Source organism: Plenodomus lingam, assembly GCF_022343315.1.
Source record: "Plenodomus lingam strain CAN1 chromosome Unknown contig_27, whole genome shotgun sequence".
Taxonomy (NCBI): domain Eukaryota; kingdom Fungi; phylum Ascomycota; class Dothideomycetes; order Pleosporales; family Leptosphaeriaceae; genus Plenodomus; species Plenodomus lingam.
The window spans coordinates 789,351-861,439 of NW_027093942.1; positions in this window are offsets into that span (position 1 = coordinate 789,351).

The following is a 72,089-nucleotide window of genomic DNA, read 5'->3' on the forward strand; positions in this document are numbered from 1 at the left end:
CAGTAGATATTAAAATAGCCTCTCTAGAACTAAGTTTTCTTTAGGCTAGTAAGTCTAAGGAACCCTAGTAGAAGTCTACCTTAGATTAGGACAGCGACACAAATATAGTAGAAGTAGCAGCATTATTAACTACACCTACTAAACTACTAATATTACGTCCTAACTAGATCTTATAGGACCTATTTAATATACAGAAACTAGTAAAGGTCTACACCTAGTGTAGATAGGGTAGTTATTTTATATATGTATATCTGTTGCAGGAGGGATATTAACCGGATCACGGAGCATCTTGATCCGATCAATCCTGATCAATACCCCTGTATGACCCACTATCTAATCGACTGCCAGCTCACTGCCAAGTGCCTAACAAAAAGCAGGAGCTCTGGTAAGGAAGGTTTACCAATCATTCACCTTCTAGTAAGGGTAGCTGAAGCTCTATATATATGAGTACGATCGTAGTAGATACAATCTAATGATCCATCTCCTAAATCATTCCTAACCTTAGTGATCCAAATTTCCACAATATCCTAATACCCTACTACTATAACTAGTAGGTGTTAAGATAGTTATAGTATTAGCAAGCAGCCCTAATTTAGGAAACTAGCTGCCCCTAACCTTAGGCTAAGTTAGAGGTATAAAGAGGATACTATAATAGAGGAATTATTAATAGTAGAGGCTATTAAGTATCCCCTAGATATTAAGGCTAGGTTAAATAATCCTCTATTCTTTATTTCCCTCCTTCTAGGTGAAGTAGAGAATATATAAGTAATAGTTAATTTAGGGTAATAGTGTTTTAGTGTAGTTAAGGAAAGGTTAGCAAGATAGATTAGTAGGAACTTTATTAATATTCCCCCGCAACCCTAATAATATACCTAGAGAATTACTAAGGGTATAAGAATTTTATAGTTAGTAGTATTAGACTATAATTTAGATAGTTAGTAGTCTTAGCTTTTAGCTCATATAGTACCTAGTCTTTCCTATTAACTAATATGGAAATTTGGATCACTAAGGTTAGGAATGATTTAGGAGATGGATTATTAGATTATATCTACTACGATCGGACTTATATATATAGAGCTTTAGCTACCCTTACTAGAAGGTATATAATTAGTAAACCTTCCTTTACTAGAGCTCCTGCTTTTTATTAGGCACTTAGCAGTAAGCTAGCAGTTAATTAGATAGTGGGTTATATAGGGGTATTAGTTAGGATTAATTAGATTAAGATGCTCTATAATCTAGTTAATATCCCTCCTATAACACACCCCCTAGGTATAGGTAGATCTTTTATTATTATAGTTACGCTTATAGTTAGTAGGTAGTGTAGCTAATTAGAGCGTTGTATATCTAAAGGGTTAAATTAGCTTACCCTTTAGATACTAACTAGCGCGCCTTCCTTGTTTGGCCTACGCTTGCGCGCGTAGATATTATCTAGACTTAGCTCTATAACTCTATCTACCTAACTATAATTTTACTATAGCCTAAGTTATAAGATTATATAACCCTAAAGATCTAAACTATACCTATATCCCTACTAACCTATGTCTTAGTTAAAGTTAAAACCTACTACTTGCGCTTACTCTACCTACGCTGCCCTTATTACCTCCTACACAGCTAAAGCTATAGTTACTAAAGCCGCTGCCGCTAAAGAAGAGCGCACTACTACTAAGCGTAAGGCTATTATAGAGTGTGTAGTAGCTAAGCGCGTAGCTACTGCTACTATAGCTAAGATCGCGAAGCTAAGGAAAGGCGCTCCTACTCTTGTAACAATAAGGCAGAATTGCCTGCCTATTGTTCCATGCCAAGTCAGGCCTAATAAAGGCCCGACTTACTTATATATATAGAGAACAGCTCGCCTATAGTTAGGATAGGCATGTTCTTCTTGTCCTTTTGTACAAGACCTATAGGTGTAGGAATCTTATCCTTTTCTATACAGACGCGCACTCCTATATGCCTTTAAGTTGTATAGGATATCTTTTAGATACCCTACCTACCTAAGTTATTACATTATAAGAAGAATATTATCCTAGCTAGTAATAGCATTTAAGAATATCGCACTTATTATTATTTTAAGCTACTAATTCAGTTCTAGTAGCTACCTAACCCTATAACTCTACAGTTAGAACAGCTATTAGAACTTCTAACAACCAAAGCCTATAGGCTTAGACTTCTAGACCTATAGGTGGTGCTAGATTACCTTTAGAAAAATTGCGTTAGATTGCGTCAAGGTAGAGACCTAGAGACTACTAAAAGCCTAGAGGAAATAGAGGCAAAGCTAATATCCTCCTATAACCAAACCCCCTAAAGAAAAGATTTATTATTCTTATTAACTATAAAATATTAGACAAAGGTAAAGGAAGGGTATCTAGTTTAGCTACTTTTAAAAGCCTATTTACTAATAGAAAGAAATTAGATAAGGAAGACTTAATTAACAACGCCCTCCTTAAAGGACCCTCTTCCTATCTATCTCTTAAGGTACCTTATGCTCCTAGGAAATCTTAAAGCAACACCTCCCTTAAAGATAAATATATATTAACCCTATCTAAAAAGGAGAGGTTAGAGGAATAAGTTAAGCAACTTACTAATTAGTTATATAACACCTCCCTCTATAAGGAGATATAGGGTACTACCTAACCTAGCTAGTCTTTAGCTTCTATATTAAACCCTATAGTATATGCTATAAAAGCTAAGAGATAATCTAAAAAGACGCTAAATATCTCTACACTTAGTAATAGTGCTAATCCCACTTTTAGATAATAGCAAGCATCTATCTAGGATAGGCTAGAGATTAACGCTAATTACTACCCCTCTTCTAGAGCTTAGATAGTGTTAGTCTAGGGACACTACTTAGGACTAGCAAGAGAATACTTAGAGCCACGTTACCTATCTAATTCCCTAAGTCTTTAATTCTAAAAAGCTAAGAAAATAATTACCCTCCTTTAAACTTACTTTATTACTAGAAATAAGATAGCTAAGAGTTAGACTATATTTAACCGCCTATATATAATAAATATAGAGACGTTCCCTACTTTTAAGTTATAATTCTAGAGTCTTGCTATTAGAGGAGAAGTACCCTAATTAGAGTAGTATTACTACCTCTAGATAAAGATTACACCTTTCCTAAGGATGCCAAACCTCGCTTTCTAACAGAATTAGCACAATAATTTCAAGATTATAGTAGATTATCTTACTACTTTTAATATAGAACGCCACCTATACCCTACCTTATCTACTCCTACCTAAACTACTCTATTATCTAGAAAAGGACTAACCCCCTTCTAACACTCTAGAAACCAGTCCTATTTAGACGCTAATTAGAAACCCTATAATAGACCTTTAACAGCTAAACCTTATATACCCTACTTATAATAATAAGGTACTACCCCTTAAAATAATTAACCCCTATCTACTACGCTAGCTACTCCTAGCGCTACTATAACAGGAACCCTAGTAACTTGCTATAATTATAGAAAGCCTAGGCACTTCTCTAGTAACTGCCCTAAACCCCCTAGGATTTAGGCTATAGATATAGAATAGGTTATTAAGAATTCTAAGGAAGAAGATACCGCTAAGTTAACCAATTTAGATAGCTATTAGACAGGAAACAACAACGCCTAGGAGGATCCTCCTTCCTAGGCCTAACTTAATATAACCTATTAAACCTTTCCTTAACTAAATTATTTATTAGTTCCTATTTACTTGCATATATAACCCTATACCTTAATAGATCTAGTGTTTGCCTAAACGCTTTAGTAGATACTAGGGCCTAAGGTTACTTATTTCTTAATTTAAAAATTACTTATAATATCTCTTCCACGCTTAGGGTACCTATCTAAAAGCTACTATACAAGCTTACTATTAAAGGGTTCTAGGACTAGATTACCTCCCTAGTTGCCTACTACATTTAGCTTCACATAATAGTTAGTAGCTAAAAGGTTTACAACTGCCCCTTTATAATAGTAGACTTAGGTTCCTAGGATTGTATTATTAGATAATACTAGCTAAAATAGTTCTAAATCCTAATTAATACAGATAAATCTTAACTAATCTAGCCAGAGAAATATCCTCTAACCTACGACCCTACACCTCCTATTCTAGTACGACTCCACCAGCAAGTGCCATCTACTTTAGTTACCTATAATATCTTGCAAAGAGACGCCCTTTAGGATCAAGAGGAGAACTAGAACTAAAACAGTCCTAGTTTAATTAACAGGATACGTAGTATACTTAAAATTCTAGCTACTTATAGGGCTGCTACTAAACCTATTACGCCACCTACCCTAGTCTAATTACTACCTGTTGCCCTACCTGCAAAATTCTAAATTGCTACTATTTCTGCTAATGCTTTCTATTTTAATATAAAAAAATCTTCTAATAAATTCTTCACTACTAGCCTATATAAGATTAAGCGTAGGATCCAAACCCTATCTAAACAGGATACTCTTAACAACAGCCTGCTAGATTAGAAGCTCCTATCTAACTATAACTCCTATTAGGACGTCTTTAACAAGGCTAAGGCTAACAAACTTCTAATCTACTAGCCTTACAACCACAAGATAGTCCTAGAGGAACCCCTTCTAAACTACTAGAGTCCCCTCTATTATTAAAATACTAAGGAACTCTAGGCTACTAAGGAATATATATAAGAGCACCTATAGAAAGGTTTTATTAAGACTAGTTAGAGCCTATTTGCCTCTCTTATCCTATACGTTAAGAAGATAAATAGAGGCCTTAGGATCTGTGTAGATTACTATAAGCTTAACAGCTTAACGCGAAAGGACGCGTATCTAATACCCTATATAGATAATCTATTATCCTAGCTAGCTAAAGTAAAAATCTTTACTAAGCTAGATATTTGTGCTGCCTTTAATAAGATCTAAATAGACCCTAACTTAGAGGAGTACACCACTTTCTGCACTAGGTATAGTGCCTACAAATGCAAAGTCCTACTATTTAGGCTATATAATAGACTAGTAACCTATTAGTGTTATATAAATAATGTACTAATAGATTATTTAGATAACTTCTACATCGCCTATCTAGATAATATCCTAATCTACTCTAAAAACCTTACTACTTATAAGGACTATATTTAAAAAGTCCTTAAGCGTCTTTATTCTACTAGATTATAGGCTAATATTAAGAAAAGCGAATTCTATATAACCTATACCTATTACCTTAGATATATCCTAACTAATAAAGGCTTAGAGGTAGACCCTAACAAAGTTAAAGTACTCTAAAACTAGTCTGCTCCTAAGACAATAACTAGAGTAAAGTCCTTCCTAGGATTTACTAGATTCTACTAGTAATTTGTGGAAAACTTCTCTAAGATAGCTAAGCCCTTAACCGCTCTCTAGAGTCCTGCTACCCTATTTGTATAGACTTTAGAATGCTAATAAGCCTTTAACTAGCTTAGGAATGCCCTACTAGCAATCCTAAGCTTAGCTTACTTCTATCCTAAGTACCCTCTAAAACTAGAGATAGACGCCTCTAATAGAGTTATTATAGCTGTCCTCTTATAGGAGCATCCTAATAGGAAATAGTACCCTATATCCTTCTTTAGTTAGACCCTTACTAGTTCTAAACTTAACTAGGAAATCTATAACAAAGAATTATTTGTAATTATCTGCGCCTTTAAGAAATAGCGTGCTAACCTAATAAGTACTTAGCACCTTATTAGAGTATACACAGACTACAGAGCACTAGAGTACTTTATTTCTACTAAAGTCCTTAGTGCTAGGCAAGCTAGATAGCTAGAGGTTATAAGTCCCTTTAACTTCTAAATTAAGTATACTCCTAGATCTTAAAACGCCTAAGTAGATATCCTAAGCAGAAGGGAACAGGATATAGTTAACCTTAAGACTACTTAGAGGGATAATTGTTTACAAGTAATAATTGCCCTAGATAGGTTACACCCCTAAATTAACTCTAACTTAGCGCAAGACTACCTAGCTAAGCGTTCCTTACTAATCCTTGCTTTAATTATAGTAGTTTAGAACCCTATAACTCTTAGATCCCTAGAACTTATTAAAACTCTTCTCTAAGAAAATAGGTCCTTATTCCTAATAGAAAGATTAGAGTTGCCTAAGCACTATTAGATAGAAAACAGACTCCTTCTCTACTAGGATTAACTTTGCGTGCCTGCTAGATTAGTCCTATATACTAGACTAATTTGTAAGGCTTATAATTAAGTGTCTACTACCTACCTATTAGCTACTAAAACCTATTAGATTCTAGCCTAATATTACTACTAGAAAGGTATAGAGACTACCTATAAACGCTACATTTAGAACTATATCCTATGCAGGAGAGGGCACCTAAGATAGCACTAACTCCCTAGCATGCTCTATCCCCTTCCTATCCCTAGTCTACTAATGCAACACCTGTGCATTAATTTTAAGGATTTTCCCTAGGATTAATATAGTTATACTTAGATTATAGTTATTATTAATCGCCTATTAAAGTAAGCTATTACTATCCCTTGCTATAAAACTATAGACGCCTAAGGTATAGCTACCTTATTTATTTAGTAGGTATACTAATTTAGACACACTCTAGATACTATTATTTCTAATTAAAGCCCTTAGTTTATATCTAGTTTCTAGTCTAAGTTCTATTAGATTATAGGCACTAAAGTTAAGCTCTCTACTACCTACTATAAACAAACTAATAGATAAACTAAGATTATAAACAAGTATATTAATTAGAGACTAAGGCCTTTTATATCCTATTACTAAGATAACTAGAGTAACCTACTACCTATAATAGACTATGCCTAAAGTACTCTTCTATATTTATCTATTAGTATAGCCCTATATTAGCTCCTCTTTAGTTCCTTACTAAAGCAAAGTTAGTATTAGAAACTAGAAAAGACCCTATCCACTATACTAGAGAAACTAAACCACAAGGACGCCTTATCCCTTACTACTTAGATGCATAACGCCTAGAAGATTGCTAAAGAAAATATAGAAAGAGCTTAAGACTAAATACGCTCTGCTACTAATTGCTATTGCTATCTAGTTAACTAGAAGGTTAGTAACTATATTTATCTATCTACTACTAATCTTGCTATTTTACAACCTAGCTAAAAACTATCTAAATAATAGGAAGGTCCCTTTAAGGTATTAGAATAAGTAGGAAACGCGTATCGCCTCTAATTACTACCTAGTTCTAAGATCTATAACGTTTTCTCTCCTAATATACTATGCAAAGATCCCTAAGACCTATTACCTAGATAAGAGGCTCTAAAACCCCCTAGTACCCCTATACAAGGTGTAGAGGAATAGGAGGTGGAAGAAATCCTAGCTAGCAAATTATATTAATCTAATCTAAAATATAAGGTTAAGTAGGTTAGATATAATCCTAATCCTATTTAGTATCCTGCCTCTAACTTAATAGGTGCTCCCTATAAATTATAGGCATTCTACTAATAGTATCTAAATTAGCTAGGTCCCCTACGCAGCTTACTAAAATAGATTTAAGCCTAGGAAAAGGGCAAGGAGGATCTAATATTACTTCACAATAATTATGCCTAATATTAGAACTAATTTATATCCTATTTAGCTATATATTATCTATTAACTACTATCTATTACTATTATTCTTGTTGCTATATATTATTATATCCTATTTAGAACTAACCTAGAACCCTTAAGGTTCCTAGGACACTACCCCTAGGAAACCTCTTTATTCTATATCTATCTCTCTATTAGAACCTAGTTTAGACTCTGTATTAGCTAAGATAGTACCTAGACTACCCTTCTTAGCTAGCTTCTAGATAACTAGTGCGGGAGCAGGTGCGGGAGCAGGGGTAGGGGCTAGGACTAATTTAGACTCCTTGTAGAACGCTTTTATCTTAGCCTATACTAGGAAAGTTGCCTCCTAATTTAGTGCTAATTCCTCCTTAAGTTTATTAATAGCCCTTATTAAGCCCCTAACTACTAAGACTATCTTATAGATACTGTTCTAAAGCTAACGTGAATTAGATGTAGTAGTATAATAGGTAGCTATAAGGATTTTAGCAGCTTCTATGCCCTTAGTCTAAGTATTAGTAATAGTAACACACTTAGCTAGGTTTTAGGCAGTTTCTTAAATAGCAGCCTTAAACTGCTTAATATCCTTCTAATAAGTAACTGTTGCAAACTAAGAATAGGGCAAAAGTGAACACTATTACCCCACCCTAATAAGTTAATATATATAGTGGGATATTAATAAGATATTATATTGCGACAGTAACTATAGCTTCCCTATCCTTATCCCCTTTAGCAGCGTTTGCTACTAGGCTGTAGTACTTATCTAGAGCATACCTAAGGGCAGAGTACTCTAGGCTAATAAAAGAAGGAATCTACTAGAATTAGTAAAGGAACCCTATTAGACTTAGATACTTACTAGATTGCAATACTTATTCTAGGAGATATAGTAGTAGCACTTCTTAGAATTCTTTAACTTAAAATTAAAATTATTAAACATTCCCCTAGCTAGAGCCCTAACTGCCCTTATACAGAGAGCGCAATAAGCAACAGGGAGGACTCCTAGTAGTACTAGTACTAGCATAGCTAAAGGTTCTAATTTAGATTAGTAACTGTTTAATTATATAGATTAAATACTTACTAGATTTTAGATAGATTAGGTTAAATAATTAAAAAATAGGGGATATAGGAATAAGAAAGTTAGTAGGTAGAGGGCTAGTTATATACAGGCTAGGGATAGGGGTCTGTGCCCTAGGAAGAAGAAGTAAAGGTAAAGGGAGAGGTAAAGGTGGATTTATTTTATAAAAAGCTCTTCTTTAATAAGGGATCTAAACCTAATCCTAAGGATAGAGACTATCCTTTCTCTATAGGAGGGGGTAGTATATTAATAAGGTAGAATTACCTGCCTATTATTCTATACTAAGTTAGGCCTTTATTAGGCCTAACTTACTAATATATATAGAGAATAGCTTAACTATAGTTAGGATAGGCATGTTCTTCTTGTCCTTTTGTACAAGACCTATAGGTGTAGCAATCTTATCCTTTTCTATACAGACGCGCACTCCTATATGCCTTTAAGTCGTATAGGATACCTTTTAGATGCCCTACCTACCTAAGTCGTTACACCTACTAAGTATCTTCCTTTGTTTAGCTAGCTAATATATATTTTATTCCTTCTCTTTACTAATAGATTCTTTTAATATAAGTATAGATCTTCTCTAGCCTATAGCTTACTACTTTATTACTATTAGGCCCTCCTAGTATACTAAGCAAGACTAGCTCTTTATCTACCTAGGGTAACCCTCTAAAGAAAACAAATCTAACTTTGCTTTTATATAGCTATTTAGATACTAGGTAGCTATTACTATATACTATAAAATTAGTATAATAGTCTAAGAGACCTAGAAAGTTTCTAGAGGACTTATATATATACGTATCTAGGAAGGTTTAGGTACCTATCCTTTAGGCTATATCCTAGTCCCTCTAGTGCTCCTTTATAGCTTCCTATAGCTCCTCCTAGTCCTACTTCTAGTAAGGTCTAAGCTTCTTTATAAATATTCTATATATAGTATTATAGAAGTCTAGTAGAACTTTTAGCTAGTCTACTTTATCTAGCCCCCTATTTTCTACTTAGTAGTTACAGTTATCTAAGAACTCTATAACCTCCTTTCCCTAGAACTAAAAGTTAGTTTTCCTAGGCCTTATTAGGACTAGGACTTTTCTTAGGGGTCTAGAGGATTCTATTTTAGTTAATCCTAGAGTAATATTACTTTCTCTAGGTCTAGTTCCTAGTAAAAAGGATAGGCTTAGCTATAGTAGTAGGCTTCTATAAATATTAAAGGAGGTGTATAAACTAGTAATATTAATTAAAATTATTAGATAAGTTAGTATCTACTTACTTATATTACTTCTTTCCTCTCTTATCTCTTACTTTTATAAACTACCTCCTCTTCTTTAGTAGCTATATCCCTAACTCCCTTCTTAAATAGTGCTAGCACTTATATTTATTTTTACTAGGTTCTTGTTATATTAGTAATATTAGCCTAGCACTATTTTTCTACTAATAGCGCACACTATCTTATAGCCTTTACTATAGCTTTTCTATTAGTAGTAATATTCTAGGTGTTCTAGCACTTCTAGTATTACTAACGCTTCTTATAGTTCTAATTATTCTAATAGTTCTAGTTATTCTAGTTCTAGTTATTCTAGTTCTAGTTATTCTAGTTCTAGTTATTCTAGTTCTAGTTATTCTAGTTCTAGTTATTCTAGTTCTAGTTATTCTAGTTCTAGTTATTCTAGTTCTAGTTATTCTAGTTCTAGTTATTCTAGTTCTAGTTATTCTAGTTCTAGTTATTCAAGTTCTAGTTATTCTAGTTCTAGTTATTCTAGTTCTAGTTATTCTAGTTCTAGTTGTTCTAGTTCTAGTTGTTCTAGTTCTAGTTATTCTAGTTCTAGTTATTCTAGTTATTCTAGTTCTAGTTGTTCTAGTTCTAGTTATTCTAGTTCTAGTTATTCTAGTGTTTCTAATATTTTTTAGTTAGCCTCTTAGTGTTATTACTCTATTCCTACTAACGCGTGTTAGCCACGTCCTAATATAGGCCTACTATTTTTACCTTAATAATATTAATTATTAACACTACCTATTTTCTAATTTTTCTCTACCCCCCTTATACTAGGAGAAACGTCCTCTTAGTTGCATGCTACTAGGCCCTCCTATTAACTAAGATAAGATAAGTTCCCCTTAGGCTTTGCTATTTAAACTAGTAGGGAGAGTAACCTATTTAAATAAGGAGAAGTAGGAGGGGTAAGGTTTAATAGTAGTACTCCTATAGTAGAGGATATAAATTTAATACAGGATTATAAGAGAAAAGTTAACATTATAAGGTTAAAGTAAAGTATCTAGGAGTTATACTATTCTATCTTCTAATACTTTATAGCTTTATACTACTTAACCCGCCTAACCTTTTAGGCTAAGCCTTGTTTTTCTCCTATATATCCTGTGCTATAGCACACTACTACTACTACTACTAAGGAGGCCCTAATTAATACTACTTATAAGGAGTATATATAGTTATATTTACCTAAGATTAAAAGGCTAAGGAAGGGGTATATCCCTACTCTAGCTCCTGCTCCTCTAGCTCTATCTCTATCTCTAGCGCTCGCTACTCTTATAGCTCCTGCCCCTCCCTAGACCCTACCTAAGGCCCCTAGTTATACTCCCTTTCTAGCTCCTAAGGAGACCCTAAGATCCTCCTACTATAGAGAGCCTAGTATTTATTATACTAAAACTTATTTAAATTATTTACGCTCTACACTCTTTAATAAGTCTAATAGCAAGTGCTATAACTCTTCTAGTAGGGGGACTTAGTACTAGTAGTACCCTTTTAGATATAGCTATATCCTAATATATATAATCTATACAAGAATTTTCCTTTATAATACTTAGTAAGATTAATACTAATAAACTATTTTAGACCTAAGCTTGCCTAATATTCTATACTATCCTTCCTAGTAAGGAAGTAGGTAGGTAAGAGCTAAGATCTTCTTAAGGATAAGAAGAGGAAGATCTTAGTACTCCTTAAGGAGAGTAAGGCTAAATAGCAGGAGCTAGTAAAAGCTACTGCTGCTACTACTAAGCTTGCGTACAAGGCTGCTCTTGTAGCTAAGGGCGCCTAAAGCTCCTTATCTAAGGATAAGGACTCTAGCTCCTCTAAGGTTCCCCCTATAGATCCTAGGTAAGGATAACCTAGGCAGCTCCCTATAGACTCTAAGGCACACTACACGCGTATAATACAGCTTCTTAGGAAAGCTATATAGTTAATAATAAAGAGGTAGGCTATAGTTAGTTATTTTTATATTATATATTAATAGATCTTATATACTACCTTTACTTTAATTAATACTCTATACTATATACTCTACTATAATATAACTTTAGGTGCTACCTAAACCTTATAAATTATTATATAGTTAGGTTTTTAGTAAGCCTATTAGCTAGTATCTTGCTAGTAGGTAAGTAGGTAATATAGAAAGATCCCTTTATATACTCTTATCTAAGCTACATGTTTTAAATATCTACATAGCGCAGCTTAGTAGTAATCCTTTTATTATTGCCTACTACTAACCTAATAGTTTATTAATTATTATAATTAATTATCTAGGTAGTATCTAAAGTAAGGTGTATTTTAGTTAAAAAGCGTTTTAACGCTATTGCTTCTTTGCTTACTTACTTAAGCGCAAGGAGCTCTGCCTTAGTAGTTAAAGTAGTAATAGTTGCTTATTAAGCTACCTTCTAAATAATAGGTCCTCTAAAGAGCGTGATTAGGTATCTATATAATAATTGCTAAGTATTAATATTATTAGCAAATAACGCATTACTACATATTATAAGCTTATTAGGATCCCCTTTCCTATATTAGATTAATTAGTATCAAGTTTAGTATAGATAGACAATTACTTAATTAACCGCATTAAAGTGTTGTTTAGATAGGTTAGTAAGGTATTAGGAGAGCTAGGAGGCTACATAGGCAATATTAGGGCGCACTATAATTAAGGTGTAAAGGATTGATCTAACGCGCTCCTAATAGTCCTTAATCTCCTTTTTAGTGGCTTCTCTAGTGCTCTTTTTAATATCTTTACTTAGTAGTAGTATAGTAGGGAACTTTCCTATCTCTACTAGATTAGATTTCTTTGTAATCTTGTTAATATATTTATTATAAATATGCGTTATTGTCTATCTTTTTCTATCCTAGATTACTCTTACCCCTAGAAACTAGCTTATAGGTCCCTTTTCCTCTATAGTATATCTTTGCTTTAGAGCTTAGATAACTTTGTAATCTTAGCTTGCGTAGTTTTAGTAATAGAGCGATAGGATATTGTCCATATAGAATATTAACAAGATACTATAATCTCTATTAAAGAATAGGCATAGCTCCTCTTTAGAAGTAATAAGCTTATTTTCTTAGAGTGTAGTTAAGAGCTTATTATACTATAATAATAGTAAGTCTTTTAGTCTATATAGAGCTCGCTTAAGCTTAACGCACTTCCTAGGTATTTAATATCCTTTAGGTAGCTTATAGATAACTATAGGGTGTTAATCCCTTAAGGCGTTAAGGAAAGCTCTAACAATGTTATATTAATATATCTTAAGGTTAAACTTAGCTCTAATAGCTATTGTAGTCCTAAAGGTTTAAGCTGCTAGGGTAGCTGCGTAGGTTAAATAAATTAAGTTAGTAAGCTATAGATCTCCTCTTACTACTATCCTTGCTTTGCACCTAATTAGGGAACTATCCTAATTAAGCTTGTATGTAAACACCTATTTAAGTAGGAGTAGATGCTCTCCTATATTTAGCCTATTAATCTCCTCCTAGGTACTAGCTTTTAGTAGAGTATTAATTTCTTTATATACTACGTCTCTAAATTACTGTCCTATTTAGTAGTTATCGAGATCCTTCTATTATTTTAGCTCTTTTTATAGACCATCCTAGTGCTTATTCCTTTTAGGGTTTTAGGGAGATTTGCTCCTTATTACTACTATAATTATAGTATAGATTATACTATTTAGTTTAGGACATAACAAAAGATTATATAAGGGGTTTCTAATTAGATCTATATCTAATACATCTATTACTATGTGTATCCCCGCACTTATAGAACCTCCTAGTGGTTTATTAGGGTCCTGTCCCTAAGCTTAATTACTAACACGCGTTAGTGGCAGTCCTTTAATCTATAGTTTTCTACTTCTTCTAGGAGCTCTAGGTGTAGCCTATAAGGGATCTGCAGGAGATATAGAATCTAGTCCTAAAGTAAGTAGGTAGAAGCTCTACTTACTACCTCTATAAGAGCTAGATAAGGTGCCCTTACCTATCTTAGTACTCTTATAATGTAACCTACTAATAGTACTCTCTCCTCTAGGCGTTTCCTAGAAGCTACTAATTATAGCGTTAAAATAGGTTAGATTACTATCCTCTTAGGTAGTTAATCCCTAATCTATAACCTATATAGATCCTTTACCTCCTATACTAAAGTTTAGTTCTAGTATTAGCTTAGGAGTTTAGAGCCCTATAGGCTTAGGGGACTTTATATAGTATAAAGGGCTTAGGCTTATACCTAAGCCTAGGTCTAACACAAGATAGACTAAGTCTAACACTACTACTAAGCAAACACACTACACACCTATAAAAAGGCGTGGAGGGCTTACCTCTCCTTTAAGATACTAAATACTATTATTAATACTTATTGTATTCTCCCTTAAGGCTAGTTTATAATATTTTAGTATCTTCTTCTAAATATACTATAATAGTAATAAGAGATAGACGCGCTAGATATTTAGAATAATTAGATATAACCTAATATAGTAGAAAGGCTAATATAGCAGGTCTATAGATTAATAGAATAATAGGCTTAAGACTTTGCTATAATAGCTATACTACGTTAATAGAATAAGGAAATACGTAATTAGATTCTATCCTAACCCTCCTCTAAGCCTGCTAGGTTTAATAATATACTGCCTCTACCCCCTCCTACCTTATATTACAAACCCTTCCTATTTAGCTTACTATATAATAGTACTAAGGTAAACTTCTCCTCCTAGTAAATAACTATAGAGTTTAAACTGCGTGTAGACAAGGTCTTTATTAGGGATAAGGAGGCAAGATTTATATATATTTAGTCCTAGTTATTACCTGCAGTCTAGCGCGCTATAGCACTATACTTTAAGTATAGTACACGCAATTGTTAGGATATAAGCAGGTTTCTTAACTACCTAGTATTCTATTATAGTAACTATTATAGGTAGGAGTATACCTAAGTTATATTAGAACACTTATATTAGGGCTAAAATTAGCCTTTTATAGAGTTCTTTATAAATTTTATATAGCTTTTTATATAGTTAGGAGGTTTATACTAGGATAGTAAATAGAAGCTTTTATAACTTTAGTAATCTCTTAATAGCTATATACGCTTAGTTTCCCTTAATAGGGGAGTCTCTAGGATAAACTATAACGCAGCTATAGAGGAATACAAGATAATTATAGTAGATATTAAAATAGCCTCTCTAGAACTAGGCTTTCTTTAGGCTAGTAAGTCTAAAGAACCCTAGTAGAAGTCTACCTTAGATTAGGATAGTAACACAAATATAGTAGAAGTAGTAGCTTTATTAAGTATACCTACTAAACTACTAATATTATATCCTAACTAGATCCTATAGGACCTATTTAATGTATAGAAACTAGTAAAGGTCTATACTATAATAACTTAGGTAGGTAGGGCATCTAAAAGGTATCCTATATAACTTAAAGGTATATAGGAGTGCGCGTCTATATAGAAAAGGATAAGATTCCTACACCTATAGGTCTTATATAAAAGGATAAGAAGAATATACCTATCCTAACTATAGGCAAGCTGTTCTCTATATATATTAGTAAGTTAGGCCTTTATTAGGCCTAACTTAGTATAGAATAATAGGCAGGTAATTCTACCTTATTATTACACTACCCCCTCCTATAGAGAAAGGATAGTCCCTATCCTTAGGATTAGGTTCAGATCCTTCCTTAAAGATACGTTCTTGCAAAATAATTCCACCTTCACCTCTACCTTTACCTTTACTTCTAGCTTCCTAGGGCACAGACCCCTATCTATAGCCTAACTATATCTAATCCTCTACCTACTAACTTTCTTATTCCTTTATCTATAAATTTTTAAATATTTAACCTAATCTATCTAAAGTCTAGTAGGTCTCTAATCTATATAATTAAGTAGTTACTAATCTAAATTCGAACCTTTAGCTATACTAGTACTAGTACTATTAAGAGTACTTCTAGTTGCTTATTGCGCTCTCTATATAAGAGCTATTAGGGCTCTAGCTAGGGGCAAGTTTAATAACTTTAACTTTAAGTTAAAGAATTCTAAGAAGTGCTAGTACTATATCTCCTAGAATAAGGATTATAATCTAGTAGGTATCTAAGTCTAATATAGTTCCTTTACTAATCCTAATAGATCCCTTCTTATATTAACTAAGAGTACTCTACCCTTAGGAGTGCCTTAGATAAATTTTATAGCCTAGTCGTAAACCCTTCTAAAGGGGATAAGGCGGAGGACGCTATAGTTGCTTATTAGAAGGATATTAAGTAGTTTAAGGCTACTATTTAAGAAGCTACCTAAAACCTAGCTAAGTGCGTTACTATTACTAATACTTAGACTAAGGGTATAGAATCTACTAAGATTCTTATAGCTACCTATTACGCTACTATATCTAATTTATATTAGCTTTAGAATAGTATATATAAGATAGTCTTAGTAGTTAGGGGTATAATAAGGGCTATTAATAAACTTAAGGAGGAAATAGTACTAAATTAAGAGGCAATCTTTACAGTATTAGCTAAGATAAAAGTAATTATTAAGAAGTTATCTAAATCTATTCTAGCTCCTGCACCTGCTCTAAAACTAACTGTACTAGTTATCTAGAAGCTAGCTAAGAAACCTAGTCTAGGTAGGATTAAAGCTAATATAAAATCTAAACTAGGTTCTAATATAGTAATAGATATAGAATAAAGAGGTTTCCTAGGGGTAGTGTCCTAGAAACCTTAAGAGTTCTAAGATAGGTCTAAATAGGATAAGATAATAAATAATAGCAAGAATAATAGTAATAGATAGTGTGCCGTGGTGAGGGATGTATGGGAGAAAAACAAGGCTTAGCCTAAAAGGTTAGGCGGATTGAATGGTATAAAGGCATGAAGGATCAGAGGATAGGGCAGGCACAACTCCTAAAAACCTTACTTTAACTCTATAATATTAACTTTTCACTTATGTTTCTGTATTAAACCTATATCCTCCACTATAGGATCACTACTATTAAACCTTGCCCCTCCCACTTCTCCTTGTTTAAATAGGTTACTCTCCCTGTTAGTTTAAATAGCAAAGCCTAAGGGGAACTTATCTTATCTTAGTAAAGGGGAGGGCCTAGTAGCATGTAACCAAGAGGACATTTTCTCTAAGTATAAGGAGGGCAGAGAAAAATTAAAAAATAGGTGGTGCTAATAATTAACATTGTTAAGGCAAAAATAGTAGGCCTATATTAGGACGTGGCTAACGCGCGTTAGTAGGACTAGAGTAATAACACTAAGAGGCTAACTAGAAAACATTAGAAACAACTAGAATAACTAGAACTAGAACGACCAGAACTAGAATAACCAGAACTAGAACAACTAGAATAACCAGAACTAGAACAACTAGAATAACCAGAACCAGAACGACTAGAATAACTAGAACTAGAATAACTAGAATAACTAGAACCAGAACGACTAGAATAACTAGAACCAGAATAACTAGAATAACCAGAACTAGAACAACTAGAATAACTAGAACCAGAACAACTAGAACTAGAATAACTAGAACTATTAGAATAATTAGAACTACGAGAAGCATTAGCAATACTAGAAGTGCTAGAACACCTAGAACATTGCTACTAATAGAAAAGCTACAGCAAAGGCTACAGGATAGTGTGCGCTATTAGCAGGAAAATAGGGCTAGGCTAAAGTTGCTAACATAATAAGAATCTACTAAAAATAAATATAAGTGCTAGCACTATTTAGGAAGGGTGTTAGGGATATAGCTACTAAGGAAGAGGGGGTAGTCTATAAAAGTAAGAGATAGGAAAGGGGGGAAGTAATATAAGCAAGTAGATACTAACTTATCTAATAATTTTAATTAATATCACTAGTTTATACACCTCCTTTAACATTTACAGAAGCCTACTACCTTAACTAAGCCTATCCTTTTTACTAGGAATAATACCTAGAGAAAGTAATATTACCCTAGGGTTAACTAAAATAGAAACCTCTAGACCCCTAAGAAGAGTCCTTGTCCCTATAAGGCCTAGGAAAACTAACTTTTAGTTCTAGGGGAGGGAGGTTATAGAGTTCCTAGATAACTATAACTGCTAGGCAGAAAATAGGGGGCTAGATAAAGTAGATTAGCTAAAAATTCTGCTAGACTTTTGTAATACTATATATAGAATATTTGTAAAGAAGCTTAGACCCTACTAGAAGCAAGACTAGGAGGAGCTATAGGAAGCTATAAAGGAGCACTAGAGGGACTAGGATATAGCCTAAAGGATAGGTACCTAAACCTTCCTAGATGCGTATATATAAGAAGCCTCTAGGAACTTCCTAGGTCTCTTAGACTACTATACTAATTTTATAGTGTATAGTAATGCCTACCTAGTATCTAAATAGCTATATAAAAGCAAGGTTAGGTTCTTCTTCTTTAGAGAGTTACCCTAGGTAGATAAAGAGCTAGTCTTGCTTAGTATACTAGGAGGGCCTAATAGTAATAAGGTAGCAAGCTATAAGCTAGAGAAGATCTATACCTATATAAAAAGAATCTATTAGCAAAGAGAAGGAATAAAATATATATTAGCTAGCTAAATAGAGGAAGATGCTTAGTAGGCATATTAGATATTAGAATTAGTAAAAGCCACGCCTATAAAAGAGGATATTATAGAGGCAGCAAAAGGCGTTAGAAAGGAGCAAGCTACTACCTAACTACTACTAAACGTTAACCTAGAAATAGACTAGTTAATTAGGGCACTAGGAAAAATAAAGATAAGTTTAGCTAAGGCTAATAGGCTACAGGAATACTATATAATAGGCCCGCTGCTAAAAAGCCTAGTAAACTAGCTCTACTTTATTTTACATATAACTAACGCTAGGATAGAGCAAGGAATATATTAGAATACTATAGTAATTAGGGGGTTACTAATAAACTAGCTAAGAACCTAGGGCCCTACGTAAATATTAACTACTTAGCTAGGGCTACAGAGTTACAGGGGGTATAATAAGAAACTACCTACCTGTAATATATATAGATTAGAAACCTACCTAGCAAGGGACTACCCCTTCTAGCTAGAACTTATAGCCCTAGGGTAGGTAAGCACTTCCTAGAATCTAGAAACAAGAACTAGGACATTTTACTACAGACTATTATATAAAAGACTAGGGCAGGTTACTAAGCTAGCACTATAGAACCTTGCTCTTTATTAGATAAAGAAAAAGTTGCGTAAATACTATAAAGTTACTAAGGATATCCTTAACTAGCTAGTGTTATAGGTTAAGCTAGAACTATTTAATAGAATAGATTTAAGAGGCTAGTAGTAGAGGCAGACTTAGGGACTAGACTATCTAGTAGTAAAAAGAGCGGGAGCTAACGTAATATCTTCCTAGAATTAAGGATTAGAACTAGGAGATACTTAAAAAGAATATAAGCAGTTCTTAAACTATTAAATGCTACAAACTAGTAAGGAAGACCTAGTAGTAATAATGCTTAATTATATAGACTTAAGATATATTATCCTAGGATTAGTAGACAAGAATACACCTAGGATCCACGCCTCTATAAGAGGGAAAGAAAAGCAAAGGGACTAAGTCTTAGAAGAAGTAAGGACAGGATTAATCTAGAAGCGCGGGCGAGGAAGACTAACACGAAACCTAGTAAACTAAGAAGAAGGGGCAAGTAAGGAGATAGAACTTAAAGAGACCCTAGAGATTCTATACCTAGCTTAGGCCTATATAGACCCCTTCGCGATAATCTAACTACTAGATAATACAGGTAAAGGCTATACAAATTTAGGGCCTAACTAGGACCTGCTAGTAATAAGAAGAAAAGTACAGTTTAAAGAAGTAAAGAATAAGAAGCTTAAGGGAATAATACGCCTAAGCCTAAACCAAATAGCAGCTACTTTTCTTAGACAGGAAGTCTAGGGAATTATAGTAGCTAACCTACTAGGGTAAGATTATCTACAGGAATAAATCAAGACGTTATTACAAGAACCCTAGACTTAAGTCCCGCTAGATAATAACTTTAGCAGGGTAAACATAGTAGAGCTAGGGGGCCTAGAAAGTACGCTAGCCCTAAATAGGTATCTAAAGGGTGCGCTAATTTCACCCTTTAGATATATTAACTAATTAGAGGAGCTAGAGGTAAAGGACCCTGCACTAGGTTAGCGTAATATACGCGTGATGCTAGAAGTACTTAATACCTAAGTAAGGCTCTAATTTAGATAAAACTTAGATAGGTATAGAAAAGATTTAGTTATATAAGAAGAAAAGGACAAGTCTTGCGCTAACTAGGAATTAAATTAGACAACTCTCTACGTAGAACTACTAACCTGCTAGACTAGTATAAGGGGGAACGTAGTAAACTACCTAATTAATATAGAGGTATAAATAAATCTCTTAAGATTAAGTGCTACGCAGGCGTTATAGGTACCTATTAAGACACTAACCTAGACCCTAGGGCATACATAGGGGGTAGTTATAGCTAATAGCAGGATAGACCTATTTATTAGAACTGCGTAGAATGTGCTAGTACGTATAGGGGAGGTAGAGACCCTAACTTATTTTAGGGTAATTATAAACCTAACCTGCTTAGCTATATTAGGAGGGCTATAGTGTACCTCTGCTAGGCTAGCTATTTAGTATAATATCTACAGGAGGGTTACCTACTAGGTGCTATCCTTAGATAGGGAAAGGAATGCAGTCTTTATAGCCTTAGATCTAAAGCTAGAAAATAGAGATAAAATAGAAGAAGAAGATAAGTTAGAAAACTAATAGTAGGACCCTTACTTAGGAAAGAGATCCTATAAAATTAATACCTAGGAGATAAATACTATATAGTAGAATATATAGTATATTTAAAATTTCTACAAGAGGTAGACTATATAAAGCTATAAGCAGGATTTAGCAAATATAGATAACTATTCACCTTAGAAGATAAAAAGATATTAGAAAAATAGGCAGTATAAACCATAGGATATAGTGTAGGGGCAAGCAAAGACCTATAAGCTATCTAAGAGCTAAACCTAATATTAGTAATGTATAAGCTAAATTAAGGTACATAACAAAAAGCAGCGCAAATAGTTACTAAGGTAAGCACTAAGTATAAAAAAGTTAGCAAGAAAATCTAACTAGTAGACAACCTAAAAGAGAAGGATAAGGATATAGAGTTTAGAAGGGAGGACTAGAAAATAGTAGCTAAGGAAAACTAACTACTAAAGCTTAGTATTCGCGAAAGAGTTAACCTTAGCCCTTTTAACTATCTTTTTAAGAAAAGATATACATTATTTCTAAGAGGGTCTAGGCTAACTACTAAGAGGATGCAAGAATAGAAATTTAGTCTAGACTTATTAGCAGTGGAAAGGACTCTATTTTAAGAAATAATTCTTAATAGAGAAGCAGCTATTACCTTTAACTTTAGAGAAAGTAGACGTATTACTTAAGACGTTAGCCTACCTTACTAAATAAAGATAATCCTGCATAAGGCATAGCAGATACGTAGTTTCCTAGTAGCTAAGGCAGTAGAAGAAGAATTTATTTAGATATTAGAAGAGCGTCTAGATTAAGGAACACTTAAGAGGTGCAACAGTCTATACTAGAACCTATATTTCTTAGTAGCAAAGAAAGATAGGAAGTACTAACTAGTCTAGAATACTGTCTATATAAACAAGGTTAGCTAGAGGGACGTAAACCTACCTCTAACTACAGATAAATTCTCTAAGAAATTTGCTAGGTGTAAGATATTATCCCTAATAGATATATTTTTAGGATATAACTAGATTACCCTATACCTAGATAGTAGAGACATAACTACTATACACACCCCTATTAGCCTACTATAATCCTGCACTATAGTATAAGGAGCAATAAACTTAGTAGTAGCCTTTTAGAGAATTATAATAAAAATACTGTGTAATTATTCCCCTTATATAATGCTATTTATAGATAATATAATAGCAGGGGGGCCTAAGACTAACTATAGGGGCGAAGAGGCGCTTCCTAGGGTCTAGAGATTTGTGCTTAAGCATGTGCAGCAGCTTAACTAAGTCCTAGCGGATATTAAGCGAGTAGGGGGTATAGTTTTAGGAAAGAAATATTATTAGGGCATAGCTTATCTTAGTGTTATAGGCTATAAGGTTAGCTTTAAAGGAAGATACCCTAACTATATAAAGTTAGAAAAGATTGTAAAATAGCTAGAATATAGAAATGTGAAGGAAGTCTAGATATTTGTTAGGATCTATGTCTACTACTAGATATAGGTTCCTAGCTTTGCTATCTAAGCAAAGCTATTATTTATACTCCTACAAGGCGACACTAGGTAGATATAGGAAGAACTATAGAGGGTAGCAATAAAAGAGCTTAAGCATTTTATTACTATAGCACTAGCCCTAATAACTATTAATTACAAGACTAGAGGGACTATCTACCTTATAGTAGACGCTAGTAGGGAAGGCGCAGGAGCTTCCCTAGAACAAATAGGGCCAGATAGAAGGCAACATCTATGCTAGTTTAAAAGTACTGTATAGTTAAAGTCTAAAGTAAAGTAGCACTCTACTAAGCTAGAGTATAGAGTAGTACTATAGGCCCTAAAAAAGTTTAGAGTTTAGCTCTATAGAACACTATTTGTTATTAAGACAGACGCTTAAACCTTAATTACTTAGCTTAATTAGTCCTTAAGCAAAATACTAGGAGGAGTAATAAATAGGTAGCTAGCTGCTATTTTAGCATAGGACTTTAAAATTTAATATATTCCAAGCAAGAAGAATATAGTTATAGATACTCTATCACAATATCTAAAAGAGGATAGATAGGAGCCCCCTAATAAAACTAAAGATAATATTAAAGACTTTATTAAGCACATAATTGCTAACGTTAAGTTATATAATCTAATAAAGGACAAAGTGCTGCGTCCTAAATATAGCGCTAAATTAGAAGGAATTGCCTAGTTTCTAGTTAGGTTTAAAATCCTAGACATTCTACAGAAGAAGTTAAGGGCATAGAAGAAATAAGCATTAAACTTCTTTATAAGAGATAGGTTCCTCTTCTGCAAGATATCTTAAAATATAGCAGTAAGACAAGTAGTTAATAATAAAGACGTTAGGATTACTACTATATAGGAAATATATTACCTTATTAGTTATTATAGGGTAAATACTGTCTACTTAATAATAGCTTAGCAATATTAGTAGGAAAGGATGTATAAGATAGTAAGGCTTACTCTACGCACGTGTTATAAGTGTTAGAAAAGAAGCAGTAAGAAGAAGGTTAACATGCTTACTAACACCTACTCCTATGCGCTATAGGAGATAGTAGCTATTAACGTAGTCTACATGCCTTATAATTCTAGAAAACAATTCCTAGTAATAGCCTAGGACTATTTAAGCGGGTGGCCTAAAGTATAAGTATTACTAAATAATAGATTAAAAACTATCGCTAAATTTATATACAAAGACATCCTATACAGATAGAGTATAGCGCAAAGGATTGTAGTTAATAAGGGGCCTAACTTCTAAAAAGTAGTTTATAATTTAGCTACTATCTATAGCATACAAAGGGTTCAGATCTCTACTTATAACCCTTAGGCTAACAGAAAAATTAAAGGAGGGCATAAACTAATTGTTAACGCACTTGCGAAGCTCTAGGGGAGCTAGGTCTCTAATCTACTAATAGTACTCCTAGCTAACTAAATATCTATTTAAGAAAATACTAGATACTCTGTATACTAGCTAGTTACTAGTTAGAACCTAGTGCTCCTAATTAAGCTAGCTCTTCTAACATAGCAGACGCTTCCCTTTAGGCAGATAATAGATAGGGCTTAGCTACTAGTAGTAAGGGCTACCTAGGTTAACCTAAGAGATTAGTTTCTTAAAGATATAGTATTAAGGATTAAGAGGCTACGCTTATAGAAGAAAGAATATTAGGATAATTACAAGGAAATTTAAAGGGAGGAAATTAGCCCTAGCTTATTAGTACTATTATAGGATTTAGTCCGCCAGATAGATATATCTAGAGATAGGAAACTTAGTAACAAATAGCTAGGTCTATACCTAGTAGCGTAGAGCTTTCTAGAGTTAGGGACGTATTAGCTAAAAGATTTAGATAGAACTAAGTTCGCATATATAACGCTAGGCTAGAGGATAAAGATCTTCTACTAGAGAAGCTAGGATAAGGTAAACTAGGAAGACTAAGGGCTTATAAAGTTATAGGATAGGTTACTATAGGAAAATAAGTATATCTTCTAAGCGCTGCCTACGTAGTTTAATAAGTTAGGTATAGAGGGAAGAGAAGAAAATAAGGAAGTTAGATTAGAGGATTAGGACTAGGAAATCTAGCGACTAGATATAGGCAGTCCCACTCTTAAGATTAGGCCTAGGACGCTCTTAGACAAAGAGTAAGCAGAGTACTAATATTTTAATATCTTAGATTCTAGCGAAAGTAATTAAGAGAAGGATAATTAATAATTAAGAGTTAATAGTATTAATACTTTAGTGTTAAAACTTAGGAAAATATGCGCTATAGGACAGGCGCAAGATTAGTAGGGGGTAGGTAGGAAGCGCGCTAGTCCTAAATAGGTATCCAAAGGGTACGCTAATTTAACCCTTTAGATATACAACGCTCTAATTAGCTACACTATCTACCTACCTACGCGCGGACAAGTAATTACAATAAGGACAATAAGAAAGTAAAGGTAGAAGGATAATAAATAAGTAAAGGTAGAAGGACAATAAACAAGTAAAGGTAGAACAAAGTGAAGGTAGGAGAACAATAGGAAGGCGCGAGTATAATAGGAAGGCGCGAGTATAATAGGAAGGCGCGCTTATTCCCGCATATATTCTACCTGTGCTGCTACTACTATAATAAACTACACTAAAAACTTTAGATATCTAATAAAACCATAAGTATCTAACAAAGCTACTACTAGAAGATCCTAAACAAAATAACAAGCCCTAAATAGTTATTAGAAGTCTAGAAAGGAAAATAGCTAGTAGTTAAGCTAAGTTTACTAGGATCCCTAATATTAATAGGTTCCCTGCAGTCCCTAAGGTTAAGCCTACAACCTAGAGGGTTATAGCTATAGCCTATAACACCTAGAAGTTTTGCACTAGACTATTAGCATATATTATAATAGAGGAGTCTTTTAGCTATTAAAAGGTTAGACTTAGTTTAGCCTAAAGAGTTTAACGCGCAGACCTAGGCACTTTATAAAGGTATCCCCCTTCTATAGAAAGGAGGTGCAACTATAGGTAGCTAGATTAACAAGATACGTGTAAGCACTATTGCGTAATAGAGGAATATTGCAGATAACTTTATAGGAGCACTAGGGGAGCACTTTAATAAAACGTTAGGATTAATACTAGCAGTAGGGAGCTTTATAGAGTCTAGCCTAGCACTTATGCAGTTATATAGTGGTGTAGCTAATTTTAGGTTATAGTACCTATTTATAAAGGAAGCGCGCAATACATATAAGAAGTGACTTAATAAAATACGCTTAGTAATATAGTATATCTGTATTAATTACGCTAAATTTAGTTAGAAATACCTAAGCTAATTTACCCTATAAGTTAGTTAGACACACTAAGGATGCATAGACGTAAGGTACCTCCTACATCACGTGGGTCTAGACTAGCTTGCTAGCTTCCTAAACTTAGAGGTATACTATAGAATATAGGGGCGAAACTAGTTAAAAGATAATTTTGTTAATATTACTAACTAGCACTAGGTCTAGGTTATAATTACTAAGCTAATAGGAAAGGTAGATACTATCTTAAAGGCTAAGGAGGAACTAGAGGACTACTTCTTATAACGTGTTAGGGCAATTGTTTATTACTGTGTAATAGGCCTACATGCCTTACCTAGACTAACACTTAAAGGCTTAAGCAACCCTTATAACTTTAATATGCGCTATAGGGAAGAGGATAGTAATTACGCTAAGATTTAGCGCCTAGTGCTGTAATAGTACAGGAAGTTAGAGAACTAGGTAGGGGTGCTACGTAGTATAATCCCCCTAAGTAAATAGATATAGAAAGAGGGTATAAGGTTATTAATAAACTATAGGATACTAGTGCTAAAAGAAATTAAAGATATTCTAGCTAGCTCTCTGCAAGGAAGTAGAGAAGTAGCTAAAAAGAAAGTAGAGGAGGAGAGGGTAACATAAGAGATTAAGAATCTAGGTTATAACTAGCTACCTAGGACTATATCCTACACTAGACGCGCCTAGACTATACTACTAGATAGAAGTATAGTCTAGAATAGAGGACTATTAAGGTTAGGAAGTATAGTAAGGGAGTTATAGAGTTATAAGAAGAGGATAGAGGATATGCTAGATACTGCCCTAGGAGTAATTAAATTAGCCGCCTATATCTTAGAGGAAGAATCTCTAGCAGAATCGCCTATGCAAAGGATAACAAGAGCTTAAGGAAGACACGCTGCCTAGCTCTTAAAAAGGATAGGAGAGAACGTTTACTAGGAGCTTAGAATTATTAGCTAACACATAGTAGCAGGCCTATAACTATAGGATACTAATATAGAGGTGATAAATAAATTACGTAACTCTTTACCTAGACTGCTTAAGGAACTTAACAAGACTCTAGACACTAAGATAATAATACTAGAAGAAGAGGGTATTACTAAAGATAAGCATGCTATAGTTAAGAATAAAGCACCCTATTAGTGCAAAAACTAACACTCCGCACTACAATTAATTACTACTAGGATTAGGAGTAGCGCACTTAATAACACTAAGCAAAGGAAGCTAGTTAAAGCATAGTACTACAAAGTCACTAATTATAGCACTATCTAGGACACTAAGGGGAAGATAGTACAGGATTTAAATTAGGTATGCTTTAGCTACTTAAAGTTTATTACTAGCAAGATAGGGCTCTACACTTAGACTCTAAATATAGAGGCAAGTAATAGATAGCTAAACATGCTATACTATAAGCCTAGAGAATAGGGAAATTTGCAAGCTAACCTAGTTACTACAGTAGCTTTTACTAGGCTATTTAACTAAGATTACACCTCTAAGGATTTGCAAGCTTATTGCTACTAGCTAAAGAAGACAGCACTAATAATTAACTAGGCCTAACTACAACAGGTAATAAGATTTAAGCAGAGTTACTAAAGCTTCTTATAGAAAGGAAGCATAACCCTAGACACCTTTACCTAGATCTACAAAGACCTAGAACTAGTAAGGATAGTAGATAAGTGCTTTAAGATATACAAATAGCACTTAAAGGAGATAAAGCAGGTAGCTAATTTAGGGTAGTGCAGGACTATATACTACTCTATTATTTAATAGCTAGTGCAAGGGGATATAGGATACTAGCTCTAATACACTATAATCTAGGAAACTATAAACCTAATCTTATACCTATACTACACTAAGTACACCTAGGTAGGAGACTAGACATTCTTTTGTTACGTAGACGTAAACCTTTCTAAGGCAGCGTAGTTAGGATAAGGGCTTAAGATAATCTAAGGCTTAGTTTCTTTTAATAATAAGGACTAAGATAACTACACTAAGCTCCTAATAGGATTTAAAGAAGTATAGAAGAATTAGGTAAATTAGATAGATAAGGGGTTAAGGAGGAACAAGAGGGCCTATATCTAGGCATAGGAAGATAGGGTGCACTAGCCTAAAGAGCTAAGGGAGAAGTGCCCTACAGTAAGATAGGGGAAGGAAATCTATTAAAAAGGATAGGTAAGGATTACAAGCCTAGTAATACTATATAGATTTACTAGACCTACTACTTAAATATAGTGTATAGTTCTACTATAGTATATAAAAGTCTAGGATAATATAATAATAATAGAGGTGCTAGAGATAGGGATATATATAGAGATCGCACTAGCCTACCTATAGATAAGTATAGCCCTAAAGACTCTATTAGGGCACCTAGTTAAATATAGTAGAGTCTAATAGTAATTTCTAGGAGACGTCTAGGCTACCTATCCTACCTAGGTCTTAAAGGTAATTATATGTTAGGTTTAATAGGATAACCTGTTAGTAAAGGCAGAGATCTAGAAGTACCTAATAGGAGATTTAAATAGAGAAAGAATAGGAGTATAGATTAGGAAGAGTTAGGTTAAGATAGTAAAGGAGTTAAAGAAGAATTAGGCTATCTGCGTTAAGAATAAGAAGCTTATATTTAGTAAGGACAAGGAAGCTAGGGTACTAGACTAATCCTACTTTAGTATAAAGGGAGTGCGGCCTACTAAGGCAGGAGAGTAGTAGAGGTATAATAGATAGATTAAGTAATTAGAGACTCTAGATACTGTTAAAAAGTATCTAGGAGCTATTAAGGAGGAATAGAAGGCAGAGGGATCTAGGCGCCTAGGGCTAGGCTATCTAGGAAGCCTAGCTAGGGCGCGGAGGAGAACTGTCTCGTTAAGTTTAGGTTTAAGATTAGAGACCCTAGATACTCCTACTCCCTTACCTAAAGCTTAACAAGCTAGGAACTAGGGTGGCAGACTAGGAGGAGGAGAGTAAGGGCTAAGCTTAATAGGGCTAAGCTTAAAGGAAGGGGAGGTTTATGCTATAGTAAGGGATGTATAGGAGAAAAACAAGGCTTAGCCTAAAAGGTTAGGCGGATTAAATAGTATAAAGGTATAAAGGATTAGAGGATAGGGTAGGCACAACTCCTAAAAACCTCACTTTAACTCTACAATATTAACTTTTCACTTATGTTTCTGCATTGAACCTATATCCTCCACCATAGGATCACTACTATTGAACCTTGCCCCTCCTACTTCTCCTTGTTTGAATGGGTTACTCTCCCTATTAGTTTAATAGTAGTTAAGAGCTTAATCTATATATAAAGATAATATAATTTAGGTCCTATATTAGATACAATTATTATAAAGTACTATTAGACTATCTCTACCTTTTTCCTAGGCTTAAATCCATTTAGGTAAGCTATATAGGGGACCTAGCTAATTTAGATACTATTAGTAGAATACCTATAATTTATAGGGAGCTCCTATAAAGCTAGAGGTAGGATACTAAATAGGATTAGGATTATATCTAACCTACTTAACCTTATATTTTAGCTTAGATTAATATAAGTTGCTAGCTAGGATTTCTTCTACCTTCTATTCTTCTATACCTTATATAGGGGTACTAGGGGGTTTTAGACCCTTTTAGCTAGGTAATAGGTCTTAGGGATCTTTATATAGTATATTAGGCAAGAAAACGTTATAGATCTTAGAACTAGGTAGTAATTAGAGGCAATACGCGTTTCCTACTTATTCTAATAGCTTATAGGGACCTTCCTAGTATTTAGATAGTTTTTAGCTAGGTTATAAAATAGTAAGATTAGTAGTAGATAAATAAATATAGTTACTAACCTTCTAGTTAACTAGATAGTAATAGTAATTAGGAGTAGAGCCTATTTAGTCCTAATCTCTTTCTATATTTTCTTTAGTAATCTTCTATATATTATGTATCTAAGTAGTAAGGGATAAGGCGTTATTATAGTTTAGTTTCTCTAGTATAGTAGATAGTGCCTATTCTAGTTTCTAATACTAGCTTTACTTTAGCAAGGAGCTAAAGAGGAGCTAATATAGAGCTATACTAATAGATAAATATAGAAAAGTACTTTAGGCACAGTCTATTAAAGGTAGTAGCTTGCTCTAGTTATCCTAGTAATAGGATATAAAAGGCCTTAGTCTCTAATTAATATACTTATTTATAATCTTAGTTTATCTATTAGTTTATTTATAGTAGGTAGTAGAGAGCTTAACTTTAGTGCCTATAATCTAATAGAAGTTATACTAGAAACTAGATATAAACTAAGGGCTTCAATTAGAAATAATAGTATCTAGAGTGTGTCTAAATTAGTATACCTACTATATAAATAAGGTAGCTATACCTTAGGCGTCTATAGTTTTATAGCAAGGGATAGTAATAGCTTGCTTTAATAGGCGATTAATAATAACTATAATCTAAGTATAACTATATTAATCCTAGGGAAAATCCTTAAAATTAATGCACAGGTGCTGTATTAGTAGACTAGGGATAGGAAGGGGGTAGAGTATGCTAGGGAGTTAGTGCTATCTTAGGTGCCCTCTCCTATATAGGATATAGTTCTAAACGTAGCGTTTATAGGTAGTCTCTATACCTTTCTAGTAGTAATATTAGGCTAGAATCTAATAGGTTTTAGTGGCTAATAGGTAGGTAGTAGACACTTAATTATAAGCCTCACAAATTAGTCTAGTATATAGGACTAATCTAGTAGGCACGCAAAGTTAATCCTAGTAGAGAAGGAGTCTATTTTCTATCTAATAGTGCTTAGGCAACTCTAATCTTTCTATTAAGAATAAGGACCTATTTTCTTAGAGAAGAGTTTTAATAAGTTCTAGGGATCTAAGAGTTATAGGGTTCTAAACTACTATAATTAAAGCAAGGATTAGTAAGGAACGCTTAGCTAGGTAGTCTTGCGCTAAGTTAGAGTTAATTTAGGGGTATAACCTATCTAGGGCAATTATTACTTATAAGTAATTATCCCTTTAAGTAGTCTTAAGGTTAATTATATCCTATTCCCTTCTACTTAGGATATTAGCTTAGGCGTTATAAGATCTAGGAGTATAATTAATTTAGAAGTTAAAGGGACTTATAACCTCTAGCTATCTAGCTTGCCTAGCACTAAGGACTTTAGTAGATATAAAGTACTCTAGTACTTAGTAGTCTATATATACTCTAATAAGTTATTAAGTACTTATTAGGTTAGCACGCTATTTCTTAAAGGCGTAGATTATTATAAATAATTCTTTGTTATAGATTTCCTAGTTAAGTTTAGAACTAGTAAGGGTCTAACTAAAGAAGGATATAAGGTACTATTTCCTATTTAGATGCTCCTATAAGAGGATAGCTATAATAACTATATTAGAGGCGTTAGTCTCTAGTTTTAGAGGATATTTAGGATAGAAGTAAGCTAAACTTAGGATTACTAGTAGGGTATTCCTAAGTTAGTTAAAGGCTTGTTAATATTCTAAAGTCTATACAAATAGGATAGTAGGGCTCTAGAGAGTAGTTAAGGGCTTAGCTATCTTAGAGAGATTTTCCACAAATTGCTAGTAGAATCTAGTAAATCTTAGGAAGGACTTTACTCTAATTATTATCTTAGGAGCAGACTAGTTTTAGAGTACTTTAACTTTATTAGGATCTACCTATAAGCCTTTATTAGTAAGGATATATCTAAGGTAACAGGTACAAGTTATATAGAATTTCCTTTTCTTAATATTAGCCTATAATCTAGCAGAATAAAGACGCTTAAGGACTTTTTAAATGTTCTCCTTATAAGTCTTAAGGTCTTTAGAGTATATAAGGATATTATCTAGATAGGCGATATAGAAATTATCTAAATAATATATTAGTATATTATTTATATAGCGCTAATAGGTTATAGGTCTGTTATATAGCCTAAATAGTTAGAATTTGCATTTATAGGTATAGTACTATACCTAGTGCGGAAAGTAGTATGCTCCTCTAAGTTAGTGTTTATTTAGATCTTATTAAAGGTAGCATAAATATCTAGCTTTATAAGGATTTTAGCTTTAGCTAGCTAGGATAGTAGATTGTCTATATAGGGTATTAGAGACGCGTCCTTTTGCGTTAAGCTATTAAGCTTATAGTAATCCACATAGATCCTAAGGCCTCTATTTAGCTTCTTAACACATAGGATAGGAGAGGCAAATAGGCTCTAACTAGTCTTAATAAAGCCTTTCTATAGGTGCTCTTGTATATATTCCTTAGTGGCCTAGAGTTCCTTAGTATTTTAATGATAGAGGGGACTCTAGTAGTTTAGAAGGGGTTCCTCTAGGACTATCTTATAGTTATAAGGCTAGTAGATTAGAAGTTTGTTAGCCTTAGCCTTATTAAAGATATCCTAATAGTAGTTATAGTTAGATAGGAGCTTCTAATCTAACAAGGTGTAGTTAAGAGTATCCTATTTAGATAGGGTTTAGATCTAACGCTTACTCTTATATAGGCTAGTAGTAAAGAATTTATTAGAAGATTTTTTATATGAAAATAGAAAGTATTAAACTATTAGGGAGAGTAACCTATTTAAACGAGGAGAAGTAGGAGAGGCAAGGTTTAATAGTAGTAATCCTATAGTAGAGGATATAAATTCAATGCAGGATTATAAGAGAAAAGTTAATATTATAGAGTTAAAGTAAAGTTTCTAGGAGTAATACTATTCTATATTCTAATCCTTTATACCTTTATACTATTTAACCTGCCTAGCCTTTTAGGCTAAGCCTTATTTTTCTCCCTTATATCCCGTGCTACAGTATAAACCTCCCCCTCCTTTAAGCTTAGCCCTATTAAGCTTAGCCTTTACTCTCCTTCTCTAGGTCTATAACCCTAGTTCCTAGCTTGTTAAGCTTTAGGTAAGGGGGTAGGAGTATCTAGGGTCTCTAATCTTGAACCTAAACTTAATAAGACAGTTCTTCTCTACAGCCTTGCTAGGCTTCCTGCAAAGCCTAGCCCTAAGCGCCTAGATCCCTCTGCCTTCTGTTTCTCTTTAATAGCTCCTAGATACTTTTTAATAGTATCTAAAGTCTCTAGTTACTTAATCTATCTATTATACCTCTACTACTCTCCTGCCTTAGTAGGCCGCACCCCCTTTGTGCTAAAGTAGGATTAGTCTAGTACCCTAGTATCCCTATCCTTACTAAATATAAGCTTCTTATTCTTAATATAGATAGCCTAATTCTTCTTTAACTCCTTTACTATCTTAACCTAACTCTTCCTAATCTATACTCCTATTCTTTCCCTATTTAAATCTCTTATTAGGTACTTCTAGATCTCTACCTTTACTAAAGGGTTATCCTAGCAAACCTAACATATAATTACCTTTAAGATCTAGGTTAGGTAGGTAGCCTAGATATCTCTAGGAAATTACTATTAGACTCTACTATATTTAACTAGGTGCCCTAATAGAGTCTTTAGGGCTATACGTATCTATAGGTAGGCTAGCGCGATTTCTATATATATCCCTATCTCTAGCACCTCTATTATTAGTATATTATCCTACACTTTTATATACTATATATTATAGACTAGCCTTAAGGGAGAATACAAAGAGCGTTAATAATAGTATTTAGTATCTTAAAGGAGAGGTAAGCCCTCCACGCCTTTTTATAGGTATGTAGTGTGTTCGCTTAGTAGTAGTGTTAGACTTAGTCTATCTTGTGTTAGACCTAGGCTTAGGTATAAGCCTAAGCCCTTTATATACCCCTAACCTTCCCCTATAAACCCTTATAAAATTGTCTTTCTAGGGGTTTAGGGTTATATCTTTGTCCCCTATAATCTATATTAGGCTTTATTACTATATATTCTTAGGTTTTATTATTATATCTTTATATTCCTTCCTAATTTATAATAGGCCTATATATTAGGTAGTACACGCGCGTAGCGTCTATACACTTATTTTAGTACCTTACTATAAAACTTCTAATATAGCTATTCCCCTCTACTATAAATTTCCTAAACTTACTTTGTTATATACTAGATTTTCCCTACTAATTAGCCCTCTCTCTACTCTTTCTCTAGTAATCCTGCTTATCTAGCCTCTATTATATTCTTATCTACTACTACTAGTACTAGTAGTAGGGATCTACTATAAGGTAGTTAGACCCCACGCTAGGCCTACTAAGATAAGGTGTGTACTTCTAATATTCTCCCTATATTTCCTGCACTAACTTTTTATTTAGTATATATCTCCCTAATCCTAGTTACTTAGTAGCTTTATTATTTCTAGTAACTTAGATAATAAGGAATATAATAGTAGCTTTATAAAGCTACTTCCCTATAATTAGTATATTAACTAGCTTTATCTCTTTAGCAAGTGTAACTATTAGGAGGGTAGTAGTAAGTTCCCTTTAATTTTTATTTTCTTTATAGTAAGTTCTAACTATATCTAGGGCGCTTATATAAGTCCTACTATTATAGCTATAAGACTTATACTTAATTAGAAGCTATCCTTACTAATAATTATAATATTTGCTAAGCCCTCTGCAACTAGCTTTAGTTTTATTATAGTTACTAGGAGGATTGCCTTCTTATTATAAAGAAGGGGACCCTTAGCACTTTAATAGGGAAACCTACTAAAGGCACCTATTACTAGTTTATGCTATAGTTCTACTAGCTCTACTATTATTTTAAGGATCTTATATTAAGGGCTTAAACTAATAATAATATTATTCTACTTGCCTCTACTATATACTTACGCGCCTATAATTAGTATTAGCTTAGTGCTATTATTCTATCTACTACTAGTACTCTAGTATTTCTACTTTAGTCTACTATTACGCCTTTATATAGTAGTTATAGTAATAATAATATTATATAGCTTACTACTGCTACTAGTATTACCTTCTAGCGTATTAACTAGCGTATAAATAAGACCTAGGCCTAAACTAACCTTTATATTAACAAGCTTAAGAGCGCTGCTAAGCGCACTACCTATAGTATTAAGACTCTTATTATTAGTATTAATTTTCCCTTATTCCCTTTATATCTATTCTAATATTTGCTTTCTTTATACCTAGGGTGCTACGCGTTAGTAAACTATTAAAGTACTACCCTCCTCCTACTACTACTACTACTACTACTACTACTTATACTTATTAACTAAGTCTTCCCCTACCTATACTACGCGTAAGCGTTACTACTATTACTAAGAGATATAGAGGCGTTAGAATAATATAAATAATAGTTTAGGGGGGGCTAAGAGGGGGTTAGTTATAAATAGTAATAGTATAGATACTACTACTTAATTATAAGCTATATTATAAAACCTTAGTAGTAGGGCACTTACTTAGAGTATTATAAGGATAAATAAAAGATATCTCTAATACTTTTCTACTTCTTAATTATAACAAAGGTCTAAGTTATTATTCTAGTTTCCTTCTATCCTTACTTCCTAGCATTTATATATATTAGGCTATTATTATATATAATATCCCTATACTATTCCTTAAACCTATCTAGAGCCTTAGTATCCTATACTACCTCTAGTAGGTGCTATATTAGATTAATATACCCCTTCTATTTTACTAGGACTTAACGCTTCCCTTTTCCTCTTGTATTCTTTGCACAAAGGATCTGTTGCAGGAGGGATATCAACCGGATCACGGAGCATCTTGATCTGATCAATCCCGATCAATACCCCTGTATGACCCACTATCTGATTAACTGCCAGCTCACTGCCAAGTGCCCAATAAAAAGCAGGAGCTCTAGTAAGGAAGGTTTACTAATTATTCACCTTCTAGTAAGGGTAGCTAAAGCTCTATATATATAAGTCTGATTGTAGTAGATATAATCTAATAATCTATCTCCTAAATTATTCCTAACCTTAGTAATCTAAATTTCTATAGTTATAAGCCTAGTTCGCGCTTTACCTTATTAAAAATCGTCCTATCTATTTAAGCGTATTGTTTAACTTAGATACTAAGCTAGCAAGTTTTACTCTTTCTTTATACTATTTCTTAAGCAGAAGCTTACTTATTACTCTTCTACTATAAGCAACTAAATCCTAAAGGGGGATATCCTACTTACTAGATTAACTAACTGGCCTACCTAGTATATTTAATTTAGATACTATGCCCTAACTAAAGGGATCTAGGTAGAGGTAGACCCTAAGGCTCTAGATGCTAAAAACCACTTTAAGAATAAACCTATTAAGCCTAGCATGCTAACAGATATCGCGCTATCTAATATAATAAGTAAGCAGTATAAACTTAAAATAGCCTAGTACTAAGCCTACTTATTAGATTAGGTATTAAAGTTATTAGTAATCGAGAACCTCTTTATATAGGTTAATAACATAGTAGATTAAGGGATCCTTACCCTAGCCTATATAGAGCTTGTTAATTAAGGAAGAGTAACCCTCTAAGCACTTATCTAAGTGCTCTATAATAACCTAGCGCTAACTAATTTAAGCGCTGCAATACTAGTAAGATCGTAGTATAAAGCTTATCTTGCTAAGGCAAAGATAAGTAGATAAGACTCTAATTACTAGTAGAAGGAGTGGACAATCCTGTATGCGCAAGCAAAGGTATATAACGTTCCTAATATTAAAGGATAGCTTGTAGTACAGGATTATCTTAAAGCTCTATCTGCTAGGATCTTACTAGATTAGGGTTAAACCATGTTTTAAAGGATTATTAAAAAGTTAGTAATAGGAGAGCTAACTTATAACTCCTACAGGTTACTAAGATCTATTTACTACTTCTCTAAGAGAACGATATAAGATTAAGCTCTAAAGGTCCTAGAGTGTTTGCAATAATAGGAGCTCCTCCTTCTAATTAACCTAAAAAGGAGTCTTTATACCTATATAGTAGATTCTACCTATAGAAACCTCCTAAATGCAAAAACGTTATTAAAGCTTAGACTAATACAGGTAACAAGCTTACTACCACTTTATAATTAGAGATTAAGAAAAAGATTAATAGGAATCTAAAATTCAAAGAGTTAAGAAAAGCTCTATTTAAATCCTATCCTATTAATCAAGATTATAGTAGTAAGACAAGCTTAATCACCTATCTAGGTAGTATATAGGCAGCACTAATTAACCCTATGTTAATAGCGGAGAAAACGAACAGGATCTATTTAACTATAGACTTTAAAGCTCACACACTATTAAAGAGCACTATCTTTAATAATAGGGGTGTAGTGCACCTAGTTAATAATATAAGCTACCTAGAAGAAAGCTTGTTTAGATTGGTTAAATATAAGACAGTTAAAGCAGGAACTTAAGCTTTTCTAATCTTAGGCAGAGGGACTAGAGTAATCCCTAATACTCTTAATAGACTAAGAGGTCTAAAAATAGAAGATTTGGTGCTTACTAACGTGGTGTTAGTAGAAGGTTTTTATGTGAATATTATATTAGAGGCTTAATTGCTTAAAGCAGGAGTTTAGTTCCTTAGGCTAGATGCCACCTTATAGTTTAGATTATTAGAGAAGAGCGTTGTATTAGCTAAGTTACTGCGCAAGTTTAACTTAACTTTCCTAGAATACAAGCCCTCTACCCCTTATTAAATAATCTAAAGCATAGTGCCTAAATAACCCTAATAATCCTAGACGACTTACCTAAGATATAATAGTAAAGAGCTTTAGCACTAATAATTAGGCTATTTAGGACCTAAGGCGCTTAAAGCTCTAGTTAAGTTAGTAATAAATATTAGGATTAAAGGAACTCCTAGGAGCAAATGCGAGCACTGCGCTATTATATATACCTAACAGGTTATATTAAGATAACTAAGGGAAGGATTACCACGTCTATACTACTAGGTATTATAGGATCTATTTAATATACTAACAGGTATGGCTTACAAGTAATAGATCTTAGTATTAAAGTGTAACTACTTAGGAAAGCTTTATACCTATCTACTGCAAGCTAAAAACCTTAATAAGATTATGCAGGTGTTTAAAAATTTTAAGAGCTTAATACTTAACTAATATAAGCTTAGCATAGTTAAGATTATGCAAGACAACAATATTATAACGCTCCCTTAGCGTGGCAAATCTTGTTTTTAGATCTAGGCAGCTAATAATAGTATTAAAATTAAGAGCTTACCTGTATATACCTATAAACCTAATAGAGGAGTAGAAAGAGCAGGGCAGGAGATTATAACAAAATTAATTAAAATAAGGATTAGTACTAACCTACTAACAAAGCTCTGGCCTAAAATTATTAAAGCAGCAACTTAGCTCTATAATATAAGCCTGTCCTATGCTTACAATATAATATTACCTAACAAAGTGCTAGATTATTAGTTTACTAGATACTTTAGGTGGTAGCAACTAGAGCAGATAAGGGAGGCAATAGCTAATCTCTGCCCTAATTGGAGCGGAATATACGCCTATGGCTGTTAAGCTTACCCCCTTAATAGAGATTAAGTAGCTAGACGTTACAAGAGGGTTTTTAAGGTAAACCCTTAGGGTTATATTAGATATCTAGTAGGATACAGAGCATCTAATATATATAGGATATAGATCCCCTTGCTTAATTAGATTATTATAACGCGGAATATTACCTTTAATAAGGATCTTTTCTATAAAGAGAAAGATCTAGAGTAGCTTTAATAGTTAGAGGCTTAAAAGATAGTTAATATTATTAGCAAAGATAAGATCTGTAATATAGGAGAAGTATATAAAGAGCCTAATATCTTTAATTAGCTTTGTATTATAGCAGAGCAATATAAAAAGTCTAGTAAGCAAGGAGGACTAAACCTAGCGCAGGAGCTAGGGGGTAGGGTAGAGCCAGAGGAGGTAGATAATTAGGCTAGCTAGCCTAGTGATTTATAACCCCCTAAGCAGACACCTCTAGTGTAGGTACTAAGTATAGCTAGCTTAGCACAAAGGATCTATATAAAGTCCCCTAAGCTAACAGGGCTCTAAACTCCTAAACTAACACTAGAACTAAACTTTAGTATAGGAGACAAAGAATCTATGCAGGTTATAGATTAGGGTCTTACTACCTAAGATAGTAGTAATCTAACTTACTTTAACGCCACAATAGGTAGCTCCTAGGAAAGACCTAGAGGGGAGAGTGCTATTAGTAGGTTACTCTATAAGAGCACAGAGATAGGTAAGGGCACCCTATCTAGCTCTTATAGGGGTAGTAAGTAGAGCTCCTACCTACCTGCTTTAGGACTAGATTCTGTATCTCCTGCAGATCCCTTATAAGCGGCACCTAGAGCTCCTAGAAGAAGCAGAAAACTATAAGTTAAAGGACTGCCACTAATATGTGTTAGTAAGCAAGCTTAGGGATAGGACCCTAATAAACTACTAGGAGGCTCTACTAGTATAGGGATATACATAGTAATAGATCTATTAGATATAGATCTAATTAGAAATCCCTTATATAATCTTTTAGTATATCCTAAACTAAATACTATAATCCACGCTGTGATTGTAGTAGCAATAGGGAGCAAATCTCCTAAAAACCCTAAAAGAAATACGCACTAGGACGCTCTACAAAAAGAGCTAAAATAATAGAAGGATCTCTATAACTACTAAATAGGATAGCAATTTAGAGACGCAGTATATAAAGAAATTAATACTCTGCTAAAAGCTAGTACCTAGGAGGAGATTAATAGGCTAACTAAAGGAGAGTATCTACTCCTACTTAAATAGGTGTTTACATACAAGCTTAATTAGGATAGTTACCTAATTAAGAGCAAAGCAAGGATAGTAGTAAGAGGAGATCTATAGCTTACTAACTTAATTTATTTAACCTACGCAGCTACCCTAGCAGCTTAAACCTTTAGGACTACAATAGCTATTAGAGCTAAGTTTAACCTTAAGATATATTAATATAACATTATTAGAGCTTTCCTTAACGCCTTAAGGGATTAACACCCTATAGTTATCTATAAGCTACCTAAAGGATATTAAATACCTAGGAAGTGCGTTAAGCTTAAGCGAGCTCTATATAGACTAAAAGACTTACTATTATTATAGTATAATAAGCTCTTAACTACACTCTAAGAAAATAAGCTTATTACTTCTAAAGAGGAGCTATGCCTATTCTTTAATAGAGATTATAGTATCTTGTTAATATTCTATATGGACAATATCCTATCGCTCTATTACTAAAACTACGCAAGCTAAGATTACAAAGTTATCTAAGCTCTAAAGCAAAGATATACTATAGAGGAAAAGGGACCTATAAGCTAGTTTCTAGGGGTAAGAGTAATCTAGGATAGAAAAAGATAGACAATAACGCATATTTATAATAAATATATTAACAAGATTACAAAGAAATCTAATCTAGTAGAGATAGGAAAGTTCCCTACTATACTACTACTAAGTAAAGATATTAAAAAGAGCACTAGAGAAGCCACTAAAAAGGAGATTAAGGACTATTAGGAGCGCGTTAGATCAATCCTTTACACCTTAATTATAGTGCGCCCTAATATTGCCTATGTAGCCTCCTAGCTCTCCTAATACCTTACTAACCTATCTAAACAACACTTTAATGCGGTTAATTAAGTAATTGTCTATCTATACTAAACTTGATACTAATTAATCTAATATAGGAAAGGGGATCCTAATAAGCTTATAATATGTAGTAATGCGTTATTTGCTAATAATATTAATACTTAGCAATTATTATATAGATACCTAATCACGCTCTTCAGAGGACCTATTATTTAGAAGGTAGCTTAATAAGCAACTATTACTACTTTAACTACTAAGGCAGAGCTCCTTGCGCTTAAGTAAGTAAGCAAAGAAGCAATAGCGTTAAAACGCTTTTTAACTAAAATACACCTTACTTTAGATACTACCTAGATAATTAATTATAATAATTAATAAACTATTAGGTTAGTAGTAGGCAATAATAAAAGGATTACTACTAAGCTGCGCTATGTAGATATTTAAAACATGTAGCTTAGATAAGAGTATATAAAGGGATCTTTCTATATTACCTACTTACCTACTAGCAAGATACTAGCTAATAGGCTTACTAAAAACCTAACTATATAATAATTTATAAGGTTTAGGTAGCACCTAAAGTTATATTATAGTAGAGTATATAGTATAGAGTATTAATTAAAGTAAAGGTAGTATATAAGATCTATTAATATATAATATAAAAATAACTAACTATAGCCTACCTCTTTATTATTAACTATATAGCTTTCCTAAGAAGCTGTATTATACGCGTGTAGTGTGCCTTAGAGTCTATAGGGAGCTGCCTAGGTTATCCTTACCTAGGATCTATAGGGGGAACCTTAGAGGAGCTAGAGTCCTTATCCTTAGATAAGGAGCTTTAGGCGCCCTTAGCTACAAGAGCAGCCTTGTACGCAAGCTTAGTAGTAGCAGCAGTAGCTTTTACTAGCTCCTGCTATTTAGCCTTACTCTCCTTAAGGAGTACTAAGATCTTCCTCTTCTTATCCTTAAGAAGATCTTAGCTCTTACCTACCTACTTCCTTACTAGGAAGGATAGTATAGAATATTAGGCAAGCTTAGGTCTAAAATAGTTTATTAGTATTAATCTTACTAAGTATTATAAAGGAAAATTCTTGTATAGATTATATATATTAGGATATAGCTATATCTAAAAGGGTACTACTAGTACTAAGTCCCCCTACTAGAAGAGTTATAGCACTTGCTATTAGACTTATTAAAGAGTGTAGAGCGTAAATAATTTAAATAAGTTTTAGTATAATAAATACTAGGCTCTCTATAGTAGGAGGATCTTAGGGTCTCCTTAGGAGCTAGAAAGGGAGTATAACCAGGGGCCTTAGGTAGGGTCTAGGGAGGGGCAGGAGCTATAAGAGTAGCGAGCGCTAGAGATAGAGATAGAGCTAGAGGAGCAGGAGCTAGAGTAGGGATATACCCCTTTCTTAGCCTTTTAATCTTAGGTAAATATAACTATATATACTCCTTATAAGTAGTATTAATTAGGGCCTCCTTAGTAGTAGTAGTAGTAGTGTGCTATAGCACAGGATATATAGGAGAAAAACAAGGCTTAGCCTAAAAGGTTAGGCGGGTTAAGTAGTATAAAGCTATAAAGTATTAGAAGATAGAATAGTATAACTCCTAGATACTTTACTTTAACCCTATAATGTTAACTTTTCTCTTATAATCCTGTATTAAATTTATATCCTCTACTATAGGAGTACTACTATTAAACCTTACCCCTCCTACTTCTCCTTATTTAAATAGGTTACTCTCCCTACTAGTTTAAATAGCAAAGCCTAAGGGGAACTTATCTTATCTTAGTTAATAGGAGGGCCTAGTAGCATGCAACTAAGAGGACGTTTCTCCTAGTATAAGGGGGGTAGAGAAAAATTAGAAAATAGGTAGTGTTAATAATTAATATTATTAAGGTAAAAATAGTAGGCCTATATTAGGACGTGGCTAACACGCGTTAGTAGGAATAGAGTAATAACACTAAGAGGCTAACTAAAAAATATTAGAAACACTAGAATAACTAGAACTAGAATAACTAGAACTAGAACAACTAGAACTAGAATAACTAGAATAACTAGAACTAGAATAACTAGAACTAGAACAACTAGAACTAGAACAACTAGAACTAGAATAACTAGAACTAGAACAACTAGAACTAGAACAACTAGAACTAGAATAACTAGAACTAGAACAACTAGAACTAGAATAACTAGAACTCGAATAACTAGAACTAGAATAACTAGAACTAGAATAACTAGAACTAGAATAACTAGAACTATTAGAATAATTAGAACTATAAGAAGTGTTAGTAATACTAGAAGTGCTAGAACACCTAGAATATTACTACTAATAGAAAAGCTATAGTAAAGGCTATAAGATAGTGTGCGCTATTAGTAGAAAAATAGTGCTAGGCTAATATTACTAATATAACAAGAACCTAGTAAAAATAAATATAAGTGCTAGCACTATTTAAGAAGGGAGTTAGGGATATAGCTACTAAAGAAGAGGAGGTAGTTTATAAAAGTAAGAGATAAGAGAGGAAAGAAGTAATATAAGTAAGTAGATACTAACTTATCTAATAATTTTAATTAATATTACTAGTTTATACACCTCCTTTAATATTTATAGAAGCCTACTACTATAGCTAAGCCTATCCTTTTTACTAGGAACTAGACCTAGAGAAAGTAATATTACTCTAGGATTAACTAAAATAGAATCCTCTAGACCCCTAAGAAAAGTCCTAGTCCTAATAAGGCCTAGGAAAACTAACTTTTAGTTCTAGGGAAAGGAGGTTATAGAGTTCTTAGATAACTATAACTACTAAGTAGAAAATAGGGGGCTAGATAAAGTAGACTAGCTAAAAGTTCTACTAGACTTCTATAATACTATATATAGAATATTTATAAAGAAGCTTAGACCTTACTAGAAGTAGGACTAGGAGGAGCTATAGGAAGCTATAAAGGAGCACTAGAGGGACTAGGATATAGCCTAAAGGATAGGTACCTAAACCTTCCTAGATACGTATATATATAAGTCCTCTAGAAACTTTCTAGGTCTCTTAGACTATTATACTAATTTTATAGTATATAGTAATAGCTACCTAGTATCTAAATAGCTATATAAAAGCAAAGTTAGATTTGTTTTCTTTAGAGGGTTACCCTAGGTAGATAAAGAGCTAGTCTTGCTTAGTATACTAGGAGGGCCTAATAGTAATAAAGTAGTAAGCTATAGGCTAGAGAAGATCTATACTTATATTAAAAGAATCTATTAGTAAAGAGAAGGAATAAAATATATATTAGCTAGCTAAACAAAGGAAGATACTTAGTAGGTGTAACAACTTAGGTAGGTAGGGCATCCAAAAGGTATCCTATACAACTTAAAGGCATATAGGAGTGCGCGTCTATATAGAAAAGGATAAGATTGCTACACCTATAGGTCTTGTACAAAAGGACAAGAAGAACATGCCTATCCTAACTATAGTTAAGCTATTCTCTATATATATTAGTAAGTTAGGCCTAATAAAGGCCTAACTTAGTATAGAATAATAGGCAGGTAATTCTACCTTATTAATATACTACCCCCTCCTATAGAGAAAGGATAGTCTCTATCCTTAGGATTAGGTTTAGATCCCTTATTAAAGAAGAGCTTTTTGTAAAATAAATCCACCTTTACCTCTCCCTTTACCTTTACTTCTTCTTCCTAGGGCACAGACCCCTATCCCTGGCCTGTATATAACTAGCCCTCTACCTACTAACTTTCTTATTCCTATATCCCCTATTTTTTAATTATTTAACCTAATCTATCTAAAATCTAGTAAGTATTTAATCTATATAATTAAACAGTTACTAATCTAAATTAGAACCTTTAGCTATGCTAGTACTAGTACTACTAGGAGTCCTCCCTATTGCTTATTGCGCTCTCTGTATAAGGGCAGTTAGGGCTCTAGCTAGGGGAATGTTTAATAATTTTAATTTTAAGTTAAAGAATTCTAAGAAGTGCTACTACTGTATCTCCTAGAATAAGTATTGCAATCTAGTAAGTATCTAAGTCTAATAGGGTTCCTTTACTAATTCTAGTAGATTCCTTCTTTTATTAGCCTAGAGTACTCTGCCCTTAGGTGTGCTCTAGATAAGTACTACAGCCTAGTAGCAAACGCTGCTAAAGGGGATAAGGATAGGGAAGCTATAGTTACTGTCGCAATATAATATCTTATTAATATCCCACTATATATATCAACTTATTAGGGTAGGGTAACAGTGTTCACTTTTGCCCTATTCTTAGTTTGCAACAGTTACTTATTAGAAGGATATTAAGCAGTTTAAGGCTACTATTTAAGAAACTGCCTAAAACCTAGCTAAGTGTGTTACTATTACTAATACTTAGACTAAGGGCATAGAAGCTGCTAAAATCCTTATAGCTACCTATTATACTACTACATCTAATTCACGTTAGCTTTAGAACAGTATCTATAAGATAGTCTTAGTAGTTAGGGGCTTAATAAGGGCTATTAATAAACTTAAGGAGGAATTAGCACTAAATTAGGAGGCAACTTTCCTAGTATAGGCTAAGATAAAAGCGTTCTACAAGAAGGAGTCTAAATTAGTCCTAGCCCCTACCCCTGCTCCCGCACCTGCTCCCGCACTAGTTATCTAGAAGCTAGCTAAGAAGGGTAGTCTAGGTACTATCTTAGCTAATACAGAGTCTAAACTAGGTTCTAATAGAGAGATAGATATAGAATAAAGAGGTTTCCTAGGGGTAGTGTCCTAGGAACCTTAAGGGTTCTAGGTTAGTTCTAAATAGGATATAATAATATATAGCAACAAGAATAATAGTAATAGATAGTAGTTAATAGATAATATATAGCTAAATAGGATATAAATTAGTTCTAATATTAGGCATAATTATTGTGAAGTAATATTAGATCCTCCTTGCCCTTTTCCTAGGCTTAAATCTATTTTAGTAAGCTGCGTAGGGGACCTAGCTAATTTAGATACTATTAGTAGAATGCCTATAATTTATAGGGAGCACCTATTAAGTTAGAGGCAGGATACTAAATAGGATTAGGATTATATCTAACCTACTTAACCTTATATTTTAGATTAGATTAATATAATTTGCTAGCTAGGATTTCTTCCACCTCCTATTCCTCTACACCTTGTATAGGGGTACTAGGGGGTTTTAGAGCCTCTTATCTAGGTAATAGGTCTTAGGGATCTTTGCATAGTATATTAGGAGAGAAAACGTTATAGATCTTAGAACTAGGTAGTAATTAGAGGCGATACGCGTTTCCTACTTATTCTAATACCTTAAAGGGACCTTCCTAGTATTTAGATAGTTTTTAGCTAGGTTATAAAATAGCAAGATTAGTAGTAGATAGATAAACATAGTTACTAACCTTCTAGTTAACTAGATAGTTATAGTAATTAGTAGAGGAGCGCATTTAGTCTTAAGCTCTTTCTATATTTTCTTTAGTAATCTTCTAGGCGTTGTATATCTAAGTAGCAAGGGATAAGGCGTCCTTATAGTTTAGTTTCTCTAGTATAGTAGATAGGGTCTTTTCTAGTTTCTAATACTAACTTTGCTTTAGTAAGGAACTAAAGAGGACCTAATATAGAGCTATGCTAATAGATAAATATAGAAGAGTACTTTAGGTATAGTCTATTATAGGTAGTAGGTTACTCTAGTTATCTTAGTAATAGGTTATAAAAGGCCTTAGTCTCTAATTAATATACTTATTTATAATCTTAGTTCGTCTATTAGTTTATTTATAGTAGGTAGTAGAGAGCTTAACTTTAGTGCCTATAATCTAACAGAACTTAGACTAGAAACTAGATACAAACTAAGGGCCTTAATTAGAAATAATAGTATCTAGAGTGTGTCTAAATTAGTACACCTACTAAAAAAATAAGGTAGCTATACCTTAGGCGTCTATAGTTTTATAGCAAGGGATAGTAATAGCTTACTTTAATAGGTAATTAATAATAACTATAATCTAATTATAACCACGTTAATCCTAGGGAAAATCCTTAAAATTAATGCACAGGTGTTGTATTAGTAGACTAGGAATAGGAAGGGGGTAGAGTATGCTAGGGAGTTAGTGCTATCTTAGGTGCCCTCTCCTGCATAGGATATAGTTCTAAACGTAGCGTTTATAGGTAGTCTCTATACCTTTCTAGTAGTAATATTAGGCTAGAATCTAATAGGTTTTAGTAGCTAATAGGTAGGTAGTAGATACTTAATTATAAGCCTTACAAATTAGTCTAGTATATAGGACTAATCTAGCAGGCACGCAAAGTTAATCCTAGTAGAGAAGGAGTCTATTTTCTATCTAATAGTGCTTAGGCAACTCTAATCTTTCTATTAGGAATAAGGACCTATTTTCTTAGAGAAGAGTTTTAATAAGTTCTAGGGATCTAAGAGTTATAGGGTTCTAAACTACTATAATTAAAGTAAGGATTAGTAAGGAACGCTTAGCTAGGTAGTCTTGCGCTAAGTTAGAGTTAATTTAGGGGTGTAACCTATCTAGGGCAATTATTACTTGTAAGCAATTATCCCTTTAAGTAGTCTTAAGGTTAAACATATCCTATTCCCTTCTACTTAGGATATCTGCTTAGGCGTTGTAAGATCTAGGAGTATACTTAATTTAGAAGTTAAAGGGACTTATAACCTCTAGCTATCTAGCTTACCTAGCACTAAGGACTTTAGTAGATATAAAGTACTCTAGTGCTCTATAGTCTATGTATACTCTAATAAGGTGCTAAGTACTTATTAGGTTAGCACGCTATTTCTTAAAGGCGTAGATTATTATAAATAATTCTTTGTTATAGATTTCCTAGTTAAGTTTAAAACTAGTAAGGGTCTAACTAAAGAAGGATACAGGGTACTATTTCCTATTAGGATGCTCCTATAAGAGGACAGCTGCAATAACTCTATTAGAGGCATCTGTCTCTAGTTTTAGAGGGTATTTAGGGTAGAAGTAAGCTAAGCTTAGGATTACTAGTAGGGCATTCCTAAGCTAGTTAAAGGCCTATTAATATTCTAAAGTCTATATAAATAGGGTAGTAGGGCTCTAGAGAGTAGTTAAGGGCTTAGCTATCTTAGAGAGATTTTCCACAAATTGCTAGTAGAATCTAGTAAATCCTAGGAAGGACTTTACTCTAGTTATTGTCTTAGGAGCGGACTAGTTTTAGAGTACTTTAACTTTATTAGGATCTACCTCTAAGCCTTTATTAGTAAGGATATATCTAAGGTAATAGGTACAAGTTATATAGAATTTGCTTTTCTTAATATTAGCCTATAATCTAGTAGAATAAAGACGCTTAAGGACTTTTTAAATATGCTCCTTATAAGTCTTAAGGTCTTTAGAGTATATAAGGATATTATCTAGATAGGCGATATAGAAGTTATCTAAATAATCTATTAGTATATTATTTATATAGCGCTAATAGGTTATAGGTCTATTATATAGCCTAAATAGTAGGACTCTGTATTTATAGGTACTATACCTAGTGTAGAAAGTAGTGTACTCCTCTTAGTTAAGGTCTATTTAGATCTTATTAAAGATAGCACAAATATCTAGCTTTATAAAGATTTTTACTTTAGCTAGCTAGGATAATAGATTATCTATATAGGGTATTAGATACGCGTCCTTTCGCGTTAAGCTGTTAAGCTTATAGTAATCTACACAGATCCTAAGGCCTCTATTTATCTTCTTAACGTATAGGATAAGAGAGGCAAATAGGCTCTAACTAGTCTTAATAAAACCTTTCTATAGGTGCTCTTATATATATTCCCTAGTAGCCTAGAGTTCCTTAGCATTTTAATAATAGAGGGGACTCTAGTAGTTTAGAAGGGGTTCCTCTAGGACTATCTTGTGGTTATAAGGCTAGTAGATTAGAAGTTTATTAGCCTTAGCCTTATTAAAGACGTCCTAATAGGAGTTATAGTTAGATAGGAGCTTCTAATCTAACAAGCTATAGTTATAAGTATCCTGTTTAGATAGGGTTTAGATCCTACGTTTAATCTTATATAGGCTAGTAGTAAAGAATTTATTAGAAGATTTTTTTATATTAAAATAGAAAGCATTAGCAGAAATAGTAGCAATTTAAAATTTTGCTAGTAGGGTAATAGTTAGCGATTAGACTAGGGTAGGTGGTGTAATAGGTTTAGTAGCAGCCCTATAAGTGGCTAGGATTTTAAGTATACTACGTATTCTATTAATTAAACTAGGACTGTTTTAGTTCTAGTTCTCTTCTTAATCCTAAAGGGCGTCTCTTTGCAAGATATTGTAGGTAACTAGAGTAGATAGCACTTGCTAGTAGAGTTATACTAGAATAGGAGGTGCAGGGTCGTAGGTTAGACGATATTTCTCTAGCTAGCTTAGTTAAGATTTATCTATATTAATTAGGATTTAGAACTATTTTAGCTAGTGTTATCTAATAATACAATCCTAAGAACCTAAGTCTACTATTATAAAGGGGTAGTTATAAACCTTTTAGCCACTAACTATTATATAAAGCTAAATATAGTAGGCAACTAGGGAGGTAATCTAATCCTAGAACCCTTTAATAGTAAGCTTATAGGGTAACTTTTAGATAGGTACCCTAAGCGTAGAAGAGATATTATAAGCAATTTTCAAATTAAGAAATAAGTAACCTTAGGCCCTAGTATCTATTAAAGCGTTTAGGTAAACACTAGATCTATTAAGGCATAGGGTTATACGTGTAAGTAAATAGGAACTAATAAATAATTTAGTTAAGGAAAGGTTTAATAGGTTATATTAAGTTAGGCCTAGGAAGGAGGATCCTCCTAGGCGTTGTTGTTTCCTATCTAATAGCTATCTAAATTAGTTAATTCAGCGGTATCTTCTTCCTTAGAATTCTTAATAACCTATTCTACATCTATAGCCTAAATCCTAGGGGGTTTAGGGCAGTTACTAGAGAAGTGCCTAGGCTTTCTATAATTATAGCAAGTTCCTATTATAGTAGCGCTAGGAATAGCTAGTGTAGCAGATAGGGGTTAAGTAGTTTAAGGGATAGTGCCTTATTATTACAAGTAGGGTATATAAGGTTTAGCTATTAAAGGTCTATTATAGGGTTTCTAATTAGCGTCTAAATAGGACTAGCTTCTAGAGTATTAGAAGGGGGTTAGTCCTTTTCTAGATAATAGAGTAGTTTAGGTAGGAGCAGATAAGGTAGGGTATAGGCGGCGTTCTATATTAAAAGTAGTAAGATAATCTACTATAATCTTGAAATTATTGTGCTAATTCTATTAGAAAGTAAGGTTTAGTATCCTTAGAGAAGGTGTGATCTTTATCTAGAGGTAGTAATACTACTCTAATTAGGGTACTTCTCCTCTAATAGCAAGACTCTAGAATTATAACTTAAAAGCAGGGAACGTCTCTATATTAGTTATGTATAGGCAGTTAAATACAGTCTAACTCTTAGCTATCTTATTTCTAGTAATAAAGTAAGTTTAAAGGAGGGTAATTATTTCCTTAACTTTTTAGAACTAAAGACTTAGGGAATTAGATAGGTAATATAGCTCTAAGTATTCTCTTGCTAGTCCTAAGTAGTGTCCCTAGACTAACGCTATCTAAGCTCTAGAAGAGGGGTAGTAATTAGCGTTAATCTCTAGCCTATCCTAAATAGATGCTTGCTATTATCTAAAAGTAGGATTAGCACTATTACTAAGTGTAGAGATATTTAGCATCTTTTTAGATTATCTCTTAGCTTTTATAGTATATACTATAGGGTTTAATATAGAAGCTAAAGACTAGCTAGGTTAGGTAGTACCCTATATCTCCTTATAGAGGGAGGTGTTATATAACTAATTAGTAAGTTACTTAACTTATTCCTCTAACCTCTCCTTTTTAGATAGGGTTAATATATATTTATCTTTAAGGGAGGTATTACTTTAAGATTTCCTAGGAGTATAAGGTACCTTAAGGGATAGATAGGAAGCAGGTCCTTCTAGGAGGGCGTTGTTAATTAAGTCTTCCTTATCTAATTTCTTTCTATTAGTAAATAGGCTTTTAAAAGTGGCTAAACTAGATACCCTTCCTTTACCTTTATTTAACATTTTGTAGTTAATAAGAATAATAAATCTTTTCTTTTTAGGGGGTTTAGTTATAGGAGGATATAAGCTTTGCCTCTAATTCCTCTAGGCTTTTAGTAGTCTCTAGGGTTCTACCTTAACGCAATCTAACGCGATTTTTCTAAAGGTAATCTAGCACTACCTATAGGTCTAGAAGTCTAAGCCTATAGGCTTTAGTTGTTAGAAGTTCTAATAGCTGTTCTCACTATAGAGTTACAGGGTTAGATAGCTACTAGAACTAAATTAGTAGCTTAAAATAACAACAAGTGCGATATTCTTAAATACTATTACTAGCTAGGATAATATTCTTCTTATAATATAATAACTTAGGTAGGTAGGGCATCTAAAAGGTATCCTATACAACTTAAAGGCATATAGGAGTGCGCGTCTATATAGAAAAGGATAAGATTCCTACACCTATAGGTCTTGTAAGAAAGGACAAGAAGAATATACCTATCCTAACTATAGGCGAGCTGTTCTCTATATATATTAGTGAGTCGGGCCTTTATTAGTCCTAACTTGGCATGGAACAATAGGCAGGCAATTCTGCCTTATTGTTACAGTAGGTATATTAGATATTAGAATTAGTAAAAGCTACGCCTATAATAGAGTAAATTATAGAGGTAGTAAAAGGTATTAAAAAGGAGCAAGCTACTACCTAGCTACTACTAAATATTAACCTAGAAATAGATTAGTTAATTAGGGCACTAGGAAAAATAAAGATAAGTTTAGCTAAGGCTAATAGGCTATAGGAACACCACGTAATAGGCCTGCTACTAAAAAGCCTAGTAAACTAGCTCTACTTTATTTCACATGTAACTAACACTAGGATAGAGCAAGGAATGCGTTAAAATACTATAGTAATTAGAGGGTTACTAATAAACTAGCTAAGAACCTAGGGCCCTACGCAGACGTTAACTACTTAGCTAGGGCTATAGAGTTACAGGGGGTATAACAAGAAACCACCCACCTATAACATATATAGATTAGAAACCTACCTAGTAAGGGACTACCCCCTCTAGCTAGAACTTATAGCGCTAGGGTAGGTAAGCACTTCTAAGAATCTAGAAATATAGACTAGGATATTTTACTATAGACTATTATATAAAAGACTAGGGCAAGTTACTACACTAGTACTATAGAACTATACTCTTTACTAGATAAAGAAAAAGTTGCGTAAATACTATAAAGTTACTAAGGATATCCTTAGCTAGCTAGCGTTACAGGTTAAGCTAGAACTATTTAATAGAATAGATTTAAGAGGCTAGTAGTAGAGGTAGACTTAACGACTAGACTACCTAGTAGTAAAAAGAGCAGGAGCTAATATAATAACTTCCTAGAATTAAGGGTTAGAACTAGTAGATACTTAAAAAGAATATAAGTAGTTCTTAAACTATTAAATACTATAACCTAATAAGGAAGACCTAGTAGTAATAATACTAGATTATATAGACTTAAGATATATTATCCTAAGATTAGTAGATAAGAATATACCTAGTATCTACGCCTTTATAAGGGAGAAAGAAAAGCAAAGGGACTAAGTCTTAGAAGAAGTAAGGATAGGATTAATCTAGAAGCGTAGGCAAGGAAGACTAATATAAAACCTAGTAAACTAACAAGAGGGGGCAAGTAAGGAGATAGAACTTAAACAGACCCTAGAGATTCTATACCTAGCTTAGGCCTATATAGACCCCTTTATAATAATCTAGCTACTAGATAATATAAGTAAAGGCTATATAAATTTAGGGCCTAATTAGGACCTACTAGTAATAAAAAGAAAAGTATAGTTTAAAGAAGTAAAGAATAAGGAGCTTAAGGGAATAATACGCCTAAGCCTAAACTAAATAGCAGCTACTTTTCTTAGGCAGGAAGTATAGGGAATTATAGTAGCTAACCTACTAGGGTAAGATTATTTATAGGAATAAATTAAAATATTATTATAGGACCCCTAGACTTAAGTCCTAGAGGATAATAACTACTTTAGCGGGGTAAATATAGTAGAGCTAGGGGGCCTAGAAAGTACGCTAGTCCTAAATAGGTATCTAAAAGGTGTATTAGTTCTACCCTTTAGCTATATTAACTAATTAGAGAAGCTAGAGGTAAAGAACCTAGCGCTAGGTTACTATAATATACGCGTAATACTAGAAGTATATAATACCTAAGTAAGGCTCTAATTTAGATAAAACTTAGATAGGTATAGAAAAGATTTAGTTATATAAGAAGAAAAAGATAAGTCTTATACTAACTAGGAATTAAATTAGATAACTCTCTATATAGAACTACTAATATACTAGACTAGTATAAGGGGGAATATAGTAAACTACCTAATTAATATAGGGGTATAAATAAATCTCTTAAGATTAAGTGCTGCGTAGGCGTTATAGGTACCTATTAAGATACTAGCCTAAACCCTAGGATATACGTAGGAGGTAGTTATAGCTAATAGTAGGATAGACCTATTTATTAGAACTGCGTAAAATATACTAGTATATATAGGGGAAGTAGAGACCCTAACTTATTTTAGGGTAATTATAAACCTAACCTACTTAGCTATATTAGGAGGGCTATAGTATACCTCTACTAGGCTAGCTATTTAGTATAATATCTATAGGAGGGTTACCTACTAGGTGCTATCCTTAGATAGGGAAAGGAATGTAGTCTTTATAGCCTTAGATCTAAAGCTAGAAGATAGAGATAAAATAGAAGAGGAAGACGAGTTAGAAAACTAATAGCAGGACCCTTACTTAGGAAAGAGATCCTGCAAAATTAATACCTAGGAGTTAAGTACTATATAATAGAATATATAGTATATATAAAATTTCTATAAGAGGCTAACTATATAGAACTATAAGTAGGATTTAGTAAATATAGATAACTATTTACCTTAGAAAATAAAAAGATACTAGAAAGATAGGCAGCATAAACTATAGGATATAGTATAGGGGCAAGTAAGGACCTATAGGCTATCTAGGAGCTAAACCTAATATTAGTAATATATAAGCTAAATTAAGGCGCGTAATAAAAAGTAGTGTAAATAGTTACTAAAGTAAGCACTAAGTATAAAAAGGTTAGCAAGAAAATCTAACTAATAGATAACCTACTAGAGAAGGATAAGGATATAGAGTTTAGAAGGGAGGACTAGAAAATAGTAGCTAAGGAAAACTAACTACTAAAGCTTAGTATTCGCGAAAGAGTTAACCTTAGCCCTTTTAACTATGTTTTTAAGAAAAGATATATATTATTTCTAAAAGGGTCTAGGTTAACTACTAAAAGGATATAAGAATAAAAATTTAGTCTAGACTTATTAGTAGTAGAGAGAATCCTATTTTAAGAAATAATTCTTAATAGAGAAGTAGTGTGCCGTGGTATGGGATGTATGGGAGAAAAACAAGGATTAGCCTAAAAAGTTAGGCGGATTGAATGGTATAAAGGCATGAAGGATCAAAGGATAGGAGAGGCACGACTCTAGGAGACTTTACTTTAACTCTACAATATTATCTTTTTATTTATGTTTCTTTATTAAACCTATATTCTCTACTATAGGAACACTACTATTAAACCTTGCCCCTTCTACTTCTCCTTGTTTAAATAGGTTACTCTCCCTGTTAGTTTAAATAGCGAAGCCTAAGGGGAACTTATCTTATCTTAGTAAAGGGGAGGGCCTAGCAGCATGCAACTAAGAGGACGTTTCTCTAAGTATAAGGAGGGCAGAGAAAAATTAAAAAATAGGTAGTGTTAATAATTAACATTATTAAGGTATAAATAGTAGGCCTATATTAGGACGTGGCTTACGCGCGTTAGTAGGAATAGAGTAACAACACTAAGAGGCTAACTAGAAAATATTAGGAACACTAGAACAACTAGAACAAGCAGAACTAGAACGACTAGAACTAGAACAACTAGAACTAGAACGACTAGAATAACTAGAACTAGAATAACTAGAATAACTAGAACTAGAATAACTAGAATAACTAGAACTAGAACAACTAGAACTATTAGAATAATTAGAACTACGAGAAGCATTAGCAATACTAGAAGTGCTAGAACACCTAGAATATTGCTACTAATAGAAAAGCTACAGTAAAGGCTATAGGATAGTGTGCGCTATTAGCAGGAAAATAGGGCTAGGCTAAAGCTACTAACGCAACAAGAATCTACTAAAAATAAAATATAGTCTATAAAAGTAAGAGACAGGAAAGGAGGGAAGTAATATAAGCAAGCAGATACTAACTTATCTAACAATTTTAATTAACATTACTAGTTTATACACCTCCTTTAATATTTATAGAAGCCTACTACCTTAACTAAGCCTATTCTTTTTACTAGGAATAATACATAGAGAAAGCAATATTACCCTAGGGTTAACTAAAATAGAAACCTCTAGACCCCTAAGAAGAGTCCTTATCCCTATAAGGCCTAGGAAAACTAACTTTTAGTTCTAGGGAAGGGAGGTTACAGAGTTCCTAGATAACTATAACTACTAGGTAGAAAATAGGGGGCTAGACAAAGTAGATTAGCTAAAAATCCTGCTAGACTTCTATAACGCTGTATGCAGAATATTTGTAAAGAAGCTTAGACTCTACTAGAAGCAAGACTAGGAGGAGCTGCAGGAAGCTATAAAGGAGCACTAGAGGGACTAGGATATAGCCTAAAGGATAGGTACCTAAACCTTCCTAGATATATATATATAAGAAGCCTCTAGAAACTTCCTAGGTCTCTTAGACTACTATACTAATTTTATAGTGCATAGTAATACCTACCTAGTATCTAAATAGCTACACGAAAGTAAAGTTAGATTCTTCTTCTTTAGAGGGTTACCCTAGGTAGATAAGGAGCTAGTCTTGCTTAGTATACTAGGAGGGCCTAATAGTAATAAGGTAGCAAGCTATAAGCTAGAGAAGATCTATACCTACGTTAAAAGAATCTATTAGCAAAGAGAAGGAATAAAATATATATTAGCTAGCTAAATAGAGGAAGATACTTAGTAGGTATATAAGATATTAGAATTAGCAAATACTACACCTATAAAGGAGGAAATTATAGGGGTAGCAAAAGGCGTTAGAAAGGAGCAAGCTACTACCTAACTACTACTAAACGTTAACCTAGAAATAGACTAGTTAATTAGGGCACTAGGAAAAATAAAGATAAGTTTAGCTAAGGCTAATAGGCTACAGGAATACTATATAATAGGCCCGCTACTAAAAAGCCTAGTAAACTAGCTCTACTTTATTTTACATATAACTAACGCTAGGATAGAGCAAGGAATGCATTAAAATACTATAGTAATTAGAGGGTTACTAATAAACTAGCTAAGAACCTAGGGCCCTACGTAGACGTTAACTACTTAGCTAGGGCTATAGAGTTATGGGGGGTATAACAAGAAACCACCCACCTATAATATATATAGATTAGAAACCTACCTAGTAAGGGACTACCCCCCCTAGCTAGAACTTATAGCGCTAGGGTAGGTAAGCACTTCCTAGAATCTAGAAATTAGGACTAGGATATTTTACTACAGACTATTATATAAAAGACTAGGGTAGGTTACTAAGCTAGCACTATAGAACTATACTCTTTACTAGATAAAGAAAAAGTTACGTAAATACTATAAAGTCTCTAAGGATATCCTTAGCTAGCTAGTATTACAGGTTAAGCTAGAACTATTTAATAGAATAGATTTAAGAGGCTAGTAGTAGAGAAGGACTTAAGGGCTAGACTACCTAGCAGTAAAAAGAGTGGGAGCTAACGCAATATCTTCCTAGAATTAAGGATTAGAACTAGTAGATACTTAAAAAGAATATAAGCAGTTCTTAAACTATTAAATGCTATAAACTAATAAGGAAGACCTAGTAGTAATAACGCTAGATTATATAGACTTAAGATATATTATCCTAGGATTAGTAGATAAGAATACACCTAGGATCTACGCCTTTACAAGGGAGAAAGAAAAGCAAAGGGACTAAGTCTTAGAAGAAGTAAGGATAGGATTAATCTAGAAGCGCAGGCAAGGAAGACTAGCACAAAACCTAGTAAACTAAGAAGAGGGAGCAAGTAAGGAGATAGAACTTAAAGAGACCCTAGAGATTCTATACCTAGCTTAGGCCTATATAGACCCCTTCGCGATAATCTAGCTACTAGATAATATAGGTAAAGGCTATATAAATTTAGAGCCTAATTAGGACCTGCTAATAATAAGAAGAAAAGTATAGTTTAAAGAAGTAAAGAATAAAGAGCTTAAGGGAATAATACGCCTAAGCCTAAACTAAATAGTAGCTACTTTTCTTAGGTAGGAAGTCTAGGGAATTATAGTAGCTAACCTACTAGGGTAAGATTATCTGCGGGAATAAATTAAGACGTTATTACAGGAACCCTAGACTTAAGTCCTATAGGATAATAACTACTTTAGTAGAGTAAATATAGTAGAGCTAGGGGGCCTAGAAAGTGCGCTAGTCCTAAATAGGTATCTAAAGGGTGCGCTAATTTTACCCTTTAGATATATTAACTAATTAGAGGAGCTAGAGGTAAAGAACCCTGTACTAGGTTAGAGTAATATATGCGTAATACTAGAAGTGCTTAATACCTAAGTAAGGCTCTAATTTAGATAAAACTTAGATAGGTATAGAAAAGATTTAGTTATATAAGAAGAAAAAGATAAGTCTTGCGCTAACTAGGAATTAAATTAGAGAACTCTCTACGTGGAACTACTAACCTACTAGACTAGTATAAGGGGGAACGTAGTAAACTACCTAATTAATATAGGGGTATAAATAAATCTCTTAAGATTAAGTGCTGCGCAGGTGTTATAGATACCTATTAAGACACTAACCTAGACCCTAGGGTATACGCAGGGGGTAGTTATAGCTAATAGTAGGATAGACCTATTTATTAGAACTGCGTAGAATGTGCTAGTATATATAGGGGAGGTAGAGACCCTAACTTATTTTAGGGTAATTATAAACCTAACCTGCTTAGCTATATTAGGAGGGCTATAGTGTACCTCTACTAGGCTAGCTATTTAGTATAATATCTACAGGAGGGTTACCTGCTAGGTGCTATCCTTAGATAGGGAAAGGAATATAGTCTTTATAGCCTTAGATCTAAAGCTAGAAGATAGAGATAAAATAGAAGAGGAAGATAAGTTAGAAAACTAATAGCAGGACCCTTGCTTAGGAAAGAGATCCTATAAAATTAATACCTAGGAGATAAATACTATATAGTAGAATATATAGTATATTTAAAATTTCTACAAGAGGTAGACTATATAGAGCTATAAGCGGGATTTAGTAAATATAGATAACTATTTACCTAGGAAGATAAAAAGATGCTAGAAAAATAGGTAGCATAAACTATAGGATATAGTATAGGAGCAAGCAAAGACCTATAGGCTATCTAAGAGCTAAACCTAATATTAGTAATATATAAGCTAAATTAAGGTGTATAATAAAAAGTAGTGTAAATAGTTACTAAGGTAAGTACTAAGTATAAAAAAGTTAGCAAGAAAATCTAACTAGTAGACAACCTAAAAGAGAAGGATAAGGATATAGAGTTTAGAAGAGAGGACTAGAAAATAGTAGCTAAGGAAAACTAACTACTAAAGCTTAGTATTTGTGAAAGGGTTAACCTTAGCCCTTTTAACTATCTTTTTAAGAAAAGATATATATTATTTCCTAGAGGGTCTAGGCTAACTACTAAGAAGATACAAGAATAGAAATTTAGTCTAGACTTATTAGTAGTAGAAAGGACTCTGTTTTAAGAAAAAATTCTTAATAGAGGAGTAGCTATTACCTTTAACTTTAGAGAAAGTAGACGTATTACTTAAGACGTTAGCCTACCTTACTAGATAAAGATAATCCTGTATAAAGTATAGCAAATACGCAGTTTCCTAGTAGCTAAGGTAGTAGAAGAAGAATTTATTTAGATATTAGAAGAGCGTCTAGATTAAGGAACACTTAAGAGATGTAATAGTCTATACTAGAACCTATATTTCTTAGTAGTAAAGAAAGATAGGAAGCACTAACTAGTCTAAAATGCTATCTATATAAATAAGGTAAGCTAGAGGGACGTAAACCTACCTCTAACTATAGATAAATTCTCTAAGAAATTTACTAGGTGCAAGATATTATCCCTAATAGATATGTTTTTAGGATATAACTAGATTACCCTTTACCTAGATAGTAGAGACATAACTACTATACACACCCCTATTAGCCTACTACAATCCTGCACTATAGTACAAGGAGCAACAAACTTAGTAGTAGCCTTTTAGAGAATTATAATAAAAATACTACGCAATTATTCCCCTTATATAATACTATTTATAGACAATATAATAGTAGGGGGGCCTAAGACTAACTATAGGGGTAAAGAGGCGCTTCCTAGGGTCTAGAGATTTATACTTAAGCATGTGTAGTAGCTTAACTAAGTCCTAGTAGATATTAAGCAAGTAGGGGGTATAGTTTTAGGAAAGAAATATTACTAGGGTATAGTATATCTTAGCGTTATAGGCTATAAGGTTAGCTTTAAAGGAAGATACCCTAACTATATAAAGGTAGAAAAGATTGTAAAATAGCTAGAATATAGAAATGTGAAGGAAGTCTAGATATTTATTAGGATCTGTGTCTACTACTAGATATAGGTTCCTAGCTTTGCTATCTAAGCAAAGCTATTATTTATACTCCTGCAAGGCGACACTAGGTAGATATAGGAAGAACTATAGAGGGTAGCAATAAAAGAGCTTAAGTATTTTATTACTACAGCACTAGCCCTAATAACTATTAATTACAAGACTAGAGGGACTGTCTACCTTGCAGTAGACGCTAGTAGGGAAGGCGCAGGAGCTTCCCTAGAATAAATAGGGCTAGATAGAAGGTAATATCTATGCTAGTTTAAAAGTACTGTATAGTTAAAGTCTAAAGTAAAGTAGCACTCTACTAAGCTAGAGTGTAGAGTAGTGCTATAGGCCCTAAAAAAGTTTAGAGTTTAGCTATATAGAATACTATTTGTTATTAAGATAGACGCTTAAACCTTAATTACTTAGCTTAATTAGTCCTTAAGCAAAATACTAGAAGGGGTGATAAATAGGTAGCTTGCTGCTATTTTAGCATAGGACTTTAAAATTTAATATATTCTAGGCAAGAGGAATATAGTTACAGATACTCTATCACAATATCTAAAAGAGGATAGATAGGAACCCCCTAATAAAACTAAAGATAATATTAAAGACTTTATTAAGCATATAATTGCTAACGTTAAGTTATATAATCTAATAAAGGATAAAGTGCTATATCCTAAATATAGCGCTAAATTAGAAGGAATTGCCTAGTTTCTAGTTAGGTTTAAAATCCTAGACGTTCTATAGAAGGAGTTAAGGGTATAGAAGAAACAAGTATTAAACTTCTTTATAAGAGATAGGTTCCTCTTCTACAAGATATCTTAAAATATAGCAGTAAGATAAGTAGTTAATAATAAAGACGTTAGGATTACTACTATATAGGAAATGCATCACCTTATTAGTTATTATAGGGTAAATACTATCTACTTAATAATAGCTTAGTAATATTAGTAGGAAAGGATATATAAGATAGTAAGGCTTACTCTATATATATATTATAAGTGTTAGAAAAGAAGTAGCAAGAAGAAGGTTAATATACTTACTAACACCTACTCCTATGCGCTATAGGAGATAGTAGCTATTAACATAGTCTATATGCCTTGTAATTCTAGGAAATAATTCCTAGTAATAGCCTAGGACTATTTAAGTAGGTAGCCTAAAGCACAAGTATTACTAAATAATAGATTAAAAACTATTGCTAAATTTATATACAAAGACATCCTATATAGATAGAGTATAGCGCAAAGGATTATAGTTAATAGGGGTCCTAACTTCTAAAAAGTTATTTATAATTTAGCTACTATCTATAGCATACGTAGGGTTTAGATCTCTACCTATAACCCTTAGGCTAATAGAAAAATTAAAGGAGGGTATAAACTAATTATTAACGCACTTACAAAGCTCTAGGGGAGCTAGGTCTCTAATCTACTAATAGTACTCCTAGCTAACTAAATATCTATTTAAGAAAATACTAGATACTCTATATACTAGCTAGTTACTAGCTAGAACCTAGTGCTCCTAATTAAACTAGCTCTTCTAATATAGTAGACGCTTCCCTTTAGGTAGATAATAGATAGGGCTTAGCTACTAGCAGTAAGGGCCGCCTAGGTTAACCTAAGAGATTAGTTTCTTAAAGATATAGTGTTAAGAATTAAGAGGCTGCGCTTATAGAAGAAAGAATATTAGGACGACCATAAGGAAATTTAAAGAGAGGAAATTAGCCCTAGCTTATTAGTACTACTATAGGATTTAGTCTACTAGACAGATATATCTAGAGATAGGAAACTTAGTAACAAATAGCTAGGTCTATACCTAGTGGCGCAGAGCTTTCTAGAGTTAGGGACGTATTAGCTAAAAGATTTAGATAGAACTAAGTTTGCACATATAACGCTAGGCTAGAGGATAAAGATCTTCTACTAGAGAAGCTAGGATAAGGTAAACTAGGAAGACTAAGGACTTATAAAGTTATAGGATAGGGTACTATAGGAAAATAGGTATATCTTCTAAGCGCCGCCTACGCAGTTTAATAAGTTAGGTATAGAGGGAAGAGAAGAAAATAAGGAATTAGAGAATTAGGACTAGGAAATCCTACAACTAGATATAGGCGGTCCTACTCTTAAGATTAGACCTAGGACGCTCTTAGACAAAGAACAAGCAGAATACTAATATTTTAATATCTTAGATTCTAGCAAAAGTAATTAAGAGGAGGATAATTAATAATTAAGAGTTAATAGTATTAATACTTTAGTGTTAAAACTTAGGAAAAGATGCGCTAGGGGACAGGCGCAAGATTAGTGGGGGGGAAGGCTAGAAGCGCGCTAGTCCTAAATAGGTATCTAAAGGGTGCGCTAATTTAACCCTTTAGATATACAACGCTCTAATTAGCTACACTAACTACCTACCCGCGCGCAGACAAGCAGTTATAATAAGGATAATAAGAAAGTAAAGGTAGAAGGGCAATAAATAAGTAAAGGTGGAAGGATAATAAATAAGTAAAGGTAGAAGGATAATAAATAAGTAAAGGTAGAATAAAGTAAAGGTAGGAGAATAATAGGAAGGCGCAAGTATAATAGGAAGGCACGCGTGTTCCTATATATATTCTGCCTACGCCACTACTACTATAACAAACTACACTAAAAACTTTAGATATCTAATAAAACTATAAGTAACTAATAAAGCTACTACTAGAAGATCCTAAATAAAATAATAAGCCCTAAACAGTTATTAGAAGTCTAGAAAGGAAAGTAGCTAGTAGTTAAGCTAGGCTTACTAGGATCCCTAATGTTAATAGGTTCCCTATAGTCCCTAAGGCTAAGTCTACAACCTAGAGGGTTGTGGCTATAGCCTATAACACCTAGAAGTTTTGCACTAGACTATTAGCATACGTTATAATAGAGGAGTCTTTTAGCTATTAAAAAGTTAGACTTAGTTTAGCCTAAAGAGTTTAACGTGTGGACCTAGGTACTTTATAAAGGTATCCCTCTTCTATAGAAAGGAGGTGTAACTATAGGTAGCTAGATTAACAAGATGCGTATAAGCACTATTGTATAACAGAGGAATATTATAGATAACTTTATAGGAGCACTAAGGAAGCACTTTAACAAAACTTTAGGATTAATACTAGTAGTAGGGAGCTTTATAGAGTCTAGCCTAGCACTTATATAGTTATATAGTAGTGTAGCTAATTTTAGGTTATAGTACCTATTTATAAAGGAAGCGCGTAATATATATAAGAAGTAACTTAATAAAATATACTTAGTAATATAGTATATCTATACTAATTACGCTAAATTTAGTTAGAAATACCTAAGCTAATTTACCCTACAAGTTAGTTAGACACACTAAGGATATATAGATATAAGGTACCTCCTATATTACGTAGGTCTAGACTAGCTTGCTAGCTTCCTAAACTTAGAGGTATACTATAGAATATAGGGGTAAAACTAGTTAAAAGATAATTTTATTAATATTACTAACTAGCACTAGGTCTAGGTTATAATTGCTAAGCTAATAGGAAAGGTAGATACTATCTTAAAGGCTAAGGAGGAACTAGAGGACTACTTCTTATAACATGTTAGGGTAATTATTTATTACTACGTAATAGGCCTGCATGCCCTACCTAGACTAACACTTAAAGGCTTAAGCAACCCTTGTAACTTTAATATGCGCTATAGGGAAGAGGATAGTGCTTACGCTAAGATTTAGCACCTAGTGCTATAATAGTACAGGAAGTTAGAGAACTAGGTAGGGGTGCTACTTAGTATAATCCCCCTAAGCAAATAGATATAGAAAGAGGGTATAAGGTTATTAATAAACTATAAGATACTAGTACTAAAAGAAATTAAAGATATTTTAGCTAGCTCTCTATAAGGAAGCAGAGAAGTAGCTAAAAAGAAAGTAGAGGAGGAGAGGGTAACACAAGAGATTAAGAATCTAGGTTATAACTAGCTACCTAGGACTATATCCTACGCTAGACGCGCCTAGACTATACTACTAGATAGGAGTGTGGTCTAGAATAGAGGACTATTAAGGTTAGGAAGCATAGCAAGGGAGTTATAGAGTTACAAGAAGAGGATAGAGGATATGCTAGATGCCGCCCTAGGAGTAATTAAATTAGCCGCCTATATCTTAGAAGAAGAATCTCTAGCAGAATCGCCTATATAAAGGATAATAAGAGCTTAAGGAAGACACGCTGCCTAGCTCTTAAAAAGTATAGAAGAGAATATTTATTAGGAGTTTAGAATTATTAGCTAATATATAGTAGTAGGCCTATAACTATAGGATACTAACATAGAGGTAATAAATAAATTACGCAACTCTTTACCTAGACTACTTAAGGAACTTAACAAGACTCTAGACACTAAGATAGTAATACTAGAAGAAGAGGGTGTTACTAAAGATAAGCATGCTATAGTTAAGAATAAAGCGCCCTGCTAGTGCAAAAACTAACGCTCTGCACTACAATTAATTGCCGCTAGGATTAGGAGTGGCGCACTTAACAACACTAAGCAAAGGAAGCTAGTTAAAGCATAGTACTACGAAGTCACTAATTGCAGCACTATCTAGGACGCTAAGGGGAGGATAGTGCAGGATTTGAATTAGGTATGCTTCAGCCACTTAAAGTTTATTACTAGCAAGATAGGGCTCTGCACTTAGACTCTAAACGCGGAGGAGAACTGTCTCGTTAAGTTTGGGTTTAAGATTAGAGACCCTAGATACTCCTACTCCCTCACCTGAAGCTCGACGAGTTAGGAACTAGGGTCGCCGACCTAGAGGAGGAGAGTAAGGGCCGAGCTTAATAGGGCCAAGCTTAAAGGAGGGGGAGGTTTGTGCCGTGGTATAGGATGTATGGGAGAAAAACAAGGATTAGCCTAAAAGGTTAGGCGGATTGAATGGTACAAAGGCATGAAGGATCAAAGGATAGGAGAGGCACGACTCTAGGAGACTTCACTTTAACTCTATAATATTATCTTTTTACTCATGTTTCTTTATTAAACCTATATTCTCTACTATAGGAACACTACTATTAAACCTTGCCCCTCCCACTTCTCCTTGTTTGAATGGGTTACTCTCCCTGTTAGTTTAGTAGCTATTACCTTTAACTTTAAAGAAAGTAGGCGTATTACTTAAAATATTAGCCTACCTTACTAAATAAAGATAATCCTATATAAAGTATAGCAAATACGCAGTTACCTAGTAGATAAGGTAGTAGAAGAAGAATTTATTTAGATATTAGAAGAGCGTCTAGATTAAGGAACACTTAAGAGGTGTAATAGTCTATACTAGAACCTATATTTCTTAGTAGCAAAGAAAGATAGGAAGCACTAACTAGTCTAAAATGCTATCTATATAAATAAGGTAAGCTAGAGGGACGTAAACCTACCTCTAACTATAGATAAATTCTCTAAGAAGTTTGCTAGGTACAAGATATTATCCCTAATAGATATGTTTTTAGGATATAACTAGATTACCCTTTACCTAGATAGTAGAGATATAACTACTATACACACCCCTATTAGCCTACTATAATCCTGTACTATAGTACAAGGAGCAATAAACTTAGTAGTAGCCTTTTAGAGAATAATAATAAATATACTATATAATTATTCTCCTTATATAATACTGTTTATAGATAATATAATAGTAGGGGGGCCTAAGACTAACTATAGGGGTAAAGAGGCGCTTCCTAGGGTCTAGAGATTTATACTTAAGCATGTGTAGTAGCTTAACTAAGTCCTAGTAGATATTAAGCAAGTAGGGGGTATAGTTTTAGGAAAGAAATATTACTAGGGTATAGTATATCTTAGCGTTATAGGCTATAAGGTTAGCTTTAAAGGAAGATACCCTAACTATATAAAGGTAGAAAAGATTGTAAAATAGCTAGAATATAGAAATGTGAAGGAAGTCTAGATATTTATTAGGATCTGTGTCTACTACTAGATATAGGTTCCTAGCTTTGCTATCTAAGCAAAGCTATTATTTATACTCCTGCAAGGCGACACTAGGTAGATATAGGAAGAACTATAGAGGGTAGCAATAAAAGAGCTTAAGTATTTTATTACTACAGCACTAGCCCTAATAACTATTAATTACAAGACTAGAGGGACTATCTACCTTATAGTAGACGCTAGTAGGGAAGGCGCAGGAGCTTCCCTAGAATAAATAGGACTAGATAGAAGGTAATATCTATACTAGTTTAAAAGTACTATATAGTTAAAGTCTAAAGTAAAGTAGCACTCTACTAAGCTAGAGTATAGAGTAGTGCTATAGGCCCTAAAAAAGTTTAGAGTTTAGCTCTATAGAATACTATTTATTATTAAGATAGACGCTTAAACCTTAATTACTTATCTTAATTAGTCCTTAAGTAAAATACTAGGAGGATTAATAAATAGGTAGATTACTACTATTTTAGTATAGGACTTTAAAACGTAATATATTCTAGGTAAGAAGAATATAGTTATAGATACTCTATTATAATATCTAAAAAAGGAAGGATAGGAACCCCCTAATAAAACTAAAGATAATATTAAAGACTTTATTAAGTATATAATTACTAATACTAAGTTATATAATCTAATAAAGGATAATATACTACGTCCTAAATATAGGGTAGAATTAGAAGGAATTACCTAGTTTCTTATTAGGTTTAAAATCCTAGACATTCTATAGAAGGAGTTAAGGGTATAGAAGAAATAAGTACTAAACTTCTTTATAAGAGATAGGTTCCTCTTTTACAAGATATCTTAAAATATAGTAGTAAGATAAGTAGTTAATTATAAAGATATTAGGGTTCCTACTATATAGGAAATACATCGCCTTATTAGTTATTATAGGGTTAATACTATCTACTTAATAATAGCTTAGCAATATTAGTAGGAAAGTATATATAAGATAGTAAGGCTTACTCTACATATATATTATAAGTGTTAGAAAAGAAGTAGCAAGAAGAAGGTTAATATACTTACTAACACCTACTCCTACGCGCTATAGGAGATAGTAGCTATTAACGTAGTCTACATACCTTATAATTCTAGGAAATAATTCCTAGTAATAGCCTAGGACTATTTAAGCAGGTAGCCTAAAGTATAAGTATTACTAAATAATAGATTAAAAATGTTACAGGAGGGATATTAACTAGATCACGGAGCATCTTAATCTAATTAATCCTAATTAATACCCCTGTATAACCTACTATCTAATCAACTGCTAGCTTACTACTAAGTGCCTAATAAAAAGCAGGAGCTCTAGTAAGGAAGGTTTACTAATTATTTACCTTCTAGTAAGGGTAGCTAAAGCTCTATATATATAAGTCTGATTATAGTAGATATAATCTAATAATCTATCTCCTAAATTATTCCTAACCTTAGTAATCTAGATTTCTATAGTTATAAGCCTAGTTTGCGCTTTACCTTATTAAAGATTGTCCTATATATTTAAGCGTATTGTTTAACTTAGATACTAAGCTAGCAAGCTTTACCTTTTTTATACTATTTCTTAAGCAGAAGATTACTTATTACTTTTCTACTATAAGCAACTAAATCCTAAAGGGGGATATCCTACTTACTAGATTAACTAACTGGCCTACCTAGTATATTTAATTTAGATACCATGCCCTAACTAAAGGGATCTAGGCAGAGGTAGACCCTAATACTTAGGATGCTAAAAACCACTTTAAGAATAAACTAATCAAGCCTAGTATGCCAACAGGTAGTGCGCTATCTAACATAACAAGCAAGCAGTATAAACTCTAAATAGCCTAGTACTAAGCTTGCTTATTAGATTAGGTATTAAAGTTATTAGTAATCTAGAACCTTTTTATATAGGTTAATAATATAGTAGATTAAGGGATCCTTACCCTAGCCTATATAGAGCTTATTAATTAAGGAATCGTAACCCTTTAAGCACTTATCTAAGTACTCTATAATAACCTAGCGCTAACTAATTTAAACGCTGTAACACTAGCAAGATTATAGTATAAAGCTTATCTTACTAAGGCAAAGATAAGTAGCTAAGACACTAATTACTAGTAGAAGGAGTAGATAATCCTGTATACGCAAGCTAAGGTATACAACGTTCCTAATATTAAAGGATAGCTTATAGTATACAACTATCTTAAAGCTCTATCTACTAGGATCTTACTAGATTAGGGTTAAACTATATTTTAAAGGATTATTAAAAATTTAGTAATAGGAGAGCTAACTTATAACCTCCTATAGGTTACTAAGATCTATTTATTACTTCTCTAAGAGAATAATATAAGATTAAGCTCTAAGGGTCCTAGAGTGTTTGTAACAATAGGAGCTGTACCTTCTAATTAACCTAAGAAGAAGTCTTTATACCTATATAGTAGATCCTACCTTTAGAAACCTCCTAAATATAAAAATATTATTAAAGCTTAGACTAATATAGGTAACAAGCTTACTACTCCTTAATAATTAGAGATTAAGAAAAAGATTAATAGGAATTAAAAATTTAAAGAGATAAGAAAAGCTCTAATCAAGTCCTATCCTATTAATTAAGATTATAGTAGTAAGGCAAGCGCGATTACCTATCTAGGCAGTATCTAGGCAGCACTAATTAACCCTATGTTAATAGTAGAGAAAACAAATAGGATCTATTTAACTATAGACTTTAAAGCTTACGCTCTATTAAAGAGCACTATCTTTAATAATAGGGGTGTAGGACACCTAGTTAATAATATAAGCTACCTAGAAGAAAGCTTGTTTAGATTAGTTAAATATAAGATAGTTAAAGCAGGAACTTAAGCTTTTCTAATCTTAGGTAGAGGGACTAGAGTAATCCCTAATACTCTTAATAGACTAAGAGGTCTAAAAATACAAGATTTGGTGCTTACTAATAAAGTGTTAGTAGAAGGTTTTTATATGAATATTATATTAGAAGCTTAATTACTTAAAGCAGGAGTTTAGTTCCTTAGGCTAGATGCTACCTTATAGTTTAGATTATTAGAAAAGAGCGTTATATTAGCTAAGTTACTACGCAAGTTTAACTTAACTTTTCTAGAATACAAGCCCTCTACTCCTTATCTAATAATCTAAAGTATAGTGCCTAAATAACCCTAATAATCCTAGATGACTTACCTAAGACACGATAGTAAGGAGCTTTAGCACTAATAATTAGGCTATTTAGGACCTAAGGCGCTTAAAGCTCTAGTTAAGTTAGTAATAAATATTAGGATTAAAGGAACTCCTAGAAGCAAATGCGAGCACTATGCTATTACACATGCCTAATAGGTTATATTAAGATAACTAAGGGAAAGACTACTACGTCTATACTACTAGGTATTATAGGATCTATTTAATATAGTAATAGGTATAGCTTACAAGTAATAGATCTTAGTATTAAAGTGTAACTACTTAGGAAAGCTTTATACCTATCTACTACAAGCCAAAAACCTTAATAAGATTATATAGGTGTTTAAAAATTTTAAGAGCTTAATATTTAACTAATATAAGCTTAGTATAGTTAAGAATATACAAGATAATAATATTATAACGCTCCCTTAGCGTAGCCAATCTTACTTTTAGATCTAGGTAGCTAATAATAGTATTAAGATTAAGAGCTTACCTATATATACCTATAAACCTAATAGAGGAGTAGAAAGAGTAGGGCAGGAGATTATAATAAAATTAATAAAAATAAGGATTAGAGCTAACCTACTAATAAAGCTCTAGCCTAAGATTATTAAAGCAGCAACCTAGCTCTATAATATAAGCCTGTCCTATACTTATAATATAATATTACCTAATAAAGTGCTAGATTGTTAGTTTACTAGATACTTAAGGTAGTAGCAACTAGAGTAGATAAGGGAGGCAACTACTAATCTCTGCCCTAATTAGAGCGGAATATACGCCTATGGCTGTTAAGCTTACCCCCTTAACAGAGATTAAGTAGCTAGGCGTTACAAGAGGGTTTTTAAGGTAAACCCTTAGGGTTATATTAGATATCTAGTAGGATATAGAGCATCTAATATATATAGGATATAGATCCCCTTACTTAATTAGATTATTATAACATAGAACGTTACCTTTAACAAGGATCTTTTTTATAAGGAGAAAGATCTAGAGTAGCTTTAATAGCTAGAAGCTTAAAAGATAGTTAATAATATTAGTAAAGATAAGATCTATAATATAGGAGAAGTATATAAAGAGCTTAATATCTTTAATTAGCTTTATATTGTAGCAGAGCAATATAAGGAGTCTAGTAAGCAAGAAGGACTAAACCTAGCACAGGAGCTAGGGGGTAGGGTAGAGCTAGAGGAGGTAGATAATTAGGCTAGCTAGCCTAGTGATTCACAACCCCCTAAGCAGACACCTCTAGCGTGGGTACTAAGCACGGCTAGCTTGGCACAAAGGATCTATGCAAAGTCCCCTAAGCTAATAGGGCTCTAAACTCCTAAACTAACACTAGAACTAAACTTTAGTATAGGAAACAAAGGATCTATATAGGTTATAGATTAGGGTCTTACTACCTAAGATAGTAGTAATCTAACTTACTTTAATGCTATAATAGGTAGCTCCTAGGAAAGACCTAGAGAGGAGAGTACTATTAGTAGGTCACTCTATAAGAGCACAGAGATAGGTAAGGGCACCCTATCTAGCTCTTATAGGGGTGGTAAGTAGAGCTCCTACCTACCTACTTTAGGACTAGATTCTATATCTCCTGCAGATCCCTTATAAGCGGCACCTAGAGCTCCTAGAAGAAGTAGAAAACCATAAGTTAAAGGACTGCCACTAACGCGTGTTAGTAAGCAAGTATAACAACTTAGGTAGGTAGGGCATCTAAAAGGTATCCTATACAACTTAAAGGCATATAGGAGTGCGCGTCTATATAGAAAAGGATAAGATTCCTACACCTATAGGTCTTGTACAAAAGGATAAGAAGAATATGCCTATCCTAACTATAGTTAAGCTATTCTCTATATATATTAGTAAGTTAGGCCTAATAAAGGCCTAACTTAGTATAGAATAATAGGTAGGTAATTCTACCTTATTATTATACTACCCCCTCCTATAGAGAAAGGATAGTCTCTATCCTAGGGATTAGGTTTAGATCCCTTATTAAAGAAAAGCTTTTACAAAATAAATCTACCTTTACCTCTACCTTTACCTTTACTTCTTGTTCTTAGGGCACAGACCCCTATCCTTAGCCTGTATATAACTAGCCCTCTACCTACTAACTTTCTTATTCCTATATCCCTAATTTTTTAATTATTTAACCTAATCTATCTAAAATCTAGTAAGTATTTAATCTATATAATTAAGTAGTTGCTAATCTAAATTAGAACCTTTAGCTATACTAGTACTAGTACTACTAGGAGTCCTCTCTATTACTTATCACGCTCTCTATATAAGGGTAGTTAGGGCTCTAGCTAGGGGTAGGTTTAATAATTTTAATTTTAAGTTAAAGAATTCTAAGAAGTGCTAGTACTGTATCTCCTAGAATAAGGATTATAATCTAGTAAGTATCTAAGTCTAATATAGTTCCTTTACTAATCCTAATAGATTCCTTCTTTATTAGCTAAGAGTACTCTACCCTTAGGGGTGCTCTAGATAAGTACTATAGCCTAGTAGCAAACCCTGCTAAAGGGGATAAGGATAAGGAAGCTGTAGTTACTTATTAGAAGGATATTAAGCAGTTTAAGGCTACTATTTAAGAAGCTACCTAAAACCTAGCTAAGTGCGTTACTATTACTAATACTTAGACTAAGGGTATAGAAGCTACTAAGATCCTTATAGCTATATATTATACTACTATATCTAATTTATATTAGCTTTAGAATAGTATTTATAAGATAGTCTTAGTAGTTAGGGGCTTAATAAGGGCTATTAATAAACTTAAGGAGGAAATAGCACTAAATTAGGAGGTAACCTTTATATTATAGGCTAAGATAAAGGCGCTCTATAAGAAGGACTCTAAATTAGTTCTAGCTCCTACCCCTACTCCTACACCTGCTCTAAACCCTGCTACACTAGTTATCTAGAAGCTAGCTAAGAAACCTAGTCTAGGCGCTATCTTAGCTAATACAGAGTCTAAACTAGGTTCTAATAGAGAGATAGATATAGAATAAAGAGGTTTCCTAGGGGTAGTGTCCTAGGAACCTTAAGGGTTCTAGGATAGTTCTAAATAGGATATAATAATAAATAGCAACAAGAATAATAGTAATAGATAGTAGTTAATAGCCTAATACGTAGCTAAATAGGATATAAATTAGTTTTAATATTAGACATAATTGTTGTGAAGTAGTATTAGTGTAATAATAAGGCAGAATTGCCTGCCTATTGTTCTATGCCAAGTTAGGCCTAATAAAGGCCTAACTTACTAATCTATATAGAGAACAGCTCGCCTATAGTTAGGATAGGCATGTTCTTCTTGTCCTTTTGTATAAGACCTATAGGTGTAGGAATCTTATTCTTTTCTATATAGATGCGCACTCCAATATACCTTTAAGTTATATAGGATACCTTTTAGATGCCCTACCTACCTAAGTAGTTATATTATAAGAAGAATATTATCCTAACTAGTAATAGTATTTAAGAATATTGCATTTATTATTATTTTAAGCTACTAATTTAGTTCTAGTAGTTATCTAACCCTACAACTCTATAGTTAGAATAGCTATTAGAACTTCTAATAACTAAAGCCTATAGGCTTAGAGTTCTAGACCTATAGGTAGAGCTAGATTACCTTTAGAAAAATCGCGTTAGATTGCGTTAAGGTAGAGACCTAGAGACTACTAAAAGCCTAGAGGAATTAGAGGCAAAGCTAATATCCTTCTATAACTAAACCCCCTAAAAAGAAAAAGAAAAGATTTATTATTCTTATTAACTACAAAATATTAGATAAAGGCAAAGGAAGGGTATCTAGTTTAGCCGCTTTTAAAAGCCTATTTACTAATAGAAAGAAATTAGATAAGGAAGACTTAATTAACAACGCCCTCCTAGAAGGACCCGCTTCCTATCTATCTCTTAAGGTACCTTATGCTCCTAGAAGATCTTAAAGCAACACCTCCCTTAAAGATAAATATATATTAACCCTATCTAAAAAGGAGAGGTTAGAGGAATAAGTTAAGCAACTTACTAATTATTTATATAACACCTCCCTCTATAAGGAGATATAGGGTACTACCTAACCTAGCTAGTCTTTAGCTTCTATATTAAACCCTATAGTATATACTATAAAAGCTAAGAGATAATCTAAAAAGATGCTAAATATCTCTACACTTAGTAATAGTGCTGATCCTACTTTTAGATAATAGCAAGCATCTATTTAGGATAGGCTAGAGATTAACGCTAATTACTACCCCTCTTCTAGAGCTTAGATAGCGTTAGTCTAGGGACACTACTTAGGACTAGCAAGAGAATACTTAGAGCTATATTACCTATCTAATTCCCTAAGTCTTTAGTTCTAAAAAGCTAAGGAAATAATTACCCTCCTTTAAACTTACTTTATTACTAGAAATAAGATAGCTAAGAGTTAGACTGTATTTAACTGCCTATATATAACTAATATAGATACGTTCCCTACTTTTAAGTTATAATTCTAGAGTCTTGCTATTAGAGGAGAAGTACCCTAATTAGAGTAGTATTACTACCTCTAGATAAAGATTATACCTTCCCTAAGGATGCTAAACCTTA